Genomic DNA, 72,089 nt, shown 5'->3' on the forward strand with positions numbered 1-72,089 from the left:
AGAGGTATACCCATGTATTTTTATGAATCTTTGAAGGCCAAAAAATTAAAAAGAAAATAAAAACACTTTTGGAGCAGAGATCACAAGGGATATTGAACAGGGTTAAGAGATTATAGCTGTGAAATCTTCATTGAGGAATTTAGAAAAATAGCTTTGCTATGGAACATGTGAATTGAAAATAAGAAAGGATAATAAACCCCAGATTTTGGGATATTTGGGTCAAAATAGGCATCCAAGTTAGAGATGAATCTAGCAGTACTTTGTAGAAACCAGGCCTTGGTATAAACTAACTTTAGTAAGACTGTTTCAAATCATACTTTTACAGAGCTTTTATCTTGAGAGACTTTCTTCCTCAAAATGCTTCAGTACCTTGAGTATCTCAGCGACAGATAAAAATATATAAACAAGATTCACAGTTAGAATCTAAGTTTTGGATTTTTGCTGAGTCAACATAGTCATTTCTTATTTCTAAGTCTCAGTTTTATATTTTGTAAAATAAGAGTGATTGTATCAATTTGTCATGTTTGTTGTGATGATGAAGATAATGCATGGATTGCTATTTGCACCAAATAAATACTTATTATTTTTCCCACTATTTTCTTCTGTCCCTCTGTTCCCTTTTCTGACTTATTTGTCGGAAATGTATACAATATTAGAGGAAAAGCCATAGTTCCCAATTGTGAATTATTTTAGACTATTTCCCTCTTCACCACCCCTGTTACTAATAACTACATCAGAAAAGGCAGTGTTATGGGAACTCATCAATTTCCACTCAATTTTCTGTGATGCTAAAACCTCTATAAAATATAAAATTTATTTATTTATTTATTTATTTTCAAGCAGGAGGAAGTATTAAGGTAGAGACTGGCTTATGAAGGTTTTTCTGGGAACAGCGCACACCAATTCTTTTCTTTTTTTTTTTTAAATCAGCATGGCATTCATCAGTATGACACCATTTGTTTCTGTTTTAGCACTAAACATTTAGTTCCTTAGAGTGTCTGCATCTACCTGCTCTATCTTTTAGAATTTAGGAGCACTCGGAATCCAAAGTTCTAATAATTAATCGCTTCATGCCACCTTAGAAGTTTGTGGAGATGACCAGAAAAGAAATGCTAAAAATATGCAGTTAGCTTCTCTTAACTCAGTGAAATAGTTTTCACACTGAAACTAGTATGCAGACTTTGATCTCTGAAACTAAATGCAAGGGATACAGCAGCAAAATGCACCCTCAATATTCCTTACAGAGTTACAATTCTGAGTCTCTGGTAGTCCCCAATCCCCATTCTTCCACTCCTGGAACCATATTTATCTTTATAACATATCTTAACCTTTCTCTTTTCCCTCAACCATGTCTTTCTTTAGGTTTTTTCCGGTTTCCACTCAGAAATCAATGGCTCAACAAATCCCAAATTTGCCAAATCATGATAACTATTTTCATTTTCGAAAGGGAGCGTATTGTTACATATTTTAAGGTAGCCCCATTGTATTCTAAAAAAAAAGATTGAGAAATTCAAGAGAGATATTTCTAACAAAGATTTAGTCTTCCATTCTTCACAGATTTCTCCCCTGTGACTGAAGAAAGGCTATAAAGGAGTAAAGGAATTAGTTCTTCCTCCCTTTGCTTCCTTTAATAGATGTTCTATTTCACTTTGGGAAGAATATGACTGATGTACATGGCCTTTTTGATGAAGTGATCTGAGGGATTCTGGTGAGGTGTGGAGAGAACAGAGAGCAAAGGAGCCTGACTGGGATGCCCATAGCCCCCAAATCTCCCCCAAACACCCATAGTTTTGCTCTTCAGTGATAACTAAACTTATGAGACTATCAAAGTTGTACAAGTACATTCAGATTGCTGATGCACCCTTCTCCATTGTGCATGCATTGCTGCATGAGATTTCAGGTGTAGTCACACATTTCTATACATTGTTCCTATCTTTGGACTGAAGTTGTTTGATTACCTGTGTCTCTTTCACCTTCTTACAGTCCAGGAGGAAAGGAAATTTACGTTTTTGCTTGTTTTAAACTTTCTTTGTGTTTCCTTTTCTCATTCAACAAACATCCATTCACTTCTGCATGCCAAACACTAGGCTATAAATAAAACATGATCCTTTCTATAGGATTTGGTGCACTTACTACATGCCAGGGGTATTATTGACTTTCACTTATCCATAAAGAGAACATTTTTTATGTTGTTTTACATATATAGAAACCAAAATTAAAAATAATTCCACAAAAGAACATATCTTTGTTGGAAATCCCGGAAAGGTGAGAATGGGATGCTTATAAAAAGATACTTAATATCCACCAAATATGTAGAGAAAGGCCAAGTAGATTCAGAAAGTTTAAAAATAGACAACAGAAATCCCAAACTAATACCAAGGGGGGGGGGAAGGAGCCCAAATCTGAAGTTTTAGCACTACTCAATGTGCTATCAAAATAGCCAAACTGGTAAAGCTTTTATGAGCAACATGTATTCAGTAACTGGGTAAAAGCTTTGGTTCACAGCCTACTTGACCCAGAACTACAACGTCATCAGCAGTTCAAGAGTTGTGAGAAACAGCAGCTATTTCTGAGGAATTTATCCTGATATTTAGGCAATGTTTATATGGCATCTAAAAAGTAACTAAAGGAATATCATCCTTTGTTTCAATGTGAGTAACTGACATGAATTTGGGCATCAGAAGTCCACTTCATTATAGTTACTTAGCTGATGGGGTCATTTGTCTCTCTCATTCTCTCTCTCTCTCTCTCTCTCTCTCTCTCTCTCTCTCTCTCTCTATATATATATATATATATATATATATATATATGTATATATAGATATATATGGTTTCAGAAAGATTTGTCATGGTCTAGAAATTTTAGATTAAAGTTAAATTAAATATTCATTTTTTAAAAAAAAATTAATATTTTGCTGCTTCTTTTATCCAAAACCCTAAGGGAAAATAAGGTCTTAATCTGTTATTTTCAAGCTGCAGAGTCCTATGAATGATTATTATTACAACATTTATGTAATATATATTATTATATAATATAATATATAACTTATTATATATACATATATCTTAGTTTATAGAACTATCAAATCTGTATGCTTCTTACAACTATATCCTCCCCTATTGGTCTTTTCTGTCACTACTCCTTTAATTACTCCCATTTATTAACATCTTCAAAGCAGCAGTCTCACTACTCAACTTCCATTTGTTCATGTTGTACTTGATAGTAATTAGAAAAGTTATCTGCCCATTAGCTGAGACACTTGGAGCAAAAACAATTTAACTCACCTGAGATCAAATTTAATTTAGGCATTTTCTATCTGTAAGATTTTGTGCAAATCACTCTTATCATGCCTCAGATTTTTTAATTTTCAAAGAGGGAATAATATCACTACTTGCTGAGTGATTCTTTTTTTCTCTTCAGTGCTGTGCATGGAACTCAGGACCTCATGCATGTGAGGCAAGCACTCTACCATTGAGCTGCATCCTCACCCCCTCAGGGAGTTTTGTAAAGGATAAATGAGACAGGTGTGGAATGACTTACCTACTACTGGACCCACTTATCTGTCAAATAAAGGCTACTTCCCTCTGCTTTTAAAGTGCCATTGAATAGAGAATTCTTTCTAGGATCTAGAGATGTCAAAAGACCTTCTGGTCCATTCAGGGATTTTGGGCTTATGCTCAACTTTTAGCTACCCTCTATTAATTACCAGATGTACCCTGACCTTGTACATGGGGCCATGCATTTAAAAGTATCAGAAATCTCAGTTCTCAGTATTCTTCAGATGCATCAAAGATAACAACCAGAAGTTTCAGTCCAAAGATGATTAACTGGCTCTCTGGCATAGCATGTAGTTCTACCCAATTTCCTAATGAGTAAAACAATATGTTAGGTAATATCAAGGGGGGCATAATAAAAATTCATGGCTCTGATGTTCTCTCTAGAGCTTCTAGCAGAAATAGCTGAGCTACCACAAATCTCCTTCCTGTTTAAGTGGGAACTCAAAATACTATTCAATGTGCACAGATGTTGGGGATGTAGGTTGTGTGTCTATGCTTGGGTTATATATTTCCTTAATTCCCTTCCAATTTTTAACCACACATTCTAATATTATTATTGTTCTGAGACCCATTTTCCATACTATGTTAAAGTCACATCCTCAAGGGTCATCAAATACAAATGACTCTTTGTCACTGCCTACTGTGCTTTTTGTTCTTGTGTTTGCTATATAAATATAAAGATCATAGTCATAATGTCATCAAAATTTGGGGAACAATGGCCAAAACTCATGATTAGTTTTATAATCAATGATATATAGTCTTTATTCTGGTAGTAATTAGACAAAGCAGTTTGACACTTGTGAAAACAACAAAATCATATCTTATAAAGAGGAAAAAATGCTTACTTTTCCTCTCTAGATTAATAGTACTCAAGTAACTGAAATAGTATTATGAAATAACAGTGATAAATAATTTTAAAAGGATGAAGATGTCACAGAACACATTGTTGTTATACTCCCACCATAGTTGGTTACCTCATCATTTAAGCCATTTTTTAACTGAACGTTCTTAAGGTATAGGCTTTGGGATAAAATCATTAGGAGGGGTCAATATTGGGTTCCCACAGATTAGCCTGGGGCATGTTTCTGTGCAAACAATGTGAGTCCACAGAAGAATTAATAAAAGCTGAAAACAGCCTTACACTATTCTCAACAGATTCTTTAGCAAAGTAACAAAACCTATGAATAAGGAATAATGTTACTCATAATAAAAGAATAGAGTTTCAAATAAAGATATTCTTTAACTCTTTACCTAGGGTTTTTATAATGAATAGGTTGAACATTTTTAAAAAATGTATCTACATTAAGTAATGTAGTTTTTAATATTTAGCCTGTTGATGTGCCAAATTACATTAATTGAATATATCACTTGCTTATATAAATATATAATTCTTTTTATATGTTGTCAGACTCAACTTGCTAATACTATGCTCTGTTGAGGAGTTTGAAATCAATGTTCACAAAATGCATTGGAGTAGAGTTTCTCAAACTGAATTAGCATAAAAAGTTTTGAGAAAGTATCTGTGATAGTTGACTGTCAATTGCCCACTTAATTAGGTCAAGGGATACTCAGACGTTTGGTAAGGCATAAATTATTTCCACTATTTCAGTGGGGCCTGGACTCTCCCTTCTCCTGCTGAAAGAGACAAGTGTTTAGACATTTGATGTGTCTGTGACAGTGTATCCGTGAGGGTGTTTTAGGAGAAGGTTGGCATTACATTAGTAGGTTGTGTGGGAAGATCTACTTTCAATGTGGGCAAGCAACATCCAATCATCTAGAGGACACAGATGGAACAAAAAGGACAACTTTCTTCTGCCTTTAGACTTCAAAACACAAGGTTCTCTTGACTTTTGGATTCTAGGATGTAAATTAGTGGCCCTTGGGGATCTCAGGCCTTCAGTCTTGGACTGAAAGTTATTTCATTGCCTTCCCTTGTTCTGAGGCTTTGGGCTTTGGCTGAACCACACTACTAGCTTTACTGATCTCCAGCTTGTACACTGTCTATCATGGGATTTCTCAGTCTCTGATACATATAATGTCTACATATTACACATAGATGCTTTAATTTGACTTAAATGCAAACAAATACAAAAAATATTTATTTGTAAAAAGCAAAATTACAATGATGAGAAAGAGGGAGTAGTCAGAAGCAGAGGAAGGAATTAGTGAATTCAGTTCATAGAATTTTAAACAATATCCTTATTTGCAAACCTATAATTACATATATATATATATATATACATATATATGTATGTATGTGTATATGTGTGTATGCGTTGTGTGTGTTGTGTGTAATATTCCCCCTATATTCTTTTTTAAAAACCCTCATTTATAAACTTCAGGGCAGCTAACATTGGCTTTTAAAATTTAAAATATTAATATAGCAGTAGTTCATGAAAGATGAGGTTTTTGTACATTTCTTATCAACTTCAAACTCTTATACTTGTGTTCCAGAGTCTGCTTGGCCACACAGATTTTGTTTTGAAACACAATACAAAATCTATTAGCCTGAGTATTTTTAAGAATGGAAGTTAACTTATAAATTTTCATTGTAGATAAATTTGAGATACCCACTTCCCACTAGAATTTTGAATGCTCTCTCCTAAATGATAGTTTGTTTTGTCTTGTTAGCCAAATATCAGTTTTTGATGAACCAGAAAATAGAGATGGAGGCTGCATAATTGCCAGAACACATTGAAGTTAGATCCATTTTAGCTTAATTACACTGTCTTGGTGTATGCTGGCAAGAGGTGTCTCTTCCTCTAGACAAAGATGTAGTCTTAACAAGTTGTCAATAAAATTGTAATTCTCCCTCCAGTCTATTTTATTTTTCTACAACCTTAAGTTTCTCAGTTCAGCTATTAGTTGACTCTGTATCTCTTAGATGGAGGATAAAAACATATTCATATTTTAAATGATTTGCAATGGTCAGTACGAAACTGTTACTAAGTTAGAAAGTTTCCTAAAACTTTGAAAGGTTCAAGTAGAAAAATATTAGTGGTGTCATGTAATTATTTTGGCCTGCCACCTCAGCTTTCCGCAATGTCTGCAGTCTCTATTTACAACTTTAAGTGGAAATGGAGAGTAATTTCCATCTCATGTGTTCTATTATATGTATTATTAGTGGCTAGAGAGTTGAGAAAGATTTGGATACAGCATCATGTTTTTATGACTACTATGGTTTGAATCTGGAATATGTTGGAATGCTCATGTATTGGAAGCATGGTCCTCAATGCAGCAACATGGGAGTACTTGGAGCAATGATTGGGTCACGAGAGGCTTTAACTTCAAGAGCAGATTAATCCACTTGATGGTTCAGTCCACAAATAGCTGAATGGAGTACCAGGAGGATCTAGTTGGAGGAAGTAGGTCACCTGGGGACTTGTCTTGTTGTCTCCAGCCCCTCTCTTCCTCCCTCCAACTCCCATCCTTTTTCTTTTATGATGTTTTGCCTCATCTCACTCAAAGAAATGAAGCTGGCTAACCACACACTGGGCCTTCTGAAACTGTAAACCAAAATAAACTTTTCCTCCTCTAAGTTGTTCTCCTCAGGTGTTTTTGTTGCAGCAATGAAAAGTTGACTAACACAGTAACACATGTTAACAGACATATTGCTCAGGTCCTTCAGTGACATCTTTTATACTTGTGAGAAGGGAATGTGATGGCACAAGAATCAGACATCCGCCAGGTCCAACAGAGTTTGCAATTCCAGAAAGTAAAACGTTGTCAGTATAAATTTTAGCAATTGTTGCCAGAATATATACATAAATATCAATGTGAAGACAGTAAAAGCTAACCACCATTTATCTAGTACTATGTGGCAGGCACTGCACTAAGGTATTAAAAAAAAAAGCATTAGGAAACCTAATCATTACAGTAATGCTATAAGATTAAGCAAACATTTGCACTGAAAATCATTCATTTCAAAAATTACATACCTACAAAAATGATAATTAAGTCTTGTTTAAGACTTCATTGATCTTGAAATATATATATTTACAAAATTAATTTGACTCAATGTTGTATTGAAGTTGTTGCATAAGATCTTCAAAATGTTTGAAATAGTCAACCTAATTTGGAGAATAGAGGATATTTTCATGATTTTAACGTAATCTGAAGCAGTTTGACAATATTTTCTGATTGTTAAAGAGAAATTTAAAATATTGGTTTAAATAATATATGGTTTGATGAAAAAAATGAACATGCTAAATATCTAAGTAGCAACCAAAAAATAGAAAGGAGGAACAAAAAGTTCGATATGCAGAAAGGTATCTCAAAATCTGCTGCATAAGTTGATTGAAGCAATTCCCACCATAGCCTTTATCCCATTAAACAGGGTAAGTGTTATGACACAGAACAGGTGGTGTGTTAGCATCTTTGATCATACTATAAACTAAATTTCCATTGCAGAAGACACTATTGGAAATGTAATGAAAACACAACGTAGCCAACATTCTTGCTTACCAAGTGGGACTTTGCAGCACAGCTCACTGGTTGTCAGTGTGAAGTGTTGACAGAGAACAGAATGGAGGGAGAGACTAGGGGAGAGTGATTTTATCCAAGCATCTATATTTTCAGAAGTAACTTTCACCATCTGGATGTTTTCAATCATTTAGATAAAACATATAGCTGGATAGGCTTTTTGGTTTCCATCTAGATTTCCCTATATCCTCTTCAGTACTTAGGATTGGATGTGTGGTGGGCACCCACACCCTATTTCATCATTCTTTGGCATCCTGCACTAATAAGCACAGGCTTTCTCTGTAATTGAATCTGTGTTGAAGACTGTGATATAAATTATCAGCCAGATTCCTTCTTTTTACTTTTTTTTCATGTTTGAAAAATGTCAGACTTTCATCCGTTTTTAAAGTTTTATTTATATGTAATTCATATAGAACACATTTCACCCATATTAAATTCACAAAATAATATTTTCTTATTGTACTGATGAATCTAATTTTTAAACAGTTTAGACAGTTTGGTTCCTTTTAAAGGACCTCTGCCTGTTCTGGTGGAAGTCTGACCTGACTTCTCCCTGTGCTCTGCCCTTACCAGCCCTAAGCAACCACTATTCTACTTTTTGTCAGTATAAGTTTGCTTATTTTGGACTTGCTATATAAATGGGAACATAATATGTGTGGACTTTGTGTAAGCTTTCTTCAACTTTCAATGTTTTCAAATTTTGTGGATATTATTGCCTGTATCATTTATTTGTATAACCAAATAGTATTATAATATATTGATATATCACATTCTATGTATCCATTTATTAGGTTATATGCATTTCAGTTGTTTCCACACTTTAGCTGTTATGAATAATTCTGCTATAAACACTGAATGATTGTTTTTCTGTATATATAATTTTTAGCAGTGAAATTTATGTTGTGTTATAAAGACTCTTGCGGATTTCTTTACTCTTATTCTAGAAGTTTCTCTTCATTAATATTTTTTTTCCTCACTACTATTTTAAATTACCATCTCCTCATCTCATTGCTATTTTAATTAAAAAGACTGACTTGAGGGGCTTGGGTTGAGGCTCAGCGATAGAGCGCTCACCTCGCACATGTGGGGCCCTGGGTTTGATCCTCAGCACCACATAAAAATAAATAAATAAAATAAAGGTATTGTGCCCAACTATAACTAAAAAATAAATGTTAAAAAAAGACTTACCTGGATACGGTAGCTGACCTGAAATTTGCCACTATCTATGCTGTTTGTACAAGAGGCCACTAGACAGTTGGTATAGAATTACATATCAAGTAAAAATATTCTTCAAAATGAATGTAAATTTTATTTTCAGATTAACAACAAGTAAGAATTGGCTGCCATTATATTTGTATTTTCAAAAGTTTTCAGACTGAAAGGAAATAGCAATAGTTAAAAATTTAGATTATTTATGGTGAATAAAGGCTGGTGGAAGGAGAAAATATGTAGGAAATAAGAAGAATTATATCTTAATTTATTTAAAATATATGTGATTCATCTAAGCAGAACTTAAAACATTATCTTGAGAAGTTTGGATTTATATAAATGTAATACATATGACAACTATTGTATGAAATGTACAGTGGAGGTAAGCAAAGCTGCAAAATTGCAAGGAATTTACATTATATGTATAATCCTACAATATAAACTCTAAATGGATAGTGAAAAATTAACTATGCATCATGCATTTCCTAGAGCAAGCACTAAAAAATTAATGCAAACACGTGTAACTAAAATATTCAAGTATTAAAAAGAAGATAAGAAAGAGAAACAAGAAATGGGATAAATGGAAAATAGAAGTGTGTAGAACTGAATCAAACCATAGTTATATCACATTAAATACTGATGGAATGAACACAACAATACAAAGCAGAGATTATCAGACTGTATAAAATGCAAGATAGAACTATATTTTGTCTATAAAAAATGAATTTCAACATAAAGACACATAGAAATTAAAGTAAATGGATGGAGACTGGATTTATGGCTCAGTGGTAGACCACTTGCCTAGCATATGTGAGGCACTGGGTTTGATTTTCAGCACCACATATAAATAAAAATGAATAAAGTTCCATCAACATCTAAAAAAATATTTTTAAAAAGTAAATAGATGGAAAAAGATATTGCATAGACAGAGTTAGCATAGGAATAGGCATGGTAACTTTAATATCACTAAAATAGACTTCATGACAAATTATATTATTAAAGTGAAAGAAGACGTTGCAGAATGATTAAAAAGCCAATTCGTCAGAAAGTCAGGGCAATATGACTCTGCATAACAGAACAATTTTTAAATGTACAAAGGAAAACTTGATAGAAATAAATAAAGAAATGGGTAAATAATCCAACAGTCATGCTAAACAAAATAAAATATTTCTTCATGCAGTTAATATAATAAGTAGACAAAATAACAGCAGAGATTTAAAGGAATTAAAGAACACTGACAATTACCATGAACAAATTGATATTTATAGAACATTATACCCAACAACTTCACAATATACATTTTTCTGAAGTACATATGACCTGTTCACGAACATAGACAATGTATGCTGAGCCACAAAAGAAATATAAGTTGAAAGAACAAGAAAAAAAATGTATGAGAACATAACCCTAAGAAAGAAGGGAGGTAATGGTTGAACACTCAGTCTAACACAAAAGGCCTGAGAACCTGGGAAAGAGATTGACGAAGGACTAATATAAATCCTAGAGGCTAAAGGCCTGGGAACCTTGTGTCAAATGTCTAAGGAAAAAGAAAAAGCATGTTGCAGCTTCAAAAGAGCAGAGTTGCCTCATCTATACATTTTTGTTCTGCAAGGTCCCTGAATGGATCAGATAATGCCCACTCGTATTGGTGACAGTGAGTCCTCTTTACTAAGTCCAGTGATGGTGATTCAGACACTATTCAATTCTTGAAACAGACTTCACATGCACACCTCAATATGTTTTTCCAGCTACCTGGATATTCCTTAACTCAGTCAAGTTGACACATAAAATTTGCAAACACATCTGGACAGGACACAGCGGCAGAACCCCACACAGAGCCTGGTAGCCTCCCTACCTGTTAGACTTCTCTTAAGGGGAGAGTCTAGAGAGACAAAGATGGCTAGAGTTTTCAGGACAGAGTAATAGAGACAAAAGAGACTCTCGAGAAAGATGTAGAAGGTCCTCTTGGGTATGCAACAGAATACTGATAGGTACATGTTTATGAGGAAACAGACCTGGAGAAGAACACTGAAAAGAATTAGAGGGAATAGTACTTAGAGGTCACACAAAGGGAGACTAATACCCCTTTCCAAAAAGAAAGATTGAAAATTTCCATGATTCATACAGCATTAGATCTAATATATAAAAGGGTCTTGTCTCAGAGGGGAAAATAATTAGTCTGGGACTATACATTGTTCTCTACTCCTATCAAATAAGTCTTAAAAACAAGACACAAAATGATCACACTATTTTCAGTTAAGTTTAACTGTCTCCCAGAACCAAAACCAAGAATATTCATAGGGAATAAAAAATAAATAAATGCCCATCCAAAAGAAAAAAAAGAATGATTAATTTTGTCAGATTTTGTGTTTCTACTTACCATCTTTGATCCTTCTCCTCTTCATTAAATACTTTGAATTCTTTTTCAGTAAAACTATACTACTAGAAATAATAACGGAAGCCTTTCAGGAAGAAGAAAAATGATACCATAAGAAATATGCATCTAGAGCTGGGGTTGTGGCACAGTGGTGGAGTGATTGCCTAGCATCTATGAGGCACTGGGTCCAATCCTCATACCATATAAAAATAAATAAAGTTGAAAAAAAACAACTAAAAAAACCAAATATGTATCTATACAAGGGAATTAAGAAAATCATTAGAACACACTTGGCTATTTAAACAAAAATGTAAAATAATGTAGAGCATACAGGATGCATAAAAACCAGCACATTGTATGCTGATTTTAGGTCCTTTGTGTATAAACCTCAGAGTAGAATAACTGGTCAAATGGTGGTTCCATTCCAAGTTTCCTGAGGACTCTCCATACAGCATATTACAATGATGCAGCCACATCAATTCACAAGAGCTAACCCTTGGAACCAACCTAGGTATCCTTCTTCAGACAAATGGATAAAGAAATCGTGGTATAGAAACAATGAAATATTACTCAGCCTTGAAGAAGAATGAAATTATGACATTTGACCATAAATTGAAGGAACTGGAGATTATTCTGCTAAGTGAAATAAGCCAATCTCAAAGAACCAAAGGCAGAATATTTTCTCTGATATGCAGATGCTAATTCACAATAAGGGGAGGAAGAATAGAGGTACTTTGGATTAGACGGAGGGGGTTGAAGGACAGTGGAGGAGAGAGGAATGAGTCAGACTTTATTACCCTATGTACATATATGAGTACATGACCTGTGTGACTCTCCATCATGTGCAACCAGAGAACGAGAAGTTATATCCCATTTATGTATGATGTGCCAAAATGCATTCTACTGTCATGTATAACTAATTACAACAACTAAAAAATTTTAAAAAAATACAATAGCACAAAGACTGAAAGGGGAAAAATGAATATATACTCCCCAAAGTTTCTTATATTTGAAGTAGCATATTTCTTGAAGATAGAGCATAGTAAGTTTAAAATCTGTTTTTGAAACCCTAAAATAATCATCAAAATAACAATAACAAAACCAAAGTTTGTATAATAAGACAACAAAAAGATTTTAAAAACACTTTTTAAAAAAGGCATATACATAGAATAGAAAAGAAAAAAACAGGACACTCAAACGGAAAACAGCAAAAATGATGGCTTTAAACCTCACTACATACATCTGTGCTGAATTAAAATCAGTGTTATGTTTTCTAACCACAGTACTTTTAAATTTAGATTCAATAACAATAATATATTTATTAAGTATATATTAAAAAGTATCCCAAAGAGTTGGAAATTGAACTACACACTTATAAATAACCCATGGGTCTTAGGATATTTCACACAAATAATTGAAAAAAAAATAATGAAAATGAAAATCTAGCATATCAAAAGTTATAGGATCCAGCTACAAAAGTATTTAGCAAGAAATTTTATCTTTAAGTCTTTATGTGACAAAATAAAAAATATTTATATATGTTCCAAAATAAAAGCTAGGTTAAAAAAAATAGAAATCAAAGAGACACAAAATAGTGAAAGAAAGGTAAAATGAAAGCAGACACCAAAAAAAAAAAAAAAAAGGAAAAAAAAGAATAATGGCTGGTATAATTTCATTACTGGGAACTGACAAAATAAAAAATAAATTACAGAACTAAATTCCTTATGATTATCATGACAAAATTCCTTAACAACATTTTAGCAATGAGAATATGCATGTCATACAATAGATGGAGACCTGAATATTAGGAATACATGTAGTTAAGAAATAATGATTAAAACCTAAACAACTCCACTTTCCTCTTCCTGTAGATCTTAGGTTTTTGAAGAAGATCAATGATAGAAAAGTTAATGGGATCCCACAAATATTAAGATGGAAATTCTGAAAAATACAAAAATGGGTATGTTCTTAAGGAGAGGCATTTTATTACTGGAAATTAGAGATATCCTTCCAGAAAATTTGAGATTCTACAGGAAAACCTAAAATATAATGAGGAAACTGGTAGTAGAATTCATGACACTAATTCTGAATCTTTCTCTGGGATAGGATATATGTAGCAACCTGAGCACAGACACCAGCATAACATAAGCATTCAAATACATGCATAATAGACAAAAATACCTATTTGTTTGAATTTTCTCACACTATGACTTTTGGGAATATGAAGAAATAAAAAATGTAAGATTAAGTGACTTCAAAACTTTTTAAAGTGTTCTTGTGCGATTTATGTAAAAGTCAGATGAAAGTAAATGAATATTAAGAAGGAGTTTGGAATTCTGCACATTTAAATCGACATCTCTATAAAATCTCTAGCTTTGTTCAAATGGAATGTTTCCAACCTACTATCAATTTCTATTTCTATTTTTATTTTTACTTACTAAATTATTTAACTCTTTTCTTATCAAATCTTAGGTAAAATGAGAGTTTGGGGATTCCATATCATCTTTTATCCTTTTTACATTGAGCACTTTCTGATACTCTACCACATGCTTCTAAGAGTGTTCATATGTTGTTTGAGAGACACCTAATTATTTTTTGAACGTATGTAGATTTCCAAAATTCATATCTTGGAAGTTAATGTCCACACTGATAATATTAAGAGGGCAGGTCTTTTGGAAAGTGATTTGGCCATGAGCACTCCAACCTCATCAATGGAACCAGTGCTCTTATGAAAGAAGTTGAAGGGAGTGTCCCAGTCTCTTTTGCCCATCTGCCTTTTCCACCATGTGAAAGTGTCATGAAAAGATGTTACATCAGATACTGAATATGCTGGTTCTGAAATTTTGGACTTCTCCAATTCCAGAACTATGAGAAGTAAATGTCTTTTGTTTATAAAGTTTCCAGTGTGTGGCATTTGGTTATAGTAGAAACAAATTAAGATATGCCTTAAACAATAGATATCTTAGTAGAGCAGAATAAAGAAAGAACATTATAATTAAAGTTATGTGACACTAGACTGGGCTGTTCTGCATCCACTGTGTTAGGTAGGAGTTCTCAAAATGCATATGTTAACAAAAAGTAGAATATTTTTTCCTCTTTAACAGAAATTTCACACTGATATTTATTTTAGTAGCTCATCAATATTTTGTGTAAAGTCCACATTAGGATTAAATTTTACTTTTATACACCTTTTTAATTTCTTGAGCCTAGAAAATATTTGGAAATGAAATTTCTGTTTATATCATGTATAAATGGCTTGTAATATATCTACTGTTAAGCAAAAACAAAACACTGAAGCTATGTTTTACTATATTTTTTATTATTATATTTTAGTGCGACTTATAGTTCTTAGAGTAAATTATCATGAAAATACAGATACTTCCATAAAACTCCACTGTAGTTTATTCATATTTACAATTATAATAAATCTTTCTAAAACTCGGCCATAATATTCTGATTGAGCAAGAAAGGATTGCAGAAGAATGGCATCTGCAGAGTTGCCACAATTTTATTGCAAGATGTATAAGCAAAGTATAATTATACAGTAAAAATAAGCTTAAAAGAATTATGAGCCAGGTCTACAGGTTAGGACATTAATTCCATTGATGTATGAGCAGTCAGCAGTAGTTTTAGTTACCTACAGTCATTCTTCAACTCCATAATAAGAATTGTGTTAAGTTAGTGGCTACCATAGATTTTATAAAGCCTAACATTTGGGTTTTGTTAAAGTTCTTCCAGTTGAAAGGAATCCTGGGCTAATTATCTAATACTCAACCACTGGCCCTTTTTATCTTGTTATTAGGCCCTATTTGTAGCTCAGCAAATACTACAGTGTGAACACTCTGAAAACCTTGTTTTGACTTTCCAATTTCAGTCATTGCACCTCTTCAGAACCACTAAGACTCTGGTTAACTTGGTTACAAAATTTATTCCACCTTATTGTGATTTCCTCAGTTATAATGTTGACTCTTCCATCTGACTGAATTTGACTCTGCTAGGTCTTTTTTGTGTCATTACCACAGTGTGGGCACACACACACAAAAAGATGGATGATAGGAAGGATTAGGCAAACTTATGGAAGTGTAACAAGTTGTTCTGTTCGTTCTTCTGGATAAAGCATCAAGGATCTTTGTTCATACTCTTTTTAAGAAAACGTTGGTTACCTTACCTAGCCAAAGAGCATACCTCTTAAGAGTGCTGCCTTCTTTCATCCAGTAGTGCTTGCGCGCATGTGCCCCCTCTCCCTCTCACCCCTACACCCACACAGCTGAAGGACTAACCCCATGGTGCACGGAGTTAGTAATTTGATTTCACAAAATGAGCCTCCTGACTCCACCAGCTATAGCTGACTAGATGTTCCCATCTGGACATTTGACTCAAACTTAATTCATCATTCTTTTCTGAGTATTTTGAATTGAAAATTAGAGCTAACTAGAGTGTCTATGCAGATACCTAAAAATTAATGTAGATGCTGAAATTGCACAGCAGCAATCTGCTGCCCTTTGGAGAATACTGAGAATATAGAGAGAAGAACAAGCCAGTGTCTAGAATGTAAAATGTGAGATGGCAGGAAGAAGTTAGGAGGAGGGAAAGACAGAGATAACTTCCTCAGATCCTTCAGGCGTCCCAGTTTCTGATTTTAGTCCCACCTTAAGATCCATAGTATATGTCTGTCCTTGGGTTCCATGAAATATTCCTTCTTATGATGATTTGCCTGTTTGGCTTAATCAAGATTGGGTTAGTTACCAACATTGAACTATTTTAACTAACATGGCATAACTTGTCACTTTCAGTTTGTAGTGTCTATGATTAAGGAGCTTTATGTTCAACCAAATGACTTTTGCTCATTAGCTTTTGCCACCACTAGGTCACAGTGGGTGAGTTTACCATGTCACTATTATGGCATAGTTTAAATTCATATCCACTTAATTTATTTCTTAATACTTTATTTAAATATAAACCAAATCATTTGCTTAAATAGTTAAAATTTAACATCAATTGGTGAAAGAAAACTTTCTCACCTAAGATCTTTAAAATCTTAAAGGAATAGTCTAGATGAAATTCCAACTCTGACACTTTATTAATCAGATGAACTTGGGCAATGAATCTTTATAGCTTGACTAGACTCTGCCTAATTCACACAGTTGTGAAAACCAAATGAAATTTTTATAAAAACATAAGATTTATAAAGCACAAAATAAATGTTATAGATCCCAGCAAACCTTCACTAAGATCAAGATGAATAAATGTTTATTTACCCTAATAGCTAAAAGAGATAGCTGTTATTCCTTTAAATTATATTTAATAAGAAAAATTGCAATAAAAAACCTGCTTAGAGAGTCCACTTAGCAGCAAGACATGACTGATCATTTTAATAAATGGGTAGAGGCTGACTATACTGCTGAATGTCAACACAATTTCAGTTGTTCCATCGATGCAATAAAGAGATTGCATCCAAATTTTCTAAGCCAAGATTAGATTCAGATAGGAACATTTCTGGTTGTGTTTTTTTTAAAAATAAATTGTCTTAATTTTTTTAAAAAGTGTCCTCAATTTTAATTATTATAATGGATTTCTATTGCTTCTTAGCTGCAGAATTTTAATTCAATTTTACTATGAAGCCTTTTATATAATACACAAAAAAAATACTGTTGCTTCATTTGATGCTGGAGGGTTCCCTACAAACACCCACAGATGTTACTACCAGCCTACCTTGCTCTAGAAACTCCCGAGGGGTGGCCACACCATGCTCCTCAGAGCACAGCTTGAAAAACATTAGTTTATTGAAAACAAAGCACTTTGAAGTAATTTGAAAGTAAATTGAATCATGTTAAATTTTCATAACATTGTCAAATGTTTTCTTTGGCACAATGAAATCTTGGGTATATCTATTGATTAATTAGCTCTATCGTTTTATATAACTAAGCAATACAGATTGTATTTCATTTTCTTAAAATTTGTGTTTATTTAGTATTATCTTCCAGAAATTCTGACCTCAGTGATGTCAGACATCTTTAGTGATATTGCCATTTGTCACAGTACACTTAGAATTTGACCAGATGTTGTATTTGTTTAATCATAGATTCTATTTACAGTCAGCTTTTATTTATTCTTATAATTCATGTAATGAAAATGCCCTATATTTTATAATGATATATTTTCTCCATTTTATTCAATTGAAAAAAAAGGTTGTTTGAAGTACACGTGTAATAGCATTAATAGGACAAAAATTTCTGTTAGAACATATGATTCAGAATCATTTTGACCATGTAGTTATTTAAAACTGGGAAACATTCCTAGAATTTTGATTTGATCCAACAAAATGGAAAATTTTATATCTATCTATAGACTTCAGATTTCAACCGAGAGAGCGTGTTTGTGCTTTGCTAAGTGAGTTAAAACTCCTTCATTTGAGAGTTTTGAATCTTTCTGTACTGATTTCCAGAAATGGCCTGACCCAGGCATAGTTAGAAAGGAAACTCTTTCCTCAGATACGGGAGTTTCCCTCGGAACCCAGGATTCTTGGTAAACTTTTGTAATACCTATGTCCAGGAATTCAGCAAAACCCAGAAAGAATACAGAAAGTCAGCAAGTGTTATCATGCAATTTCCCTTATTTTTCCGTATCCATCTTAGCTTATTGGAATCTCTTAATTGATGAATGAGGACTTTATCAAGCCTGGCAGGAGTCGTTATGTCTCTGATTTTCCTTGAAATGTATCTGTCATGCAACTTAAAATTGAATAGCCAGTTTGGGGCCTAACCACAGACATGGCACTGACTTAAGACACTCTGAAAGGAATGAATGATTAATGCAGTTTATAGACAGGAGAGCGCTTCTTCTGTCTCATGTGCTTTTTGTATGCAATCTCCAATGGTTCAAGTTCAGATGGATCTAATGAAAAAGGACTAGATGTTTTCCACCTTCCCTTCAGAGCATGCTGTACGATTTATCCACTGACAAAATGTGCTAATGAAATGTCACCTTGGACAGCTTGCTAAAGGATTGATGGGCTCAAAGTTTTGCACTTTATTTAACTTTTGCAGGAAAAATGAATAAGTCCTCCAAACTCTGTGTGATATAGAGATCCATTACAGTTTTCTAACTCAGGAAGTAGCTATGCCATTGATGGAATAGAGAATAGTGAAAGATGCTGATGGGGCAAAGTTTATAAATAAACAAATCGAGGATGTGTGGTGGTTTTATTATGTCCCCATTCTAAATTATTGTCAAGTTAAATAATTTTATGATGCCATTTCCTTCTATATGCTCTCTACCATTATTTTCAATCTATTAGTCTATGGAAGAAAAGTAAAACCTTCAGCCTTTGTAGTCAATTGCTTTCTTTTTTATTTGTTCTTTGTTCTTTCATTACTAGAATCCTCACTATAAAAACCTATCACTAAAATGGTTTTAAGTTCTTTAATTCCTTCCAATCATAAAAACTTCATAATCTCTGAGCAATAGCTACTGGAGATCATTAAGGAGAATTGAAAACGGCAAAGAATTAGAATGTGAGAGAAAATAAAATTGGACATAATCAGACAGTCTATTGATAAAGGTGAAAGGGTAAAATACACAAAGTAAACATGAATTGATAAAATTAAAGATGAAGGTGAGGGCTGGAGATGTGGCTGAAGAGGTAGCGGGCTCGCCTGGCATGCTCGGGGCCCTGGGTTCGATCCTCAGCACCACATACAAATAAAATAAAGATGTTGTGTCCACCGAAAACTAAAAAATTCTCTCTCTCTCCCTCTCTCTCTCTCTCTCTCTCTCAAGAAAGAAAGAAAGAAAGAAGAAAGAAAGAAAGAAAGAAAGAAAGAAAGAAAGAAAGAAAGAAAGAAAGAAAGAAAGAAAGAAAATATGAAGGTGAAAAATACGTAAAACATACTAGGATGTGGTAATGACAGTTGTGATTTGTGTAAATGCACATTAAACAAAAAATAAACCGATAACCACACAATATATGAGCTTTATCTTCCCCTCATACCTGTCTCCCTCTCCCTATTCCTCTCCTTCTCCATCTTCCTCTCCCTCCCCCTCTTCTTCCACCCTCCCCACAGGTTTAAAGTGATCAGCCAATTCAGAGTATCTATAAGATAATAGCTTCCTTTTCCCGGAATAGTGAAAGGAAGAAAAAGTAGGACATTTTCTTATTCCTTAGTCCAAGGTGAAATTCTAGAATAATCTATCAAGACAAAAAAAAATCTGTGATCAATTTTTAAATTTCCATAGCTGCTGTAATAATTAAGCTCCCAAATGTTAGAGACTTAGTAGAATAGAAATTGATGTCTTACCCGGTATTAGGTTTCAAATTGGGGTAGCTAATACTGATAAGCTTGAGGGATGTTGACTTTTCTCATCTTGGGGCTTCTCTATTTTTAATACATGGCATCCAAAGTTTTTTTGATGAACTACATCAAGCAAGTTTAAGAAAAAGAATATGAGAGTCAGTGTATGAGGCTTTTATGAGTCAGGTGGGTAGACATCCACCTACCTTTTGCTCATTAGTAGGCTACATGATGACTCCTATTGGCAACAGAGGATAGAAAGTATACACTAGTTGATTATCTTAAAAAAAGAGGAAACAAGATTAGTAAACAAGATTGGTAGCAGTTCCTTTAGGTTTGTTTGAAAAGTCAAGTAAAATAATGCAGGTTATTAGCATTACTTTCTTCTTTCCTTCACTCAGTCCTCTAATATTAAGTTCCATATAAGGCATTGTTGTTATTATTTGAATCCAATTAAAATTGCTTTGTTATCTCTGCAAAGAAAAACAGAAAGCCCAGCCTAAAGACTGTTTACTTTATTAAACTGAAGACAAATAAATTGTGACCCATAAAATAGTAGAAAGAAGTAGAAAATTAGTAGAAAGAAGTCTGAGTTCCAAACTCATCAACCTTCATGATCATTTTAGAACTGAATCATTTAGAACTACATCTATGCCTCTACTTGTTAATATCTGCCATATTAAATTTTCTTACCACATAGTCTGTTTATAGTTTATCCACAAAATGTCTTAATTTCTTATTCTGCATATTTGTAATTGATTAATTCATTTTAATTAGGTATATATGACAGCAGAATGCATTTTGACTCACTGTGTACAATTACTTTACAACTTTTATTTCTTTGATTGTACATGTATATTTTTAGATGGCACTTTGACAAAAAAAGCTGCTCAAAGATATATTAAATATTTACACTTGTTTCATTTTTAAAACCCAATAATAATCTGCTTTAAATATATCTGTGTCACATTATAATGGCCAAATTTGTGAAGCACATATTAAACTACAATTTGAAAAAGTTAAAAATTGGTGACTAGAAATTGGAAGCCCAGAATGTATAATTTAATATTTATGCTTTTATGTGCTATATATTCTCAACATTTTAAACTGTTTTTATAATTAAAAAAACTGGGGTTGTCTGTAACCTACCAAATGTTATCTCTATGCAACATCTTCTCCTTATAAAAAGAGAATGGAATCAGTTGTTAGTTATTTCCCCAATTACTGATGCTTACTTATTTTTGTCATTTGGGAACTTTTTAGAAATTATGATCAGTGCTCCCCTTAATTAAACATGAGTATAAGTAATAGTTACAAAATTTACAATTAGCAAAACTTAAGTCTGAATCTTTTATTGCCACTTTCTAGTTCTGTGCATAGAGTGTTTCTTAGACTCCCTGAGATTCAATAAATTTATCTGAAAATTATGTAGACTATGCAAAATAAAATATATTTATGTATTTTATGGGAGAAGTAAAAATTACATAGTCAAGAATGTTTTCTGGCACATAGTGGATTCTCAATATTTTTTCAAATTTATGATAATTAGTTTACATAATATCAGAAAGCTATGGCTATAGTGGGTTTAACAATTCTGACAAGAATTTCTGTATGTGATGAGGCTGAGCCAGTATATACATGCATTGATGTTATTAGGAGTCAGGGTTGTTAGGAATTATTAAGAATCATAATTAGAAATTAAATTTCTCAGGAAATGCTAGAAGTAATAATATCTCAGTAACAATGAATACACTTTGTGTTTATATTTTGATGTCTAAATGTTATTCCCAAGATCATCAGAAGCTGTAGCAGAAACATGGGGAACCAATTGCAGATAGGCAACCTGGAAGATACTGGGGGAGATAACCAATTAGGTATCTATATGAAGGAAAATTCAGATTTATTTACTTTAGATTATTATTGTAGAATTTGTTCCCAATTTATTAAAAGTCATATCTCTAACCTTTTATAATTATGGACCAAATTTTTTAAACACACCCTTAAAGTTGTGTCTTTCCCTCCTTGCCTATGCAAATCTCTTGCTTTTGTTAGACTTTATGGGCCACTAATACATGATGTTTATGAAAAAATGCAGTTTACACAAATAGTAAAATATTTCTAACTGAATAATAATGTACTCCAGAAAAACTGTGCTTGGTACTTTAGTTAATTATCTCACTTAAATTTATAAATACTTGGTAAGGAATGTACTAGTCTACTTAAGGTAAATATTGAATTTGAAATTTTATGTATTTGATATCTTAGTCTTACTGATTATATACCTATATCTATAAATCTATATGCAGACAGAAAGATATGTTTATGACTTATAGATACACTCAAGTTTATACACACACACACACACACACACACAAAGTTTGAGAAAAGTATTACTAGATTAATCATTGCTCCTAAACTCTTTTCATTTCACCAAAAAAAAATTTCCATTGGCTAGAAGGGGATTTCAAGAAGTCAAAGAGTTTTTGTTTTTTGTTTTTTTTTGTCTTCCAGCCTCAGAAACGTTGCCAGTTAAACTGGGAAAGAGGAACTTAAATGCTGGAAATGATCACAAAGAGAGAAGATTATCAGTCAGAAAAGAAAGGATTGTGTTTGCCAGAGAAAGGCCATTGAGTTTTATTCAGTGGTATAAGGGAGCTACCCAGAGGGGCTTGGTGAGAGCTAAGTGCTACATTTTCAGAAATTTTGTAAGCTAGTTGTTTTAAACAAGGTCCTCTTTAAAGGTTAAGTAGCTAACTTATTTAAATTTTAATTAAATAAATCAAATGGGAAACAAAATTCACTACTTCCTACATTCTTCTGATAGTTTCCTATTATCATAGTAGATATTTTGTACCTACTGTATGTCCAATATAGAAATGCAATAAGGTAGTATGATTTTATACATCTGCTTCCAACTTCCTGTTCAGTCATAGCATATTGGTGCCTTGAAGTTCTACACAAAGGAGATGAGTAAACTAAGCACGACAGAAGGGGTTCTCAACCCTAGAAATTCATTTGCTGAACTTCCTACTGTAATAAAGATTATTTTAATTGAAATAAGAAGCAAATTAATATTCTAAAAATATTCTAATGGAAATTATAGAGTATTTTTAATAAGATAGTAGCATAATTACTGCCATGTGTGCTTGTTTGTTTTTGTTTTATTTTTAAGAAACTTATGGCTACCTTGTGGGAATGAACTTGGCAGGAGCAAGGGAGAAAGTAAAGAGAATAATTACATTTGATAGTATTCAGGTAAGAGATGATGTTGATCCTTACTGGGCAAAGGAAAATAAATTAGAACTAAGACAAATACTACTGTCATCTTGAAAAAGAAAAAAAAATCAAAGATGACTACAATATTTTGGCTTAAATAGTGTGTTCGATTTAATATGATTTACTATGACTAGTACGGCTGGGAAGAGGAAGGGATAATGTAGAGCGGGTGACAAGAGTTGGGGAACAAATGGCACGGTTTTGAACATGGTGAACTTGAGAAGCATTCTAAACATCTAACTTGCATGTGCAGCTTGCTGCTCACAGTGGAGGATCATGCCGGACAGGTAAAGGAGCATGGAAAATCCTGAGAGCCAGGAGACTGAAGGTTACCTAGGGAGTGAGGGCAACAGGGAGCAAAAGTTCTAGACAAGTATTCTCAGAAACCCCAATATTTTACGCTGACTTTCACATGATATTGGCAAAATATCCTAAAACATCCTTACTTTTATATTCTCCATGGACAAGATAGACCACCCTGTCATATTATGGTTTATATATCACCATGGTGAATTTGAGTCAGATCGTCTCTTAATTCCTTTCAATCCTGATTTATTGTGGTTTGGATATTAGGTATCCCGCCAAAGCTCATGTGTGAGACAATGCAAGAAAGTTTAGAGGTGAAATGATTGGGTTGGGAGAGTTTTAACCTAAACAGTATATTAATTTCATGATTGGGATTAACTGGATGGTAACTAGCGGCAGGCAGGGTGTGGCTCGAGGAGGTGGGTCATTGGTGTGTGCCTTTGGTGTATATATTTTGTCCTTGGTGAGAAGTCTCTTTCTGCCTCCTGATGCCATGTTCTGAGATACTTTTCTTTGCCACACCCATCCACCAAGATGTTCTGCCCCAACTCCGTCTACTAAGAGCAATGAAGTTGGCCATCTAAATAAACTTTTGAGTCCCAAATAAACTTTTCCTTCTCTAAAATTGTTCTTATCAGTTTTTTTGGTCACAGCACAAAATGATGGATAAACCATAGCTTATTTCAAAATCATTCAGTATTACAGTAATTAAGTATTAAATTTAATTATTCTTGATTTACTGGGAAAGACAGAAAATTGGAGGAACTCCACACACTCAAACTTCACTGAAGGCCTTGAGTTTGAAGAAGGGGATTCACAAATTAATTGCAGTGTAAGAATAGGAAAAAAATGCTAAATTCTTCCTCACAACAGAATAAAAAGATTTTTTTTTTTTTTGGTAAGTTTCTAAATTTTCCATCGGCAAAGGCCCCTTGGAGGACATTTTTTTCCTGTGTTAGAAAGAGGATGCTTTTTCATCTCTTTTGATAAGTGAATAGTTAAGAAAAAAATTGACCAATTCACTTTTGAATTTCCTACTATGTTTTCTTTAGAATATAAAGAAGGGCAAGAAACCTCTTTCACTGGGATCTGGTATACTTATGAATGGATGTGAACCACAAATTTTGCTCCAAGCTTTCTAGCAGCAAATATTAAAAAGAATTATAAACCACACTCTAATATGATTTATAGGTTCCTTAAGACCATGGAATGACCCACTAGATAAAAGTACATAAATAAAATTGTAAAACATAGATGTGTATCTGATTCAAGAAACAGAAAATTTCCCCAAATGTCTTTATACCAAGATCAAAAGCATAAGTTGAAAAATAATGCAGTTAAAATACCTTGGTAGTAAATATCAAAACAATTCCAAGGGTTGTTATTCTTACAGCAACATTGTAATCTATATAGGGAAAACATTATGATGTTTTCAACATTTATTAAAGAAAGATTTGGGTATCAGTCTTGCAAATTCTCAGATTTTATGAAATGTTTTAGGCAAAAGTGAGCCACAAATGTATAACTAAACTAAACCTGACTTTCATTCTGTGTATTTTAGTATAAGTATAGACTTCACTGCGGATATAATGAAAACTTTGTTCAAATCCCTTGAATTTGCTCAGGCCTTGCTTTACATCCAGTTTGTAAGGTCAAATAGAACACTTTTCATTATATTTGGCTTTCTTTACCTGTGTTTTGAGTCCTTGACTCTGCAGAAATCAATTCACTCTTTAAAATATTAAAGTTTTAAAGCACAAACAAGAAGAGTAGATATCAACAGCGTCACATTACCACATTGCTCAGAATGAAGGGGACCTGTGAGTTCTGCCCAGCACCAGTCACAACAGAGAACGAAGCAGTGAACCTGGGAGCTAGCACTAGCGTCAGAAGTCTACTTAATATTCACTAAGGGTATCTCAAAAATGTCAGGTCCTGCTCTTTAAACTTTTACTGTGCATCTGTGCATTTTCTGCCCTTTGAAAGCCCTGATTCACTAACTTTTAAGCCAATGATGAAACTATTTCTGGATTTCATTGAGACAAATTGAAAAAAAAAATTGTCATTTAATGTGGTAATAATTGGCTGAAGAGTATTTCAGAATTCAAATCAAAAGGGAATTCTGGGAAATTTCCTAGAGGGAGAGAGACACAATGTGTCCTAAGAGTTAACAATCTGCATTTAGTAAAGTGTGAGAGGAAAAAAAAATGCACTAAATAACTTCATCATTCAAAAATTCCTGTTTAAAGTCTGATAGTTCATTGTTAAATAGATGCAAAAATACTCAATGTGTTTAAAAAGCAAGACAAGGGCCTGGGGTGGTGACTCAGCGGTAGAGTGCTCACCTAGCATGCACAAGGTGCTGGGTTCAATCCTCAGCACCACATAAAAATAAATAAATAAGATAAAGGTATTGTGTCCAACTGCAACTAAAAAAATAAAAATAAAAAAAGAAAGCAATGACAAAATGCAAAATCATTCTGTGATATTATATCACCTATCTCCTTTATATGAGTTTATGTGAGGCAAGAATTTTCAAATTATTTGATGAAATGGGATGAATTCACTCACTGAGCATTTATCAAGCTTACCAATCCAACTAAACATAAAAATCAAAGGGTTGAGTCAGGTATGGTGGAGCACACCTACAGTTGCAAAGCTCGGGAGGATGAGGCAAGAAGATCACAAGTTCGAAGTTAGCCTCAGCAAGATAATGAGACCCTAGCAACTTCACAAGATTCTGTCTCAAAATAAAGTATAAAAAGGGCTGGGAATGTGGCTCAGTGGTTAAGTGCCCTTGAGTTTATTCCTGCTCCCAAATTAAATAACCCACTTGAATCAAAATGTGAAATATGATATATCAAGAACTATGTAATGTTTTGAACAACCAACAATAAAAAAATAAATAAAAATAAATAAATAAATAAATAAATAATAAAGGTGCGGTCCCCTACTGAAGGAAATAAATGACTTCATTAAAAAACCAGACATACATACAAGTAATTATGAAAGAAGTATAAACAGTGCTCTTTGAGACATAAGAAAGGAAAATGTAGACAAATAATTAATCAGAGAATATAAACATTGATTCTCTTATTAAATTTCTAACTAGAAGAAAGAATATTCAGCAAGGATTATCAAAATTATCCAAACAAAAAACAGTTCATTCATTTTCAAATTGATATTTCGCCTAAAATCTGACTATCATGAGGCCATCTTTTTGGACCATAATTAACAGTCATTTAAAGTCATTGAACTAAAGTACAGCTTAATATTGTCTTGTTTAATTAGTTGAAGTAGAAGAATTCAATTTTTGTTCATCTAATATCAAAAACTGTCATTTCTGTCTTTTAATATATTCTTCATCATTGATTACCAGCTATAGAAGAAGATATCATGGTATCAGATTTACCTACAGAAGTTTTTTTATTCACACTATACCCTAATCCTAAACATTTAGATTTGCATTTGATCATTTTCCCCCTAAACCCAAGAATATCTTGGTTTCTACAATTATAGTTCTAATATTGTCAATGCTTTCAGTTGGTTTTTTTAAATTTAATATCAAGATTGTTACTTCTTTCAAAATAAATGAATAAAAGATGATTATTGTTGGCTAATGATAAAAATATTAAATATATTATGCTATTTTTCTTTTTCCCATCCTACCAGGAAGATTTGTGTTAAGTACATTAACTTTGTTGCTAGCATATTGTTTTTTAATCTCCTACTTTTCTTATTTGCCCTTATATATTCTATATGTCATTCGGGTCATTTTATGGGATATCCATTTCCTACTGCTACTGGAGCAAATTATCACAAATTTAGGTTTCTAAACTCTACAAATGTATTATTATATAACTCTGGAATTCAGAATTTCAAAGTGAGTATCTCTGGGCTAAAAAACATCCAAGTGTTGGCAGGTCTGTCTTCTCTTCTGGAGAATGTACAGGAAAACCCATTTTTTGCCTTTCCCAGCTTTTAGGACATGTTCAATTCACTTGCCTCCTGACCCCTGCGATCTTCAAAGTCAGTTATAGCCAGTAGTCTTTCCCATTATTCTCTCTCTGGCTTTGACTTCTGCCTATCTCATCCATCCCTATTTAAGGGCACTTTGTGATTACATTGAGTCTAATGGGATAATCCACTATAATCTCTTTAACAACAAATGATTAGAAGCATTAATTCCACCTACAAATGCATGCCCCTTTTACTATATAAGATATTCACACATTTTTGGCATTAGGATGTACATGTTTTGTTGGTGTGGGTGGGGAGGAGTGCTTATTAGACCCACCACATCTGATGATGAAAGTAAACTGTTGCTAGAAATAACATGATGATCTGGACTTCTAGAGAGAGCTCATAAGGAGATGCCAGTCTTTGTTTAATTGCCTTCAGCATAGATCCCTTAATTCAAAATATGTATAATGTTTCCCTGCTGCCTGGCTCTGTTAGGAAGTTAAGATTCTGATCTGCTTGGGGGAAACACCTAGGGAGAAGGTAGGCTATTTGTAAAGCAGAAGATACTGGGCATTCTTGGGAATCCTGTTACTTAACAAACATTTAGCAGCTAGATTTTATTAGACTTGATGCTGGATGTTGAGGGAAAACTTGCAAAAACAATGAAATTGTCTATAGTCTTATAAATATTGCAATTTAATACAGCAAATAACAAACAATTTGACTGATACATAATAGTAAAATTACAAAATAACTACTAAATTGCTAGCTTCATAAACATCAAGGGTTCCTACATATATAAGGATCAGAAAAAAACTCAGAATGATATGTCTAAGCCAAGGTAAGCAGACTGATGTTAACACCATCTAAAATGTCTCTTCAGAAGCTCCCAGGAATAACTGTCATAAACTCTGGATGTTTCTGCAAATATATGGATTCCTTGACCCCTTTATAAATATGCTAAAGACAGACTCTCTGGTAGTAGATACAGGGAATCTGTATTTTAAGAATCTTCTCAAATGGTCCTTTCTATCATTAAATTGTACCAGCATTATTATTCTTAATGTTAGAAGGATCAAGCTATGGCCTTTTGCTGCAATGCCAATGACAGTATTTTTGTGTTGTTGAACACCCCTATTTCAGGATGAGAATATTTCTACAGAGTTGAAAACCAAAGAATTAAAAGAATCTTAGAGAACAGAAAGTGATGCCACCGAAGCAAAACTGAAGGTGGTTAAATGATGCCTTTGTTATTCCTTGAACCATGGCAAACCTGGGGAGTTGTACTATTTTAGGCCAAAAGTATGCTACCGAGGAGATTGCTGACTTATTTTTTCAGCTGGGTGCGGTAGCATGTACTGTAATTCCAGCAGCTGGGGAGGCTGAGGCAGGAGGATCATAAGTTCAAAGCCAGCCTCAGCAATTTAGTGAGGTCCTAAGCAACTTAGCAAAACCCTTTCTCAAAATAAAAAATAAATTTTAAAAAAGAGCTGGGAGATAGCTCAGTGGTTAAGTGCCCCTGGATTTGATTCCTGATACCAAAAACAAAGAAACTTATCTTTTTAACTAAAGAATAATCACTACCAAATTTTACAGACATGGGTTAACCCTTTAAATAATAGATAACAGAATGACAAGTAATGTAATTACACATTTTAGAACACTTTTCATAGATATTTCTTTGGTTTCTGAGGCCTTTCAATCTGTGCACCACCTGTGTCTAAATCTCTACAGGTCTCCTTTCATGATGATACAGCATTCTTATTCATTCACAAAAATAAAATAATACAGTAGGAACAACAGTAAAATATTGAAAACCAGAACTCTATTTTGAATAATAGGAAGGTATGTAAAATATACCATATGACTATTTAAAATTAACTTTTGGAAAAGAGTACACATAGGTAATATCCATCTAGAAATAGAAACAACATTCTCCTCTGTTATGGTTTAGATGTGGTATCCCCCAAAAGCCCACATGTTGAGACAATGCCAGAAAATTTGTAGGAGAAATGATTGGGTCATAGCTTTAACCTAATTAGTGAATTAATCCCTGATGGGATTAACTGATGGTGACTGGAGGCAGGTGGGGTGTGGCTGGAGGAAGTGGTACATTGAGGGTGTAGCTAAGGGATTATATATTTGTTTCTGCTGAGTAGAGTCTCTCTCTGCTTGCTGATCAACATGCAATCTGCTTCCCTCTGCCACATTCTTCTACCATGATTCAGCCTCCCCTCAAGCCCCAGGGAATGAAGCCAGCCTTCTATGGACTAAGACCTCTGACACCATGAGCCCACGAAAAAATTTCCTCATCTAAAATCATTCTGGTCAAGTCTGTTAGTTATAGCAGTGAAAAAACTGACTAAAACATCTTCCTCTGAGAAACTTCTTAATAATATGACCAAATAACACCAAACCAAATAAAATTCAAATAAGAGAAAAATAGAGGTAGAAGTTCTTCACATTAGTATAATATTTTAATTCAGAAGTGGAAAAACTAGATCTCTGGAACCAAATCTGGCCCAATACCAAATTTGATATCGTTACTGAGTTAGGAATGCTTTTTACATATTAAAAGAATTGAGAAATTATAAGGAACAGTAATATTGTGTGATACATAAAATTCAAATAAAGTTTAAATTTCAGTGTTCATAAATACAATTTTCTTTAATTCCAACCACAACCCATTTGTTTACACATGGTCTGTGTTCCCTTGGCTGCCACAACAGCAAAGTTGATAATTGATTTTTTTTTTTTTAGGTAAAAAATTTGGTAGTTAGATTAAACTGGTTTGAGTTTAATCATGTTCATTTTTCCTTGAGATTTTGAATCCCACAAAATATAAAATATTTATTATCTCAGATTTACCAATTACATTTTAATCCATAATTTTCAAATTTTATGTTTACCATGTGTTAATGTTATTAATATCTTATTAGTATTAATTTTAAGGGATAGGTTTTTGTATCACATGATTAAAATTACAGCAAACTATTTAATACGAAGTATTTCATACCTATCATACATATCTGATATGCATGATATGTAGTGGAAAAGCCAGAATATGTCACCCTAAAATATATGTCACACAGTTGAGAGGCACAGGACAAGCTCTATGCTTTCCCTCTATTTGCCTAAAAGAAGGGCATAAATTTTCAAAGATGTCCCTTCTCTTTTCTCTCCTAGGAATTATAAAAGTTAATCACTGGAGACAACTTTAGACCTCTGGGGCTAGAGTCTGCTCCTGGGGAATCCATGTAATGTACCTCGTAAGTAGCTTGTGTGTACCTTTACTTTCCCATATATTTACCTTCCTACAGTTTCCTGCCCTTGGAAGCCTACAACAAAATTACTTTCACTCCTCTAGAAATGTATTTTTTGTTTGTTTGTTTTGGTTTTTGTAAAAGACACTGTATAAGCCTGAGTTCTAAGCCATCTATTCAAGTTAGTCATCTGTGGCTGCTCACAGTGTTACACATATGATACGCATGTTAATAGTCTTTTGTTTGTTTTCCTTCTTTTGTCTATCTTTTGTTCTAAGTCCTGAGCTGAGAACTTATCAGTGTAAAGGGAAAATGAATTTTTCTCCCTACAGTCACATAAATATGAATAGATTTGTTTCAAGCCTCTGTAATTATAATGCACAATACATGTGTTACTTGGATTATTTTATTTAGTTCCTCCAGACACTGTGTATGATATTCATTATTTCACTTAATCCCTAAATTAATCACACCTGGAATGTGCTAGAAAGAAACCCATTTAACATATACATATCCTAGAATTTATACAGAATTTACAATTTCCAGAGTCACACATCTACAACTCAAAATAGTTTAATCTAACTCCATAGCCCATACTCTTACACATTGTTAGTACTTTGTGCTTTTAGTTATATATGTAAAAAAAAAAGATGAATACATAAATAATGAATAAAACAGTAGTACATAAAATTATTGTGTAACATTTATTTTAATTTCAAATACATCCTTTGCTGTTTCAAAAATTTATCCTTGAATGACAACAAGGAACAGTATGCCATGTGTTGCCACATACAGCTTGCCTATGCCAGGGAAAGGCAGAACAAAAGGAACAATACGCCTTCATCTTTCTATCTAAACAGTCTGAATAGCCACGTGGACTGGCACACATTCTAAAGACCTCAGGGGAATCCACCTAAAATCACCTGTGAGACAGCAGGTGTAAATTGCATGAGGAAGAAAAGGAGGAAAATTGTCTGCTTACCTGCTGGAAATTACTCCTGGTTTTCTATTAGTAAATTCATAACAAATAAGGCCAAATGATTAAATTGTCCCAACTGAAGACTTATAACCTTTCTATTATAAATCAGAGTTTAATTATTAAGGGAAGTATCTATTAAGATTGTCTTGATGCTGGGACCCACAGAAGCCCCTGCACCAGCCACTCTTTGACACATGTTCCCAAGAAAAAATTCACAATCTTTATCTTAGGGTGCAACTCACTTAGAATAGAATTAGAATGTCTGAAGATGTTCTAATCGAATTTTGTTAACACACAAGATGTATAGATCATTTGACACTAGAAAATACTTGTGACAAATTTACTAATATGAAGTATATTATTAAAGGAAAAAGAGAGACATGAGTCAAAAATTTATATGTATAAATTTAAGATGTCAAATATCTATTTTTTCCCTTGATGAATGACTTTTGGTGCAAAAAGTCTAATATTTAAGGATTTTCCACACATCAGTGTCTTTATTAGATGTTTCATATACCCTATTTAACATAATTCCCATAACAGCTTTCTGATACATGCTTTTTTTCTCATTCAAAAATTGATTTAAAAAAAAGGACAAAACAAAATAGCTGGTGTAGATTAAGTCATTGTTCATGTTTATCACTGACTTCCTTTCCCCTTATTTATAGTGGGTAGCATGTACTTCCCTTCTCTTTGACTTTAGACTTATCAGAATAAATGGACTTGGCCAAATAGAAAAGCTGTAGGTGACAGCAGAGGCTAAAATTGTACTTCACCATTGGGCTCCCTCTTTTGCTTCTGAATTGTATGAAAAAGTTCCTCTGGCATCTTAGTACTTTCCAACTGAACTCACAAAGCTGACTACAGTGAACAAAGACCATGGGCAAGAAAAATGTATTCACCACTGAGATTTTATGTTACATTTAAGGTACCAAAACCTGATTAATATGGAAATCGGTGATGAGGAGATATCATAAAACAAAGTAAAAACAATCAACTGGGAAGAAAAACTAAAACATGTGTCATCACTCTGGGATTAACTTGCAGGCAGCAAAGAAACAACACTTATATACTCCATACTATATAGTGGCCAGATATTCAGTAATTTTAGTAATAGTTACTTTAAAAAGAGAAAATAACATTTTGATGCAGATGGATGAATATATGTATGATTTTCTCAGAAAAGTATTACAAAAAGTAAGGAGTCCTTTTAATAATACAATAGAAACAAAATAAACACTAGCATATTTTCAAACAAAGTTTAGAGCAGTCAGAAATTGAATGGCTGGAGAAAGGGGGAAAAAAGAAAGATTTAATGTCTCCTTCAGCACCATTAAAAGTTAGACAGGTTTTTTCTTCTGCTTTTTAAAAAATTTATCATCTGGAACTATATATTTTATTATTAAAACTTATTTTTATTTATTATTGGTACATTATAATAATTTATAATAGTGGGATTCATTTTGCCATATTTTTTTCATATATATAGCTTGCTCAATCTCTTTTTCCACTGTCTTTCTGTTCCATCACTCCCCCATCTATTTTTGTAAAATCCCCCCTATTTATATTATTTGTTCTAATTAGTTATACGTGACAGTAGAATGAGTTTTGATGCATCATATATAAATGGATTATAACTTCTCATTCTTCTGGTGGTACATGATGTCAAATAACACTGATCATGTAATCATATATGTATATAGGGTAATAATGTCTTATTCATTCTACTATCCTTCCTATCTCCATACACTCCCCTCCTTACACTCCCCTCTGCCTAATGCAAAGTATCTCTATTTCTCCCTAGCACTCTACCTCTTATTGTAAATTAGCATCCACATATCAGAGAAAATGTTTGGCCTTTGGTTTGGGGGAAATGGCTTATTTCACTTAGCATGATAGTCTACAGCTCCATCCATCTACCAGAAAATGCCATAATTTCATTCTTCTTTAATGCTGAGTAATATTTCATTTTGCATATATGCCACATTTTCTTTAACCATTAATCTGTTTAAGGGCATCTAGGTTAGTTCCATAATTTGGCTTTTGTGAATTATGCTGCTATAAACATTGATGTGGCTACATCACTGTAGTATGCTGATTTTAAGTCTTTTGGGGAGTAGAGTAGCTGAGTCAAATGATGGTTTCATTCCAAGCTTTCTGAGGAATCTTCATACTACTTTCCATAATAGTTGCACCAATTTGCTTTCCCACATGCAATCTGTGAGTATACCTTTCCCCCCATATCCTCATCAACATTTATTGTTGCTTGTATTCTTGATAATTTCCATTCTCACTGGAGTGATGAAATCTTTGTATTTCTCTAATAGCTAGAGATGCTGAACATTTTTTCCATATATTTGTTGATTGATTGTATTTCTTCTTCTTGTAAAGTGTCTGTTCAATTCCTTACCCCATTTATTGATCAGGTTATTTGTTTTTTGGTGTTGAGTTAATGAATTCTTTATATATCCTGGAGATTTATGCTCTCTCTGAGGTGCATGTGATAAAGATTTTCTCCCATTCTGTAGGCTCTCTCTTGATGTTATTATTTCCTTTTCTAAGAAGAAGCATTTTAGTTTGAATCCATCCCATGTATCAGTTCTTACTTTTACTTCTTATGCTTTAGGAGTCTTGTTGAGGAAGTCAGTTCCTAAGCCGACATAGTGATTATTTTGGCCTGCATTTTCTTCTATTAGGCATAGGGTCACTATTCTAGTGGCTGTCTGTGATCCACTTTTAGTTGAGTTTTGTGCAGCATGAGTGAAAAGGGTTTAAATTCACTTTGCTACATTTGGATCTCAAGTTTTCTCTGCACCATTTGTTGACAAGGTTATCTTTTCTCCAATGAATGTTTTTGGTGCCTCTGTCTAGTATAAGATAACTGTATTTATGTGGGTTAGTCTCTATGTCCTCTATTCTGTACCATTGGTCTCCATGTCTGTTTTGGTGCCAACACCATGTCATTTTTGTTACTATGGCTCTGTAGTGTAGTTTAATGTCTGGTATTGTGATGCCTCCTGCTGAACTTTTCTTGCTAAGGTTTGCTTTGTCTATTCTGGGTCTCTTATTTTTCCAAATAAATTTCATGATTACTTTTTCTATTTCTATAAAGAATTTCATGAAATCCCCTCTTTTTAAAATTATTTTCCTTTCTTTTTCTCCCTAGCTTCTACATACCAGAGACAACATTTGTTCCTTGCTTTTTGAGTCTAGCTTATTATTATACTTAACATGATGTTCTTCAATTCCATCTATTTACCAGAAAATTACATGATTTCATTCTTATTTATGGTTGAATAATACTTCATTGTGTGTGTGTGTGTGTGTGTGTGTATATATATATATATATATATATATATATATATATATTTAATTTTCTTTATTGATTCATCTGTTGATGGGAACCTAAGATGATTCCATAACTTGGCTATTGTGAATTGTGCTGCTCTAAATATTGGTATGTGTTACATTTTATGTGTGAGGTATCCCCAAAAAGATCATGTGTGAAGAAAGGAAAAAAAAGTTAGAGTAAAATGATTGGGTTTTGAGAGCCTTAATATAACAAGTGGGTTAATCCATTGATGGGTATTAATTGGGTGGTAACTGTAGGCAGGTAGGGTGTGACTGGAAGAGGTGGGTGGGTCACTGGGGTCACAACTTTGGGGTATATATTCTTCCCTTGATGAAATGGTGAGGAATGCCCTCTTTATTCTTTCTGATTGTCATGTCTTTATCTATTTTCCTCCTTTACATTCTTATCCCATGATGTTCTGCCTCACCTTGGACCCAGAGTTATTTATAGACTGACACCTCTGAAGCCATGAGTGCCAAATAAACTTCTCCTTCTCAAAAATTATTTTTTGTCTGTTCTTTTGGTCATAGCAGCAAAAAAAAGCAGGCTAAAAAAGTATGCATGTATAATTTTAGTATCCTTATTTTCATTCTTTTGAATAAATACCAAGAAATATGACAGCTTGCTCCTATAGTGATTCCTTTCCTAGTATTTTCAGGAATATCCATACTGTTTTTCAGAGAGGTTGTACTAATATGCAGTCCCACTAACAATGTTTAAGTATACCTTTTCCCCTGTATCCTCCCCAACATTTATTCTTAATGATTTACATTATAACTGAAGTGAGGTGACATCTCAGAGTAGTTTTGACTTCTACTTCCATAATTGCCAAGGAAATTGAACATTTTTTTCATATATTTGTTGGCCATTTTTATATATTCTTTTGAGAAATATTCATTTAATTCATTTGTCCATTTATTGACTGGTTTGTTTGCTTTTTTGGTGGTAAATTATTATGAGTTCTTCACATACCCTGGATATTAATCTCCTATTGGAAGAATAGCTGCAAAGATTTTCTTTCATTCTATTCTCTCTCTTAGGCTGCTTCTTGACTCTAGGACCCTGATTTCCCTTTACGTAGGACCTTTACTTTTGGAAAATTTCAATAGTAAATTCTTTCTCTGAACCTTTGAGATATAAATATCCTTTCAGCCTTTGCAGGTCTATAATACAAAAATGTCTTTCTTGAGCACCTGGGAGCCATTTCTTTGAAATGTAGTCATCAGAGAAGACAGTGCTTCCACTTCCTATTCTCTGTTGAAGGGTGGGCATCTAAATTCTTAAATGATCACTATTTTGCAAACGTCATAGCTTGTTTATAGAAAGAGAAAAAAACATGTATAACCTCAAGAACCATTCAATGGCATATTTCTAAATGACGTATTTCTATTCTTCCTCTAATGTCCTCTGGTAGGTACTTTTCCAATAGTTTACCTTAGTACTTGAAAATTTTCTGACCTTTTGTTTAACAGAGTTGAGTTTAGTTTCTATCCTCTATTGCAACAGTCTTGGACCAAGTATTACTTGTCAGTTTACCTTTGGTGTAACTTTTCTTTTAACATTGGACAAAGCTTTACATAAAGGACAAGCCTTAAATAAAGGAGTCTAGGTCTCCCAGTAACTTTTGACTTTGTAGCACAGACCGAAAGCAAGTCTGTAGCTGTAACATTCTTTGTTAAAAACTCTTGAAGTATTAAGAACATTTAGTAGATCTTCTAAGTTGAACAGCAAAACTAGTAGGAAATATAGGAGCATGAGCCCATGTGATACTAAGGTACACAAACTACAAGTAATTTAGGAGTAATATGATACCAGGGTACACAAACTATAAGTAATTTAGGAGAATGAGAGATGGTTTGAAAAAATTTTGGAAGTAACTTTTGGCATATGGACTTGAGTTCATCAAATATGTGGAAAACATAGTATTTCAAGAATGTTGTACTGACTAAGATTCTATCTGCCTCAATTAAAAAAATAAGATTTTTGAGATATAAAAAGGAATTCATCAGCAAGCTTACCAAAAAATATGCTCAATGATCTTTTCAAAAATGGCCAAGAAGAGTAATAAAAAGGGGAAATTTCCAAAGAAAAGGATCTACAGCTATAGAGGCCAATGGATTGAGCTAAAATTAGGCCTAATCAAGAAGCATTTCCTATCCCCAGAGTTGGAGAATTACTCAGTAAGATATCAGAATTGTTATAGACTAGCAATTGCTACAGGTCTCCCTATTTTTCCATTTGCAATGAAAGTGTTTATTGTGGTTATCTGTCTCTGTTCCACCACTATATGTGTGATTGATGAGAAGGGAAGAAAGCAGATAGATAACCTTACCTCAGGTCTTCAGATCTGGTGGCACTACATTCATATTTGACCAAGTCTGATACTATGATAACATAATACTTTGAGAATACTTTGGGGCATTGGGCATTTTCATATGTGGACATACATAGAGGGAATATTTGTGACAAAAAGGAAGAATCTCTGGTAACCATAAAAAGATCCTACACAAATCTCTTGATAGTGGTAAGGTGTTATGCTGAATATATGACCAGAGATATGAATGTATGAAATGGTTTGATAATCTTGGGATGACATCTATTCTCTTTGGAGGATCTTAGAGAGTTCCAGTTTTATATATGTATCTCTTAAAGGCGTCTAAATTTAAAAATTGTTAATTTACACTCACTAAGCAACAGAATCCCCAGGAGAAAGAAAGTAAATATTTAAATATTAATTATTAATAAATGATTAAAATGTTATTCTATTTGCATCGCAACACATTTTAATTAGGTTAAAATAGCATACTGATTTGTATATCTAAATTGAGAAGAGTCTCCTTGGAAATACACATTTAATGCTACAGTGTTTTAGAGTTGTCCTTCAGCACATTTCAAGAAACTTGGGTTAAAATCTGAGAATCCTGAAAATATTTATGAGAATATTGCAAATATGATCACCTCAACTGATTAATATCTGTAAGGAAAGGGGTACAGATTTTGGAATAAGATAGCCCACTTACCATCTCTTTGACCATGAACACATATTTTTAACTTCCTCCCTAAATATCAGAATCATTTTCTATAAAACAGAGTTTAAATCAAATGCTTCATAGAGTTAGTGTGAAATTAATCACTATAGTCTATGTAAAGTTGCTATTGAACAGTAAGTTCTCAAAAAATTAATTTCACACCTTTCCCTCTCTGAAAAGCCACTGCATAAGGAATTGTTTATCTGACATGAAATATGAAGTTGAAATCTATGACTTAGAACACAAAATACTCAACTCCATTCATTATTATTTTCTAGCCTTTTATTTAGTGTTAGTTGTTATCAGAACGGGTTGTTCTATGTGATGAAGTCTTTTCCCGTACACCATAGTGGCTTTGTAGTGTTTATTTGCTGTTAGAATAAGGTATAAGAAAATAAAATTAGCTTAAATTGATGTTATTTTAAAATAATATAAATATAATATAAATTAAATTCAGGAGAATTTAAGTCATAGAGGATAGGGATGGGAGCTGATCTATACTTATTAAAACTGGTTAGGTATGTCTCCAGATTGCTTCTCTTGAATTTTGTGGGGCCAGTTGCTATATGTTGTGGAAGGGTAAAGTGGATATGTAAGATGTTTAGCTCATACATTGATCCTTATAAAATACAATGCTATGTCTAAATAGTTTCAGAATTTTGAGGTGACATCTCTTCAGTTGGAGGTGTTTGAGGGTCTTTCTAATTCCACTTTCACATTCTCCTTCTTTAACAGGGCCTGCTCCACTATCCTGCTCTTTCAATGTACTCACAATATCTGTCCACATCTCAGGTGTACCCTACCTCCAATATATACCAATGGCACAACATTCCTGAGGACTGCTAAGTAAAGTTTTGCCTATCTGTCATTTACACTGACAAAGAACTTCTAACTACTTAGTCCTTTGGGCCATATGCATTCTCTTCTCTATCAAGTTATAGACCAATGCAAAAATCATTGGCAAAAGCAATATTCTTTTTCCAAATGATTTATGTTTCCCTTCTCTAGTTTCCTATAATTCTCTCACTTTCCATAATAACAACACCCCAAGCCTGCACCTCAATCAAGCTAAACCCAGTGTAGTTCATCTACTTTTTCTGAATGCCTGAGAACAGATTCTGAGTATTACAGTCATGTGAACAGCCTGATTTTGGATTTGTCCTAGTCAAAATAGTGATAGGAGATGATTTTGTCTCTTTGAAAATAAAACATTGGGCTGGGGATGTGGCTCAAGCGGTAGCGCGCTCGCCTGGCATGCGAGCGGCCGGGGTTCGATCCTCAGCACCACATACCAACAAAGATGTTGTGTCTGCCGAAAACTAAAAAATAAATAAATTCTCTCTCTCTCTCTCTCTCTCTCTCTCTCTCTCTCTCTCTCTCTCTCTCTCTTTAAAAAAACTTTAAAAAAAAGAAAAGAAAACATTGAATTTGAATTTTAGTTTTGTCAATATTTTCTCTGGTATTGGGTAAATAACTTAACCTCACTAACCTTCAGTTGCTTTTATTTGTAAAATAGTAAAAGTTATTTTGGAAAGGATATATATGAATATCCCAATTCTGTTCTTTGAACTAATTATGTGAAATCCCTAATATTTTCTAGGTATTTTTGACAAAATGTGCTATATGGACCACAAGTCTTTATTCTTTACTTCCTGGCCCCCAAGTGCACTCTGATCTCTGTGTAGATGTCTATATATGGATTTGATCATTGCATCTACTGAAGTTATCTATGTTGCTGGCAGACTTTTTCAAAATTTAGAAAATTAGAGGTACAATTAATAAAGTGAAGTGAGGTTGTTTTGTAACTGGGAATAAATTTTAGTCAAAGAAAATCCATCATAATTTTGGTAGCAAGTTGGTAGATACCTATTGTTATCTATTGTTTTGTTTTGTTTTGTTGACATGTGTTAAAATAATGACATATTTAGTTTTGTGGGCTGTCATTGGCTTTATTTACAATTCAAAAATTGAGCAGAAGCCCGGACTAAAAGTGATTCAGAATGCTGTGCTCTACCATATGCACAAGTTACATTATAGCCAGGGTAAAAGAAGTGACATTGAGAACAAGGAAGTGAGGCCACCCTGAGACAGCCTAATTGGCTACACCTCATCTCACATCTCTCTTATTTGAACAGAGGTTGAACAGTTTTCTACTTAGGGTTAGCAGAGACTTGGCTACTTGTTACAAGAATAGGTTAAGTCTGTTAGGATATGAAGTGAGCATATAGTTCACAAAGTACTGAAAACTCAAATATAGACCAAACTTAATATATTCAGTAAACTAGTAGAATAACATTAGACTCCATAAAGTATGTCACGGAAATTGAACAGCTGCAACCTCTAAAGTTGTATTATACTTTAAAAACCTTTACATATATTAATACAACACAAAAATTAAATGGTTAAGAACATATTTTAATTTATTGGATTTAAAATTGTTTAAAAAAAGAAAATCGAGTTTAAAATTAGAAATTAAATCATTGAATAAATCAGTATTCTGCCATGTCTTCCAAATGTTAAAAAATGATTTACCACTTTTGCTTTTTAATTCAATTTAATAATTAATTTGCATAAATGTATAATCATTACAGCTGTTCAGATGGGAGAATGACTCTAAATTTTACTCCATATTTTTGAAGAGTGGAATTTCACTGTAATTCTTAGGGTTTTCACAATATAGAAAAAAATCATTTTGAGCCAGCATTATGATTCCTCATGACAAAGGCTCAGTTTATGGGATTGGACATATTTGGATTCAAATCTCAGCTCCACTATCTAAATAGTCACATGAGTTTATGCAATTTGCCTAAAATCTCAGCCTCTTCCCTTCCTTCCTTACTAAAGAAATATGAAAGTATTTCTTGTGAAATCCATACACTCCTTCAGATGAAATGAAACAACAAATGGCTGCTGTGTATAGCATAAGCGACCTTTAATCGTCACTGGATACAAAATAGCTAATATTAGCTTATACAGACTTACCTATTTTTTAAAATGTCATATTAAAACCTGGAGCAAACATTATGCTGAAGCTCCATGTAGAAAATTTAGCAGATATATGCTTTGGAAGAAAGAAACAGAGAAGAATCAGAAATTGACAAAATTGCCTTCTGATTATTGTGCATGGGAAAAGAATGAGACTAATTTCTGAGTGAAGATACATACAAGAGGATCACTGCTCCTGAAAGTGTGGTCTTCAGCATTTCTTGTGTGTACAATAAAGTATTTCCTTCCATAATTCTGCTTTAAAATCCTATTACATGTCGTTTGAAAGTATTAAAAAAAGAAATTGTTTCTGGTGACCTTCTAACTAGAAAGAGATATGAACCTTTACAAAAAGGTATTCTGTATTAGAAAGCAAATATGTCAGAATCATTTTTTTTTTTTGGTTAGAGCTGTAAGAAGATACACAGAAAATTACCTTAACCATTTCATTTAAAATGGTCCAGAAATATCTGGCAAGTTGAAGCTTGTAGTGAATATGTAAATGAAGAGAAATGTACAGAATGAAATTTTACCCGGAAAACTGATTGAGAATACTTAGTGAACAAAGGAAGACCTTTCCTGGGATTATCAAAGATTGTCATAAATACGCTTTTTTTTGAGCAGCAATATAGGTTTTGTTTGTTTCATAACCTGTGAAGAAAAAATTAAATAAGAAGAATCAAAACTGACTTGTAAAAAAAATTTAGGTGATTGCAGCAATAGATGAAATGTCAAAGAATTAGGATGAATATCTAACCCATGATAGGCTTTCTTGTAACTTTGGTGGAAGGGCTTTTCTCCCATGTTAAAGTGTCTGTTAGGAGGAGTGGTCTGGCAGAATTTAAAATAAAAGAAAACAAAACCTGCTATATCTTTGGAGCTAATCTGTCCCAAGGTACTGAAGTACCTGAAATAATTTATAAGAAGAAATATTCTAAATTAAGATCCTTAAAAATCACTAATTATATCAAAGAATATATTTGAGCCCAGCCTGTTTATTAATTTAATGTCATTTGAGAGATTAAGCATGTCATCTGATTGTGAAACACAAAGTCATGAACAAAGAACACTTATTGTCTAACAAGTAGTATCTGGGCTTAATATACACTGGCAGTAAAACTAGCTGGAGCTTTGTGGGTCATTTGAAGGTCCCAAACTTGTGAAGGGACATTTTATAAAGTTTTACATTGAAATTAAGAACAAAGAAATGGACATGCTTAAATTCCCAGAGTCAGACAATTGCAGTCGTCTTTCAATCAAACCAAGAGGTGTTATTCATAGGTGTTATTCATACTCTGTGCTTGCCTAGAAAATATAAATGAGTTGAAAACATGGGTAGAGGATTGTGATAAACAGACCAACAGCCCCCAACTCTTGCATTTGTGAGCATGTACACTCCTCTCTCCAAGTCATGTGTGATGCATTTCATGGTAGAATGTGATAAAGGTGGTAGATATTACTCTCCTATTTAAGCCATAACATCTAAGACGTTGTCTTACTTGCCAATTTGTTCTTCTTGTTGATATTGAAGAAGAAAGCTTTATGATCACAAGGAAATGAATTCTGCCAGCTGCAGATCCAAGCACTTTCTCCTCCCTGGATCCATCATACAGGTGAGAACAGAATCCTGGCTGACACTTTGCAGAGAATGTACATTAGCTGTGCCCAGATTTCTGACCCAGAGAATCTGAAAAAAATTGTTACACAGCATACAAAATTGATGAAAGGAAATCCATCAGTCTTCATGGATTAAGACTATCCAAAGATAGTGGTATCTTTGGAATATTTTAAAGTTTAACAATTACTAATTTCTCTACAGATTATTTTATGAGCATCTTGGTACACATTCCAAGAAGGCTTATTTATGCCCAGCACCTATGTAAATTTAGTGTTAAGCTTCAAGTTCAACAATGAATTTTTCCTTTTAAAGTTTTTAATTTTAATTGTGGAAAAATAAAATTTGTTGTTTGAACTATTATGTTATGTAGTGTTGAGTAGTTATGTTATGTTATGTAGTGTTTATGTAGTTATGTTATGTAGTGTTGAGTAGTAATGTAGTGTTGAGGACATTCAGAATTTTCTTTTACCTTGCAAAACTAAAACCACACCCACAAAACAAGAACTCCTCATTCCTTCTTTTTTGCTTTCCCTGGATCCAACATTCTGGTTTCTGCCTCTGGCTTTGACTTCTTTAGGTACCTCTGAGAAAAAGAATCACAGTCTTTCCCCTTCTCAATTGGCTTATTTCGTTTAGCATAACGCCCTCCAGCTTCATCCAGGTTGCACCATGTAATAGGAGTTCCTTCCTTTCCAAGGCTAACATCCTACTGCTTATCTCTTCATCTGCTAATGGACAAGTGTTGCTGCCATGTTTTCCCTACTGTGAATAATTTTGCTATGATTGGGGGTATCCCTTTGAGACCCAGTTTTCAATCCTTTTGAGTAAAGCCCTGAAGTTAAGTTCTGGATTCTTAATTCAATTTTTAATTTTTGGGGGGAAGTACTATTCTATTTTGCATAGCACTTCTACATTTCCATTAACAATTCCCAAGAGTTCCAATTTCTTCACAATTTTGACAACATTATTTCTGATTTATAATAGTAGATATTCTAATGGCCATGAGGTGATAAACCTCATTGTAATTTTGACTTCTGCTTCCCTATTGATTAATGTAGTTGAGCAGCATGTGTTTTGTTTCTGTGCTTATGGGCCATTTGTATATTTTCTTTGGAAAAATGCCCATTCAAGTCCTTTCCAATTTGTTAATCAGGTTGTTTTGTTGTTCTTGAGCATTATGTATTCTTTAAATTTTCTGGATATTAACTCTTACCAAATGAATGGTATTTTATATGTTCTTTCATCTTCTAGGTTGTCTTTTAACATTTTGTTGTATCCTTTGATGTACAGAAATTTTGATATAATTCAATTTACATCTATATTTTTACATTTTGTTCTCTGTATCCTTCTGTCTCTTTCTCCCTGACTCCTCCAAATTAGAATTCCAGAGTTTTCCTGTCCTGGGTTCAAAGTAAAACTTGGAAATAATGATTCTACATATGTATGCTTTCAAATATGTAAAGGGAAAGAATGCTATAGCTTTGCTTGGAAATATGATAGATACTATGCCAGATGGGTGACATATTTAGAAACATAGAATCCTAAAGCCTAAGATATCAAGACCATCATGTTCATGTTCCTGAAAAGCACAACTAAAAAATTTCCCTCCTAGGTTTTATTTATGTAATTGAATTCAAAATGTTTTATACAGATAAAGGAGGCCTCTCATCTATTTTGTTTTTCCCACCTCTTCTGTCTAAAATCCTAATGTTGCAGGATTATGTGCTACAGTTTTATTTAATGAAACATGAATCATTAATGAAGCATGAATAGCATCTTGACTCTCACCTTACTTTGTTCAATATCATTAGATATTTGAGGCTTTCTATGGTGTAATTTTAATGGATGAGCAAATCCCAGTGCAGGATCTAATTTTTTTTCCCAGTTCCTCTTTTTACTCACAGAATAGGCAAGCCTTTCACTTGTCAAGAGTATGTATCCTCATAACTTTCTTGTTTAGTTTAAAAGTCACTGCAAGAGGAGAATAATAAGGAGCTATAAAGGTTGTCTGATTCCCTTGCATGGGACACTCATTGGAGGCTTCATATGACCTTCACAGATATCACTTCCACCACCTGCATCACACAAAGGGATGGAATGGAATGACTCCATCAGATACAGTTGAAAACTTCAGTCTTTGTGCCATTTGGGGGTGCTTATCTCCCTCTTCATTATATGCATTGCTTAAACCCGATGAAAGGAGATGGGCCAGAAGGTGTATTTCTCTAAAAGGAGACAATATCTCATCTCCATATTACTGGATTTATTTTTAGTTGGATCTGGGTTCTGAGAGAATCTGAACTTTGTCATTAGAATCATTAGGAAAAAAAGTTTCTGAAAACCAAAACCTACTTCCTAGGTAGTTTGGGCAGTTTCAGGACATATACTGAGTGTAGCATAGAGCAGCAGAAACAGTGCACAACCTTTTAGATTCTGCACGCACAGGTGAGGGCTTTGTTCAGAGTAGCTGTCTGACAATGCAATGCACAATGTTCATTGCAGAATTTGTATGAAATTTGACATACATACCATGTCAAGTAAGTCAACTCATAAGGAATATGAAGAAAGTTGGTATTTCTCAAAAATATCTTTATTAAAATCAACTCACCTTGATGATAAAACAACAAAACCCAACTTTGTAAATATAAGTAATTGTCTCTCTGGATGTCTCTTTCTTTACCTTTAAAATAACTGACTTAATTTCTCAGTTCTCATCTGTCTTGAAATATATATTATTGAAAATCGTGGTATATATGGGAAAAGTGGGTCAGTAGATATGTACATGATGACATGACTTCCTGTACCTCATAACAGTTTCTTTCTTTATAATTCAAAGCAAATTATTAGCAGAGAGGCTAATTATAACACCTCATACAGTTAATGTGGTGTGATTAAATGTGGAAATATGAGTACTGCAAAGGGTGAGCTCCTCACAGTAAATTCATCAAATGTACATTTCACATATCACAAATTTCTTATGTGTATTTAAGGGTGTAAAGAAGGAAGCATGCATGCATGCATATCTGTGAATATTGATGGAGTCTACTTTTATATAATCTATTTTAGCTACCATCAAATCCCCAACACATATTTGTATGTAATAAGGTATAGGCTCCATTTCTTTCAGGATCTTTAATAACCATCTCTATGACTATTACAAAATATTTGAATGAAAATATGTAAATTTTGTTGCTCAATATGTAGATATAGTAAGGGACAGGGTGATATAGTGAACCATGCTATATATTAGATGCATTTTGGGGGGCTTACTTGATAATCATTTATCACCAAGAATTAAATTAAACTTTTGTATGAGTCATAAATTTTGAAGCCCAGAAACACTATAGAGAAATGAGTTCATGTGATCTAATTCTTCTACAGTCATCTCAGTCCCCACAAAACTTTTAAGTAGTGTATGTACTGAGCACAATAATAAATGGTTCTGAAGTCCTCCCTTTACTGTTGTTATACATTTTCTTTTCTCCTGCTTTTTCTTTTTTATTACAAGGTGTGCATAGCTATTCAGCAAACAATTATAGATGACAAACTATTGTACTAGTTATGTCATGAATAGCTAAAGAATATGCTGGCAGAGACATGAATAATGCTCAGAATTTTGCACTCAGTCTTTCAGTGCAGTATTACTATTAATTCATTCTAGAATTATACAGACATTAGCAAGGTACATAATTATGGTAATAATTTTCTGTAATATTAGAATGTCATATAAATGTTAGGATTGCTATTTCAGAAGAAGAATGATAGAAGTTTCTCTTATTCTGAGCTTAATCATCAATGAATTAGTTACCTCAATTGCTCACCAAAAAGACTACCTACAGAATGCTATGTCCTTCATAGCAGCAAAAGTTGCTGTGTAACATTATTTATTATTTTCTTTTTCATAAAAGAAGACTCACCCAAGAGATTTGCAGTATATTCTTGATGAATCCAGGACAGCAGGCAAATTTGGGTATAATTATGCTTCATTATATGCCATAAACATGTAAATGAAAGGTCAAAGATTTATTATTTAAAATGAATTCAAAGGGAGGGATGTTTTACAGTATTAATAAGCATGTCCTTATTTAATTTTTAAGTTCAGACTTTCATATGCCAGGGTTTATTTAAAAGGAGCACATCTGTATGAGATCTATTTTACCTATAACAGTTGAGAAAAGTACATATTTAATGGGTTACCTAATATTCATTCATTTGTTCATTCATTCATCTATTGTATATTTATCAGACATACACACAGCACCAGTTCTGTTCATAATAGGCTACGTTCTCTGCAGGAACAAATACCCTTATCTTATTGACTTGAAATTTTAAAAAAAGATATATTTCTTACACAACTTGTGTGTTGGTGACAGGATGACTAGGAGCTCGGCTCAGTGTCATGCCCCCTTTCCTCTAGGGAAGCTACTGCAGCTGTGGCTGAGATAACAAATTGCCAAAAACTAGTGGCTAACCACCACCCAGCTGCATGGTCTTACAGTTCTGGAGGTCACAATTCCAAAATGAGTCTTACAAGACCACAGTCACAGTGTCAGCAAGGCTGCTTTCTTCTGGAGTCTCCCGAAGGGGAAGACACAACAATAACAACAAAAACGTTCTTTACCTCTTCCAGCTTCTACAGGCTGCTGGTAAATATTGGCTTGTAACTGCCACACTTTAAACTCTGCTTCTTTTGTCATACTACCTTCTCTTCTGTTCCTTTTCCTTCTCTCTTATAAGAACCCATGGGCTGGGGATATGGTAATGCACTCGCTTGGCATGTGCGGGGCGCTGGGTTCAATCCTTAGCACCACGTAAAAGTAAAATAAAGATGTTGTGTCCACCGAAAACTAAACAATAAATATTCAAAAACTCTCTCTCTCTCTCTCTCTCTCTCTCTCTCTCTAAAAAAAAAAAAAAAACCCAGAGAATACAGAATAACCTTCCCACTATTGTAAGGGTACCTCTATGATGTAAATCATCTTTCTGGGTCTCTTTTACCATGTAAGGTGACACATTCACAGGTTCTGGGATTTGTGGATAACTTTGGTGATCATTTTCCAGTCCACCACACCAAGCGCAGCACAAAGGACAATTTCTTAATCTAGTTGTCACTGACTGAGCTTCAGGCTGCATTTTATGTCCCTCATTGGATGGAGCTTGATGACATATGTTTAAATATTTGGGCTAGCATACCTGTAAAAATGAAAACACAGGTACTGATTTGACCAAGATATCATCCCTTCTTCCCTGTAAATGCCCAGAAAGAATGTTACACCCAATTTTTCTCATTTGCCATGTGTATTGTTTTTGTTTTGTTTTTTGTTTTTTGCATGGTAACTGCCATGTTATCCCAAAGTAAAAATTCTTCAAGAATTGGATATTCAGAGTTATTCTGGGAGTCTAAACAAAACAGATCTCCATATTTCAGAAGAGTTCATTGAGACTATAGATTCAAATTAATAACAAATCTTTACAAATTTGAAGTCATGATAAATATGTTAACTAGGTTTAGCAGACACATATCATGTTCAGCTGAAAGACTGTTCCTTTCTGTGACAGAGGTGCTTATCCACAACTCAGAGAAAGCTCTTTAAAGAGAAGCCCTATTTTTTTTTAATGATAAGTGTTCCTCTCATTTTTAAAAATATCTTCAGCAGCAAGTTTTAGGAAGAAATTGAGTCATTGAAAAAGAGAGATTTCCTGGAGTTCACAAAGGACTGGAATCTACAATAACATGCCTGTCAGATAATAAAATAAACAAGCTGCTGACTGAGCAGTTACAATTTTAAATAATCTCAGTGCTATTGATCAAACTAAGAGCATTCCAAATAAAAATGTGTTTACTTATGAATCCCTAAATTGCTTTTCTCTTCTTGAAAATTTAAGTTAATGCATTGACAAGAAGACAAAGGTTATTTCGTAGTTGAAACAAATGTGAATTGGCTAACCAGAATTGAGCTGCTAAATAGTAGTAATCTTTGGATCAACTTTTCTTACAGTTTATATTTGTTAATTAGTTTATATTTTATAGAACCATGAAGAAAGTGTCAAGCTGTTTTATCCCAAAGATCTGTTAAGTGTATTTCTAGATTCAGCAACACTTTAGGTTTTAGAGTTTGCAGTGCCTGATGAGACAGCAGTGAGCATCCTGTGAATGAATTGTGAGTAGTGAAATTAAGTTGTTTGCAAAGCTGTCTTTTGGGCCAAGGCAAATGAAGTGATCTGAAACTAATGGGCACTTGGCATAAGCCTTGCAACATTACCCTGAATGGCTTGGACAGGTGTCATTTCAATCAAATCACTTAAGTATTCTGTACTGAGATCTCTATTTTGTGCAAGACAGATATTATATATTTGTTTTTCTTTGCCTCTCAAAATTAGACAGATAAAATTTCTTTAGATTTTCAAAGTATTTTGAAAAAAAATCAAACTTGTAGAACATTAATATAATCTCTTCATGTTATACTAATATGGCTTAAAAATATTCTTGTACTTGGATTGATGAAAATTATTTTAAGAAGTTAATTTTAAAGGGATTATCTAGAAAACAGAATATACTATGGTCAATAAAAAATGATCTTTTAAGATCATTTATCATAAATAATAAGTTTATAGTAAGTATTAAATCACTAAAATTGGGAATATGTTTCATTGATAAACACTTTTGAGCCATTAAAAGTAATACTAATGAAACTGATGCTGCACTATTGAATATTACATAGTGTTACATGAAGTAAAAATGAGTCCTGTTTACTAATATCCAAGCTATATTTCCCACAAGGATGGAAACTAGCAGAGATGTAAAATTCGAATGAATGATGTGTTTGGGTTGAACGGTGAGTAATGTTTATTTAACACATTTCTTTAATATCCTATAATGCTATATAGTTTTAAAATTTCAAAATTTTAAATTAGAATTTTATGATAAAAAAATAAAAACTCTTAGAAAGATCTGATGGAATGTTGCCTGATTATTTTGCTCTTCCTGTCCTGTGTTTTCTTTATTTCCATTCCCTAAACGCAACCCAAAACACTCTCCTCACAGGAAGCTCTCTCTGTAACTCAGGGTGCTGTTTGGAGGTTTGTCACTCACTGTGTTCTGATCCTGAGAATATTCTACAGAGGCCTCAGGCTCTGTCTAGCTGTTTCCCTTCCTGACGGTCCTTGGGTCATCCACACCACTGGCTGTAAAATGCCAACAAGAAAATTAATGGACCATCTGCCTATAGCCTGATTCCTCCCTCAGGGAACCTGACTCTGGGGAGCCACTAAAAGGGCAGGGAAAAATGTGCAGAAACCTCATGGGAATCGGAAGACATGAAAACAGCTGGTGGATATGGCAAAGCATGTCCCTGTAGAAACTTGTCATGCAGAAATAGTGTGACCTGATTCTCTATGAATATACATTTTATTGGACTGAAAGTAGACTGAGCATCTAACTCTGTAAATACATCTATTAAAAAAAAAAAAGATAAACTAGGTGTACTTAAAACGTTATATGCATGATCTCCTTTAACAATCATAACAATTCCAGAGGAAAATTATAATGCCCAGTTTAGCACTGAGCAGAGTAGGGTCCTGAAAGACCTATTAATGACTTTCCCAATGACACATAATCTTAGACACAAGAGAGTTCCTGAGTCTTACTCAGTTCTATACTTTTCCAATGACACATAATCTTAGACACAAGGAGTTCCTGAGCCTTACTCAGTTCTTTTTCTATTGGAAAAGAAGGTAATCAGGGTTGCGCCAAAATTATAGCAAAACAACAAAACATCTTTTTTCCTAATAATGGAAATGAATCAACAGCCTAGGGCCTTTATGTTAGCTACTTTTGAAAGCTTAATTTGTTAATTAGATGCACTTTGATAATACAAGCTTTCCTAATGAGTCCATCAAATGTTGATAATCCATTTTGTTTATTTAAACAACCAAAATAATACCTTCAGTTATTTTACTGCGCAATCCCATGTTTTAGAGCAAATAGAAGCAGTAAAAGTCTATAGCAATAAATTTAGCCTGTAACCCAAAGTCCCACATGTATACACTATGTTTCGACTTGCCTTCTTGAAAGTAAACAGGGTTACTTTTCATTTCTACTTCTGGGTTCTCATTTGATCTTGACATCTCTTGCAGACCAGGCCCATTCTTCTGGAGGTAAGAGTGCAAGCTGATTCCATACATGATGAAATGGTGAGGACAGAAGGGAATCTTTAGTGGCTCCTGTGTGAAGGCATAGTGCTGGGTCACGACTTCATACATTCTTAGTCTTTCTTAGTCTTTATAGTTAGCCTTCAAGATAGTGTTATTTCCATTTGTACTTATGAGAACACTAAGATATAATAATTTTCCCAATAAGATAATCCTACTGACAAATTAGTAAAGCCAAAATTCTAAAAGAGATTCAAATTTTTTTTCTCTAATACACTAATATTTCTTATTTCCCCAAGAGTATCTCAAATACAATAATACTGCCCAAATCTCACCTCTCTGATGGCTTTATATGGTATATGTATTCTTAGGTGTAAGTCATTGAAACTGACTTTGGTCAATTCAATTTATTTCCAAGATTATTAGAAAATTCTAAGAATCTCTAGAAAGACTGCAGAGACATAGAAAAACAGCAGGACCAAGAATAGATACCCCCAAAACACAGCTCATTATGACACAGAACTATTTCTAATCAGATATCATAGCCACCACCAACTATCAAGCACTTCTTGCCACAGCATGCACCATCACCACTTGCATGTTGCCTTTGGAAACTCAGGTGGCTGTCTCTTCCACTGAAGCCTTCCACCTACATGGGTTCTTCAGTGACGCTGTTTCTCTGTCTGGTATTTCCTAATTCAAAGTTGCAGTGAGGCATGAAGTCTGACAGGGAGAGACCATGCTATATACCCACACTTTGGCCATCAGAAGTACTGGAATATCCAGTCTGTGATAACTGGGAGCTTCTTTCATTATAGATCAATTGCCACTGCCTTTTACCCAACTCAAAACTGCTGATCACTATCAGCTCTACCATGGTGGCTAACAAAGTTCAAATAAATATTTTCGCTTCTGTTTCTCATTCTTTTGGCTTAGGAATTTATATGCTTCCTTTAAATGCAGATAGAAACAGCTAAAGAGGAAAACATATTTCTATCATTAGACTAACTCCTTAGATTCTTCTGCTTTATAAGACTATCCCAAGTAAAAGTCAAACTTCTAAAGATGGAGTATAGGGGAAAAAAAATCATTCTGATCCAAGTTCAAGTTTAAGAAAAAAAAAGTGCTGGGCAAGAAGATTTCAAAGAGGAAGAAACAACTCTTTTCATCATTGTTCAATTGTCTATTCTGCAAACATGAGAAGTATTATTAGGAAAAGTGACTGAAATAGAAAAAAAAAAGCAATGTAAGAGGAAGGTTCCTTAAATGAGAAATGTATTCATTTAGCTTTGATTCAACACTTTTGAGCGCCTATACCATCAGGTACAGGGCTAGGTACTTGGGATTCAAGAAATTATAAAATCATTCCTTTTTTTCATAATGTTTTCTCTCTTCATATATGGGGTACTCAGAAGTTCACAGACAGTTCTTTGTCAGGAGCTAATTCCCAGGAAACCAAACTTGCTCATTTCCTTCTAAAATATCTACATGGCATGAAATGAAAGTAGATTGCGTTGGTTCAGTCAGTGTTTAATTTTCTGAAATCATAATTTGAGCCATACATTCTATTCCATTCAAATGATTGCTGTCTGGGGATCCTCACAGCAGCCTTGAGTTAGAAATACTGAGATCCTTCCCTGGCTGTCACTGCCTTGTTTAAGTGACCCCAAGCACAAGAGTTAAACATCTCTGGGACTCCATTTTTTCATCTCTAAAAGAAGGATAAAAATACCAGCCACCTGTTGTGAAGATCAGGGAGCTAATGTGTCTCCGAAGCTTTAAAATCTCTGGCTCTAAGCCTTTTGCTATCAACGTATTAAGAACAAAGACAAGTCTTTATTGCTTTCGCCCAAATGCTGCATTCAAAGGAAGAAAGAAAAAAAAAAGAAAAGAAAAAAAAAAAAAACACAATATTTGAGTTCCACAAGGCTTGAAGGTTATTTTGTATTAGTTTGAATTTCAAACTGTTTTTCTCTGTTGTACTCTTGGCACTGCCATTTTTTAAGTACAGCACTTCATTTGCATAGTAATTACAAAGTTTAACAAATAGCATTAATGTCTGAAAGAAAGAGGTACACTCCATTTAAATTACTGACAGTATTACATTACACATTTTTAACTGCAATTTAAAAAAAAAAAAAAGGAAAGCTATTCCATCCTAATGTGCTGTACAGATTCCCAGAGCTCAGCAATATTTGTGCTTTAAGAAGGTAAAGTCTCTTCCTGTGCTCTTTAGTGATTTCTAAAACCCTATTCATAAATACTGATTAGGCACTATTTCACCATAGGACAGAGCCCTGTTGGCACAACTCCCTACTCAGAGCCAAATTGGAAATGTTAGTACAGTAAATTAGGCCAAATGTCCTAGCTGTACTGTACATGAAAGATCATCTTTAATAAATAGATGCTAATGTAGCACTTGGATCACTTATAGCTGTAAATGTCAACCTTTGGTCCTGATTCCAGGAAGTTAAAAAAATTCAGGAAATGTGTGTTAGTTCAATGCAAAAAAGAAGAATAAAGAGCAAATATGAAAAAAAATGGCATTTGTTTCTTGAAAAAGTGTTGATTACCTGGATTAGTAGCAGGTGAGGGAAGGAAAGAAAGAAAAGAGAGAAGGTCTTTGATTTTTATCACTTACACCCATGTAGTATTTGTATGATTTTGGATTTTGTCTAGCTCTATTCCTTTGTGCATCTTATCCTATGTAGTTTTTACCTAATTTTTCATTCTCCTCAATTATTTGTTCATAACACCCTTTGAACAAAACTAAATCTACTAGAAATAAATCATCCTTGGTTAATTATTCCTTATATGCCATCCTATCACTCCTCACTCACATACTTTTTTACCAAAACAAAATAACATGCGCACACACACACAGAATTCACGGGCAAAATGAAAATTAAAATAATACAGTTTAGATATGAAACTCCATTCATATGTACATTTTTTATGTTTTTGCTTTTCAGTTCAATTTTTTAAAAATAAAAAAAAAATTAGGTTCAAAAGTCAGGTCAGGTAGGCAATTATATTAACCTTCACTTTGGTCTAAGGGCAACACAGCCCAATTTCAACTATAAAACTTATCTTTGGAGAATCTGGAAATTTAAAAAGACACTATACACAAATTATATGACATAAGTATTATATAAGAACTTTGGTCTATCTTGATAGCTTGTCCAAACTTCTTAAAGCATCTCTTCATCACCCAGGAAGTTTGACTGCTTTGGTTTTCTAACATGGCACAGTGGAACCCAGTCACTGAGAAATTTCATATTCCTGACTCCCAGCAAAATGGACATCTACGTACACTTCAATTTTCCGAAGCTCAGCCTTTTCTGTAAAAGGGTAATGAGAATTGACTCAGGGATTCCTTGTGAAGGAATTGTATGTAAAAGACTCAGTACAATGCTTGGTGGACAGAGGAAGCCCGATAAATAGATACTAATATAAATTAGGTACAAATACAATGATACCAGTATATCCTGCAGATATCGAACAGGTTCTTGTTCCCCAGTGTTGAAGATTAAATACCTGAGAGACACTGAGGTAAGGGTAGAGAGCAAGTTTCATTTAAGAAAGTGATAGAGACAGACTTCTCTGAAGAGGAGGGGATTTCAGAGCCAAAAGTGCATGGCAGGATTTACGACTTGCTTTTTTAGAGACCCCCAGAACCTCCCTTTTTAATTATTGTCTTGTCTTTCTTCCCCATATATAGGACTGAGAAGGAAGGAATAGAACATGGAGGTTAATTGTTAACAACCAGAGTGACAAGGAACAGGACAAGCCACCCATTGTTCTCTCTCTATGATAACCAGTCTGATAACCAGTTATCATCTTCTCTTTACCCCCATCATTCATTACCTACACTGTCTGTCAGAACTTTGCCCTGGCCTTTTTGCTGAGTAATGTGAAATATCCTGTCCACTTAGGCAGAACTGCAGGCAAATTGTCTTTTGGAAAAAAAAAAAAAAACACCTTATGGGGGTCAGTACAGTGGGCCAATTCTATAAAATCATTCTCTTAACCTCTTATTAAGAGGTTCCCACCATTCTCAATCTATCACTAACATCGCCATCTCCAAACTCATGGAATTGTTGGGATACTAAATATTTTATTCACAGGTTTAGGCTGAAATGCTAAGCTCCTTTTTGATGATTGATCACTGTTTTAATGAAAACTTATGACCTGTTTCTTGTTGTATCTTTAGTATAGAATTTTCTCCAAGCATGACAGAAGTTTTGTGAGATTTTTGTTTGTTTTTTTTTTTTTTTGTGCTGTCATTGTCCTACACTGTGCAAACTTCAGGACTCTATTGCCTATATTATAAACTATATTTTCTAAAATTTCAAAAATACTGTAGTAGTATTTTCCATTGTGAAAGTTATGATATTGTCATTCTAAACAAAATAATTTATATTATAATTTCATCCTTAGTGTAAAAAAAAATTACATAGTGACCAATGACTTCTCTAGGTGGATTGAGACAAGAACTCTAAAGAAGTGCACAGACAGGGGGATTTGGTATTATCTTGAGCTGTGGGCTCAGGTAAGTCAAGGTGGCAACAACCATGTAACCATGTAGACTTGGAGACTGTGAAACATGTTTGGATAGTGTGCATCTGAATTTTTATATAATAGTTTAAAAACAAATAATTTAACTATACAGGGGAATTGGATCTTGAAGTTTGTGAGGCAATGTTCAGGATAGAATAGATTTTTTGTGAGAGATTCAAAGATTTGGTGCTATAAAAGAATTCACAATGATGTTGCAGTAAGTAGAGGTACTGCTCAGAGTTCATGCAAGCATGGAGGGGAAGATAGAACTTCCAAATAATCTCATTATTTAATTTTCTACAATGGGACTGGAGGAAAATATAAAATTTAATAGGTAAACATTAATTTGGAGATGGGATGTAATGGGTTCTAATAAAAAATAATCAGAAAAAGCTGACAGCATTTAAATAGTCTATGCTAGTATCAAAAGAGTAATATCTAGAAGTATTTATAAGGAAATTGGAGATTATTTTGAAAGGTGATGCTATACAATATCAATATTCTTTGTTTTATAAATTGTTCCAGGCCCTTACATTGACTATTTACAAATTTTTGAGAGCAAACAGCATTCCATTGGCATTTATCCAGGAAATGGGACTGAATATCTCCATATGCTTAGTGAGTACTGTTGATGGCTTAATTAATGTTGATTGTTTCAACATTCATCATTGTTACTTTCTCTTATGAATACCAATTCTTTCAGGTTTTTATGTCATCTTTACCAATAGGAAAATATTTCTCAGATTATGTGATTCCCTTTGGACCAGGGATAGAATTATGATTCAAGTTTGTCAATCAAAGTAAGTGTGTATGTATTTTCTATTGTAGGTGTGGGATGTATATTTTTCTGTTTCTAAGTTTATTTTTCCATCTATAAGCATATCCTAGAGAACAAGGACAAAGAGTCATATTAATCAAATGTCATTGGCAAGTGTGTTGCAACTGTCAGGTGAAATCAACTTCACTATAAAACTATTCCTTGTATAAGCAAGAGGTATACAGATGGAAAATACCTGAGTCTTGAATGACATCACTTAGCTGAGGAATATTATACATCTGGAAACTACCAGCCAAAAGCCATGGCAAGGTTAACAACTTGCTTACTTTTTATTGTTTAAGTCTTTTTGTTGTTTAAATCAATCTGTATCTATGTTTTCTGTCATTTATATGAAAATATTTTAACTCATACACATACTTTCTACTATGTCTTGCAGATATTCAGAAAAATACAAATTCTACTCCTAAGGAGCTTATAATAAATAACAGATACATGCCTAATTATATATAAAGTGTATATTATAGGACATTATATATGCACATACATACATATACATATATAACATCTAATGACATAAAGATATATACATAATTAGAAAATAATGGGAAAATATTAATAAAGATGTTTACCACCTGCAAACGGCCAACATTCCCCTATCATTGTTCCCACACAAGGGAAAACATAGAAGAAAGTACTAGGTAACATGAATTTAGACTACTTTTTGTCCAATTTCAGACATGAACTTCACGTTCAGTGGCTTGGACAAATAATAGCACAGTGAATACAAAAACATGATCTCCCCCATTAATATTACTTCCCTCATACTCAGAGCCTGAATAGGAGCTGTACTGTGGAATACAGTAAGAACCCCATTAAAATTGTATGGGATTTTAAACTTCATTTAAATTTCATTAAAATTGTATATGATTTTAAATTTCATTTAAATTTCATGCCCTTGCAAAGAAATACATAACAATTTTTATAGAAACACTGTGTTTATGTATTTTTGGTAAGAAAATATACAGCCATGGAAGTCTGCATAGGGTAATCACTTGGTATTCACAGCAAGAACTCATAAATATAGAAAAAAAATAGTTAATATTAATGCATATTTGTTGAATACTTATTGGGCAGGTACTTTTCTAGACTCTGAAGAAGCAGTACTGAACAAAAGAGACAAAAAATCCTTTGCATGATGAGACAGGAAATAGAGCTGAGGGTCAGGGCATAAAACAAGTAAATGATATGGTGTTATGACGTGACAGATGCTGGGAAATATAAAGAAGAGAAGTGAAATAAGGAGAGCCTGAGTTGATTCAGGGAAAGGAGATCTAATTTTCAATAAGTCCCCTCCCCACCCCGACAATTTGTACTTTGAAGGTGACACAGGAGAAAAAATATCTAAGAAAGAACTTTCTAGGCCAATGAACTGGCAGTGTTATGTCCCTGAAGTTGGAGCACACCCGACACATTCAAAAGATGAAAAAGAGCATGTGGAACAGGATAACCAAGAGATCTGAAGAGGCTGTAAAGGAGTCCTCAGTCAGATTAAGCTTCAGGTAAGGGCCTTTGTGAGACCTGCAACTTTTACTCTAAGATGTGAGGCCACTGGAGGCTTTGAGCTGAACAGTGACCATATCTCAGTTAAGTTTCAAAAGGATGATCTTGCCAAGGGTTAAGAATAGAAATAAATAAAGAACCTAGTATGTTTAGGAAGCAAATAATTCTAGTGGCTAAAGAGTAAGGTAGAGGGCACTGCAGTGTGTGCTATTCAGGCAGAGGAGATGAGTGCTAAATTTTATGGACCTTGTATCTTTTTGGACAGTTCTGCCAATGAAAGGTTTTTAGCACAATAACATCGGATAACATTTAGAGTTCAGAGAACATGCTCAATAGCATCATTTCCCTCTCTTAGAAACAAAAGTATGGTAAAGAAAATAGTTAACAGACTCTCGTTTTTTATCTTTTGGTTTAGCTGCAAGTAAAACAACATAACAATAATTTAAATAATAGAAAATCTAAGCATTTTCTAGTTAGGAGTTATCAATATGGTTCTTTAATCATCAAGGACTTGGTCTTTTTCTGTATTGTTTTACTATACTCAACTGTGGGCATTTCTGTTAGAATTCAAGATGGTTGTTCCATTCCTATCTTTTACATCTCTATTCTATACCACAGAAAGGAAGAAAGAAAATGATAAAAAAAAAAAACATGTTATGTCCTTTTTAAAAATACATACAAAATTCAATAAAACCATTTCATACCATTACATCCTTTTGGCTAAGAATTTGGTTTCAAAATTTGGTTTCATTTAGCTGTCAAAGAGGTCAGGGAATACAACTTTTATTCTGTGAAGCCATACACCCAGATATAATCCACAATGTCTATTGCTGAAAGAGAAAGGAAAAATACATATGAGGGGAAAATGTATGATCCTGAAGCAGTCCACTGCAATAGCTCAGTTTCTGAGTGCCTAACTTCAGGAGATGACTCTGCAGGTGGAGAATGGCAGTAGAAATACAGGCATATTTAAATAGGAAATTAACCGGAATTGGTGAACTACTGAATCTGTGAGATGATAAAGAGCCATCTCATTTCTAAGATATTTCTGACTTAGAAGATGGCTTTATATCACTGAAACAATGTCTTATTCCATTTAAGGCTGCTGTAACAAAATATCATAAACGAGGTGGTTTATAAACAATAAAAATTTATTTCTCACAGGTTTGGAGGCTTGGAAGTCTAATATCATGACACTGGCACAGTTGGTATCTATTGGGGGTACAATATCTTGTTGATTGTCAACCTCTTGCTCTAACCACATATGGTAGAATGGGAACACGGGAGCCGGGCTGCCTTTTAATGCCACTAAACTCACTCATGGGGTACTACTCTAGTGACCTAATCATCTCCCAGGATTCTTGGGGGTACAGATTTCACATATGAATTTTGGAGGGACAAAAATATTCCATCCACAAGTAGAGATTCCTGGAGAAGGAACTGATATGTAAAAATTATGTTTGGATTCAAACATAATAAAATATAACTTATAATTTATTTAAAATGCTTCATGAACATTGATACGCAGCAGGAATTGTTATTTTTACATTATATTTATCTTTCAAAAACAGATGTAAATCAAAAACAGATGTAAACCATACATTCTTTAAACTATAAAAATACTGTTTGAGTATTCAATAATTCATTTTTCTCTTGACCTTGGAAATTGGCATAGGAAATACATTTAATTTACTAACTGATATCTGTTATTTTATTCCTGACTCTTCTATAATTTACTAGCATCCAAGCAAAAGTTACTCATTATTCAAACCAGCTTTATTTTATTTTGGAGAATAATTTTGAAAAATGCAAATAAAATTCCTTAAAGTCTGACCATTTCTCTATCATATCTCCTATGGTAATTGTCTATTCAGGAAGACTATATCTAGAAATAAGAGTGTTCCTGATATCAGTACAAAAGCAACAGCAATCAGTTGTGTAATAGCATTTCTGCCATCCTGTTAACAGAGACACTTGAAATATAAATGCCTATTATAAGTTAGGGTATCACCCCTGTAAGTACAAATAAGAAATGTACAAACAGGTGCCCATACCGCTCTGCACCTGCTCTGTACCTGCCTTTTATCTTTTCCTGTTGCCACATTTTCAGAGGCTTCATCCTGTAAACCCAGCAAATTCCAGAAGAGAAACTTTGAGAAATACAAAAATGGCAACTTAACATTATGTTAAGTGCAATAAGCCAGGCACTGAAAGAAAAATACCATATAATCTCACTTATATATTGAATATGAAAAACTCCAAATTATGGAAAGAGTAGAATATTGTTTACTAGGAGCTACAGGTCAAGGAGAAAGATTGGGGACATATTATACAAAGGGTAAAAAAATTCAGTTAGACAAGAGAAATAAGTTCAAGATATCTACTGTTCAACATAGTCACTGTTGTTGTAATACAGATCTTAAATGCTACCCAAAGTCTTCTATGTCGAAGGCTTGATCCCCAGGTAATGGTGCTATTAGAAGATGGTGAATTTTCAGGAAGTAAGGTCTTTGGTAGAACAAGCTTGAAGGAGATATTGGGACCCTTGTCCTTCCTTTCTTTTTTTTTTAACCTCCTGACCATAATTAGGTGAGCAGTTTCCTTCCCTACATGTTTCTGTCATGTTGTACTGTTAGGGTCTGTAAACAAGTCAAGATGGCACCTAGCACTTTGCCAGAGGGAGTGGTTTGTGAAGTAAAGTCAGCGAGCCATTAGGTTGATGGAGATTCCTTAATGACTGACTGCTGTATCTAGTTTATGTTAATTGAGTTAAACTGTGTGTGATTAAGATGATGAGGATTTCTTGATGGCTGATTGATATATCTGGATGATGTTAATAGAAACAAGCTGTGTATAATGAGTTAGGTATAAATACCTCTACTGTTCTACAATAAAGTGGCTCCCGCTGTATCAACCTTCACAAGTTCCTTGTCACTGGCCCCGGGGTTATTTCACCCAGCCAGACTGTGGCATTGTACTGACTCAAGAAAGGCCCAAAGACAATAAAGATAAGTGACCATGATCTGAAACTGTGAGTCAAAATAAATCTTTCCTCCGTTAAGCTGATTTTCTCAGGTATTTTGTAATAGCAATGGAAAGCTAGCATAATCATATCCTTCAAAATTACTAAGAGAGTAGATTTTAGGTGTTCTCATCATTAAAAGAAAAAAAGTATGTTTTAGCCTTGATTCCACCATTCCACCATGCATCAAATATCAAAATACCATATTGCATGCCATAAATATATACAATTTTAGTTATTTAAAAATGAATTTTGTTTCCAGTAGAAAAATTTTAAAATAAAGTTTGTTTCCAATATATAATTTTTTAAATAAAAAATATAAAAATAAGGATCCAAATCAAAATAGTTAGAAATGAAATGGCCAGGCTTCAAAAATAAAAATTCCTTTTGACCTTAAAATTAAGGTTGGAAGATAGTAGGGATCTAGATGAAAAGTTGTTTTGCATAAACCATTTCATACACAATGTACTTATTTAATTCTAATATTTAAAATCAGATAGAACCATTTTAATTTTCTAGATGAAGAACCTGAAGTTTCTAGATTTTTAAATGGTTGTGCCAAGTTCAAGAGTTTAAAATAAGAAAAAGAAATAAGTATTCGAATCCAATCAATATGTGCTTTGAAAGCTTACCAATATTTTCTGCTACAGTGAGATCCTTCTCATATGGATCTCAGAATGTACTTTATATTCTACATTATCTTAATTCTCAATACTGCATTTAATGAAGATTTTCATTATACATTTTCACTAATTATACTGTCATGTATGGATTTACTTATCATAAGTCCCCTTCCTATAACACAGGCTCATTGTGTACTTCCTTAAGTTTTGATTGATGTGTCTGTTAACGTGTCCATTTATTTACTCAGTTCTATCTGGTCTTTGAGTACCTACCACAATATATGAAGTAATGGGGGTGTAGAGTCCATGAGTTATAATGTCTCACCTTGAGAAAGCTAGAAATAAAAAAATAGCAGAAACAAACAAACAAACAAAAAATGAAAATATCTAAACTAGGAAATAGTGTGGATAGTTTTTGGAGAACAGAGGATAAAAAAAAAAAAAACAACAGGTGTGATTTTAAGTAAGATTTCATAAGAAGGACACAGCATTTATGGTAAGCTTTAAAATGAGTTTTTAAAGGAGCTTATTTAAGAATGAGCTTTTGAAGTGGGGAAAAGGAGATTGGCCTTTGTTGGCAGAGGAAACAGGTGTGCATAAGCATAATGATTTGAAACAGCAGCTCTGAAGCTGGATTATCTGGATTCAAAGTGTGTGTCTGCCTTTTTCTAGATTAGATAAAATACTTTAAGAAGTCTTCCTACTTCTGTAAGCTTTAGTTTCCTATTCCTTAAAATGAGAAATGCTACCACAGAGGATTACTGTACAAAGCAAATTGAATAGTATGTTTGAAATGTATCAGACTACCTACATAGAGAACACTCATTAAATATTCACATTCATTTGTAATTCAGTATGATTATACTTTCATTATTTAATAAACTAATTATTGAGAATGATAAATGTGATATTCTGGTTAATTACATATTCTAGTTGTCAGGTATATTTTATTTGTGAATTTACAATTTTCTAAAAATTAGAATAGAGAAGTTGATTTCAGGTATCAATCTTCTTGTGCTGCCATAAATATAAATAGGATGGCCCCAACAGTAGAAATTATTTTCTCATAATTATGGAAGTTAGGAAGTTCAAAATAAAGGTACTGACAGATTTGTCTTCCTGAGAGAGATCTTTCTATCATGCATATGGCCACCTTCTTGGTGCATCCTTGGGTGACCTTGGTGAATGCACACAAAAAGAAAGAAGATCTCCTCTCTTCTTCTTTTAAGTTCAATAATCTCTTCATGATGGCACCACCCTCATGACTCACTCTAATGATCATTACCTTCCCTAGCCTCTTTTCCAAATAACAATCAGATGAGGGATAACAGATAAATTTGAGGAAGACCTAAACATTCAGTTCATAGCAAAGGGCTCTTTCTTGTCAAACATCCACACAGAAAAAAATGCCTCCCCCACCAACCTCAAGAACCAAAAAAGGATCCTAGATTTCCATTTTCAGCAAGATCTAGAGTAAAGCCTGAATCACTACCACCATCAAGTTCATCCCATAACACCATTGGACTGATATTGGAGAAGGGCTATAGAAATTTGGAACTTTCAAACCCCTGTGAAGTACTGACCCACTAAGAAGTGTCAGTGAGCCCACATAGTGAGACTTCACTTCCACTGCTACCCAGCAGTAAGCAGGTGCCTTTCTTCCTCCACATTGGAGGAGGAAGAAAGGAGAATCAGAGATTTGACCATTGCCTAGTGATAATGAAGCCACTTGACTCCACTCCCCAGGCCCTTATTGTTGGTGCACCTAAAATATAGATAGTAATGAGGCACTTCTACCCCTTCCAGATAAAGGAGACCTGTGGTGATAGTGGAGACCTACCCCATGCCTAACATAACAAGGAGCCTCCATCTCAAATGTCAATCAAGGCCAACGGGGGAACCTGCGCTACTACTTTGTCTTTCTCTTGCTGGAGCAGTGTCAGAGGAAGGAAAATTAAACAAAGATCTAAATAGATCCAGAATCTAATAGAATAATACTTATGATAGCTAATTTCACTTTAAAATATTACTCCTGGGGAAGATCTCAAATTAAATGAAGAAAATAAAAATGGAACAACTAATGATACCAAGATGACAGAGATATTAGAATTACTTAGCAGATTTTAAGTTGACATTAAAATATTGCATGAAGTAATTATTAATGCACTCAAAGCAGGTGAATAAATAGAAAGTATCAGCAAAGAAACAGAAAATTTAGAAAATAAATTTGGAGTCAAAATAACCGAAATGTTTTAGAATCCACAGATGGGCTCAAAATCAGAGTTTATGGGTCAGAGGGGAGAAGCAATTAACTTAAATTCAGAGCAGTAAAATTGTCCACTGGAAATAAGAGGGAGATACTAGACTAAAATAAGAAACAATCTAAGGAAGCTGTGGGACCAAAAAAAAAAAAAAATCAAGCTTCATATAACTAGAGTTGCAGAAAAGAATGAGTAAAAATCAAGAACTGAAAATGTACTTGAAGAAACAATGGATTGATCAATCTGGTAGACATGGTCTATCAGCTAAACAAACACCAGATATGAATAAATATAAATATAAATATAAAGAATAACACACTAAGACACATTAGAGCTAGAAGTACAGAGGAAAAAAATATTGAAAGATTCAAGAAAGAAATAAAATATTATGTATAGGGGAAAAATAATGTTAATTGCAGCAATTTCTGATCTGTAGTTTCCTGAAGAAGATGACATAGTATTTTTCAAGTGCTAGAAGAAAATAATTATTCAAGACTCCTATATCCACTGAAAATATGGTTTGGTAGTGAAGGGTAATTGTGATATTTTCAGACAAAGGAAAGTTAAGAGAACTTGTCTCCAATATACCTATAAAATGGCTATAATAATTTCTCAAATCAGAAAGAATGTGACTGGGCATGATGGTTCTCACCTGTAATCTAGCGACTCAGGAGGCTAAATTAAGTTCAAAGTCAGCCTCAGCAATTTAGGGATTCCCTACGTAATTTACGGAGACTCTGTCTTAAAATAAAAATATAAAATGAGATGGCAATGTGGGTCAGAGGTTAAGTGCCCCTGGTTTCAATCCTTGGCACCAAAACGAACAACTGAACAGAAAAAAAATGTAACAAGACTCATGAATTAGAAATTACCAAAGGTAATAAAAGAATTATAATATGGTAAATATAATACATTTTTATATTTGCTCTTAAGTTTTGCTAATGTTTTATTTCATGCTTAAAGCAAAAATAATTACTATTTAATGTAGCTCATGATGTATGCAAAGGAAATGTTTAAGATGAATGTATACGAATAGAGGAAGTTAAAGGAAATAAAATGGAGAAAAGTCCTCTACATTGTACTTAAACTGGCAAAAGAATGACACAAGCAGACTGTGAGAAATTATGTAGATACAATGTTATAGCCACAGCAACCATGGAGGAAAGAAGATCTACAAAGAGTTATACTCATATGTGAAGTGGAATACTCTTTAGCCTTTTAAATTTAGGGAATTCCTATCATTTGTAGCAACATGAATGAGCCTGAAGAAAATTATATTTATTGATAAAAACCAGGCAGAGAAAAGCAATATCACACAATTTCATTTACATACAGAATCCCAATCGTTAAACTCACAGAAACTGAGGACAGAATGCTGGTTATTAGGGGTTGAGTGGGGAGAGAGATGGAGAAGATATAGTTCAAATAATACAAAACTTTAAGTACAACATAGTAACTATAGTTAATAATAATGTATTGTATTCTCAAAAATTGCAAATACAGTGGACTTTAAGTATCCTTGCCACAAAAAGTAATGAGTATGTGAGATAAGATAGACAAAGAAAAAAATTATTATGAGCAATGAAATGTGGATATTGCTATAAATATATGAGATGTCTAAAGTTATAAAAATGGAACATTATGAATAGTTCTACATATATAAGTTTGAAAAGTCAGATATAATGAACCAACTGCTTGAAGAATATACTACCACAATTATTTGATATGAAATAGATTATTTTAATATCTCTAAAACTATTAATTTAATTTGACTCATAATGCAAAATTACCAAAATTGGAAATCTGGAAGTTCAGGTGGTTTCACTGGAGTTTCTAAAAAGTGTTTAAAAAATATTAGTACTAATTACTCTTACTGAAAGTAGAAATGGAAGTATTTTCAATTTCTTTTTATAATACTAGTATTATCTTGATACTCAATGTAGAAAAAGATATTATAATAAAATTCTATAAGCCAATATCCCTAATAAACAAAACTATAAATATTCTTGACAATATACTATCAACAGAATTTGCCAACATATGAACAGGATTATATATACCATAAACAAATAAGGTTTAATCTAAGGATGAAAATTGGTGATAATAGAAAATCAATCAATATAATCCAACATACTCAAAAGATAAAGAAGAAAAATCATTTGATCATAGAAGTCAATGCAGAAAAGATATTTTAGAAATTAACACATTTATTTGGGGGGGGATTTCACTGTGATAGATTCATACATTTGAACATTTCTACTTTGAACATTTCTACTCCTTCATTACCCTCTTTATCCCTTCCTCTTGTCTTCCTCTGATCCCCTATTCTTCTGTTAGTCATCTTTGTATTTTCCTGCTGTCTCTTTTTATATGTACTACATGATAGAAAACATATAATACTTGTTTTTCTTAATCCAACTTATTATGCTTAATATAATGTCCTCTAGTTTCATCCATTTTCCTGCTCATTGACATGATTTCATTCTTTTTTATGGCTATGTAATACTCCATGATGTATAGAGACAACATTTTCTTTATCCATTTATCAGTTGATGGGCATCTTTGCTGATTGGATAACTTGACTACTGTGAATTGTGTCACAGTGAATATGGGTAAACAAGTATCTCTATAACATAGCAACTTTAATTCCTTTGGATATATACCCAGGAGTAATATAACTGTATCAGGTGGTAGTACTTTAGCTTTGATTTTTAGGAGAGTCCATATGATTTCTGTATTTGCTGAACTAATTAAATTCCTACTAAGAGCACATAGGGTTCTTCCCTGCCCCCCACATCCTCAATAGCACTTATTCTTATTTGTGTTCTTTATGATAGCTAGTCTGACTGGGGTGATATGGAATCTCAGTGTAGTCTTAATTTGCATTTTCCTTATGGCTAGATATGTAAAACCCTTGTAGATTTTTATTTTTTTATTTTTTGGTGCTGGGAATTGAGCCAAGGGTTGTTTACCACTGAGCTACAACCCCAGGCGGGAGGGAGGGAGGGAGGGAGGAAGAGAGAGAGAGAGAGAGAGAGAGAGAGAGAGAGAGAGAGAGAGAGAGAGAGAGAGAGAGAGAGAGAGAGATTATAATTTTTTTTTCATTTGTGTGTGTGTGTATGTGTTAAGATTTTCGGTTCTTTAAATAGTCTGGTGATTATTACTTTTTCAGAAGAGTAGCTGGTAAAGATTTACTTCCACTTTGTATGTAGTCTCAACACACTATTAATCATTTCTTCTGTCATGCAGAACCTTTTATATTTGATGCAATTCATTTTGAAATTGTTACTATTATTTTCTGAGCTATTGGAAACTTACTCAGGAAGTTATTGCCTGGTCTAATATCTTGAAGTGTTCTCCCTATGTTTTCTTCTAACAGTTTCAAACTGTCTTATACTTAGGTCTTTGAATCATTTTCAACTAATGTTTTTTTCAGGGTTAAGAGCCATAGATCAAATTTCCACCTTCTACATACAGATATCTAATTTTTCTACTACCATTTATTAAAAAGATGGTCTACTCCAAAAAAAATGTGTTTAGCAACTTTTTCAAGAATCAGATGACTGTAGCTGTGTGGGTTTAATTCTGTAACTTCTCTGTTGGTCTATCAGACTGATTTTATGGCTACTGGAATAAAATGAGCTCAATTGATCATTATGTCTTTTTTGCTATGATTTTGTAGTATATTTTGAAATTGGAATTATGATACATCCAGCTTTTCTCTTTTCACTCAAGATTGCTTTAGATTCTGTATCTTCTCTGCTTCCATAAAATTTTAGGATTATTTTTATTCTAGTTCTGAAAGAAAGTCTTTGGTATTTTAATGGGGATTATATTGAATCTGTAGATCTCTTTTGGTAATGTGTACCAATCCTTAATTGGTAGAATTAACAATATTAATTCTATTAATATATGAACATGGGATATCTTTTCATCTTTTAATATTTTCTTCTATTTCTTCTTCAAGTGTTCTATAATTTCCATTCTGGAGATATTTCACATCCTTGGTTATTTTTTTAATTTAAAATTTTGTAAAATTGTTGATGAACACAAGACCTTCATTTTATATGTTTATTTTTATGTGGTGCTGAGAAACAAATCCAGTGCTTAGTTATTCCTGGGTTGTTATTTTTTTTTAAGTCATGGTGAATGAAATTTCCTGATTTTCTTCTCAGCAGGTTCATGTTGGTGTCTAGAAAAGTTATTGATTTTTGCATGCTTGTTTTGTATCCTGCTTCTTTCTGAACACTTTTTTTTATGGTAGAAACTCAGACTAGTGAAGTGAGATTAGAGGAGAACTTCCTCAACTTGATAAGAACATCTACAAGATATCTCAACTAACAGTTCTGTTAATAGTGAAAGACTAAATGCCTCCCCTTTCAAAGCAAGATCAATGAAAGTCTGTTTGTTTTCACCATCAATTTAATGTAATGCTGCAATTTATTTCCCCCCCCCAAAATGGCAAAAATATGAATTAAAGTCATATCTAAGTGGAAAAAATAAAACTGTCCTTATTTGCAGGGGATATAATTTTCTATGTAGAATATTACAAATAATCTACAAAATAAACCTCCTAGGATGAATACATAGAGAAAAGTCACATGAACATTCATAAGTCAATTGTAAATCTATATACTAGCAAGAAACTCATGAGCACTAAATGAAAATATAGTATCATCTGTAATTGCTCAAAAACTCTGAAATCTAGGTATAAATTTAAGAAAACAGTTTCTTCCCACTGAAAACTACAAAGTACAGATAAAATAAATTGAAGAAGATCTAAATAGATAGAAAAAATCTCATATTTGTGCATTTGATGACCCAGTCACCTATGATGTCAATAGTTCCTAAATTAAAATGAAGTTTAACACAATTCATACCAAAATACCAAAATACCAAAATAATATTTTTATAGATTTATACAACATTTTTTTCTAAAGTGTATATACAAAAGCAATCGATGTAGAATAACTAAAACAAAGAAAAAGGAAAAGAAACTATTCTACCTGATTTCAGAATTTATATATAATCATGTTAATTAAGACCATGTGGTACTGGAGAAGGGTTAGTCACATACCAATGAAACAGAAAAGAGAACCCAGACATTGTCTCACACAAAGGTGTCTATTTGATGTTTCACAAAGGTGCAAAAACAATTAAGTGAAGGGCAGATAGACTTTTAAACAAATAGTCACCCAGAAATTGCATATTCATGAATCAAAAACCTAAACTTGTACCAAATCTCATACCTTTTGTAGAAGTTAACTCAAAATGGATCATGAACTCAAATGTAAAATAAAAAATAATAATAACTAGAAAAATGAGAAAGACATCTTCAGAATCCTGGGCCAAAGGGGTCATAGACTTTATGCTAAAAATATAATTTTTCAAAGGATATATTGATAAATAGAATTTCATTAAAATTAATATATATTATTGAAATGATAAAATGGAGAAAAAAATAGTGGTTACCAGATATTTCTAAGAAAAGAGATATGGAGGATGGAAAGTGAAAATTACTATGAAAAATAACATTCTCTTGATTGTTTCCTCTTACATTAAATTCTTCCTTCTTGTCTCTTACATCTTCCTATTTGATATTCTTAGACACATCGCCTGATAAACCCATGTCCTGCATTCCACAGGATTTCCCAGTCTCAATTGATATTCAGACCTTCAACAACATACTCCAACAACACAACTACTGCATGCTCTGAGCTTGTCTGGTCACTGCTCAGTGTTTGTAGTTCTTTTCCTGCTACTTCTGGACTCCAGGAAATGCTACATTGAATGATGCAACTCTGAAATGCAGAGCAATTTCTTCTCTGTGGAGCTGTGAAAAGGGGCAGGAGAATGAATGGGATCCAGGAGATAAGTTCACACTGACTCCTCCATAGACTGAGGGATGGTTATTCTAACAGTCCTTGTGTCTTACTGTGAAATCTGGCCCTTTTGATGGCAGAGCTTCTCTGCTTTCTATCCTAACCTGCCTCATTTTTTGCCTTTCCTTCATTTTTGTTGTCCTGTAATGGAACTTCTCCAAAACAGCATCAGCATTTCATTACTGTCTCCATGATTTTGAAAATAAGACTCATTAATGCTTATAATTCCTACTGTCATACATAGTATTTTCTTTAAATTTCTAAACTAAGGCACTTAGGAAACTCTTTACATATATATTAGTCTTTGCCATTCTTTATGATAACATTCAGTTAACAAACCAAAAGTGGCTTATAAAACAGTTTATAAACAGTCCATGATTTTGAAAATAAGACTCATTAATGCTTATAATTCCTACTGTCATACACAGTATTTTCTTTAAATTTCTAAACTAAGGCACTTAGGAAACTCTTTACATATATATTAGTCTTTGCCATTCTTTATGATAACATTCAATTAGCAAACCAAAAGTGGCTTATAAAACAAATTTGGATTCGGACATTTTTTGCTCTGATGCTTACTGCTCATTTGCATTTGAACAAACTATTCTGACTTTAGGAACACCAGATTAATGACAGTAAACTAGTAATAATGCCAAGGACAAAGGACTTTAGGAAAATTAAACAAATGATGTTTAAAAGTAATTAAAAGTCAGCTAATCTATAATCAATATTATTAAATGGTCTAGCTTTTCACATTTTATTCTCCACAATTATTCTGACCAGTTACAAAGTAATGGCTTTATTACTAGGGTTTCTCTTGTGTCTCCAAATCATTTTCCCCATGTATACTTGCTTTATTGGGGTGTCACTTCCCAAACTGCCACCTTGGTATCTGAGCACTGAGGAGCAATATTTGAAGCCTGGTAGTCAAGTGTTTATACTGTTGACCATAGAAATATAGTCCATTTACTTTAGCTATTTGCTTTATCTTTCCTGTGTGTCAAATAAGAATAATTGGATATTGTGAGTTTAAACAAGATGCCATTGAGCCCAGTAAATACATATGGCAACCAAAGCACGCCAATGACTTTCCTGAATTTCTTCTTTCTTTTCTTCCTTTCTTTTAATATTCCATCTTGTGTTGAGGTGTCAGATTGCTGTAGATAAAAATTGCCAGATTTTATTTCATTCTAATACCTCAGTGACTCTATTTTATAGCTTAGAAACACCCGTTTATGCTTGATTTCTATTTTGCAGTACTACAGTAAGGCACTAGTGGGGTGTGTGTGTGTGTGTGTGTGTGTGTGTGTGTGTGTGCGCTCGCGCGTGCACATACACAAAAGACATCACAGGATGAGGTTCTTGACTATTGTTTTCATGCATTTTCTTCACAGATTTTTAAAAATTCAGTATCATAATCCTTTTTTCATTAGTGAATGTTTGATGTCCACATGAAAGGATATCACTGCCCTCTGTGACATGTTGTATAAAAAGGGGAAAAAACTAAATTCATAGGTGCATAAGTATCGAATGTAACTATTTAGGAATATACTTAGTGTAAAAAATAAAGATGTAAAGAGAAAAAAATTTCTTAATCAAATTAATAAAACAAAAAATAAAGGGGGACCATTTGAAGAATTCTATAGCTTCTGTTCCTTCCATGAATGAAATGTGATATTAACTGTAACTACCAATCACTGTAGTGTCATTCAAGTACATTAGCTGTGGAGGGAGTAATAAATTTAGTACCAGCTTGTTTCTTGTATTGAGTTACTTAGTAATGTTAGTGGCAGTAGAATTACTGTGATCAAATGAACACATTTATGTGCACCTGTGTAATTTAAGTGAGATGTTAAATCACAAAAATGTAAACAACAGTGTGTACTATTTGTCAGAAACTTCCAGGGAAAATTGTCAACCTGGACTTTATTGCTGCTCTGAGGAATGAGTGCATGCTGCTAGAATCAGCGGCTCCCTTGAGCATTTCTCTGATAGGCTTCGGCTTCACTTGCTGCTGAGATCCCAAGACCCAGCACCTGGCTTCTAGTGTGCTGCAGCAGGTTGTGTATATAGGCAAAGAGACCCACCCTATTAATTAGCTTGTCCAGCTGAAATACACTTTGCTTTTTTATTTTTTACCTCAAAGCAATTTGTTCTTCTAGAGTTATGCTGTCCAATTGAAACATAATATGAATCAATTGACTTTTTCTAGTAGCCATGTTCCAAAAAATAAATAAATAAAATAAAAGAAACAGGTGTGTACTTTAGACTTACAGCACTTCTCAATATGGATCAGTATACTTTCAAGTGCTTAATAGCCACATGCATTGAGTGGCTGTCAAATTAAAGAGCACAGACCTAGAAACTAGACATGACATAAATTTAAATGGTTTAGAATTCTGAAAAAGATTTTTCTGAATTGCAGGAAACAGTAATACTAAGCAATAATTAGAAAACTTTTGGAGTAATAATTATTCAAAATTTCAGTATTCCAGAGGCAGAGTTTGGATATGCAGCACATGTGGGTGGAAAGAAAGTGGCAATATTTAGTAGATTACTCGCTTT

The sequence above is a fragment of the Ictidomys tridecemlineatus genome, chromosome 4 (assembly GCF_052094955.1).
Source record: "Ictidomys tridecemlineatus isolate mIctTri1 chromosome 4, mIctTri1.hap1, whole genome shotgun sequence".
Lineage (NCBI taxonomy): Eukaryota > Metazoa > Chordata > Mammalia > Rodentia > Sciuridae > Ictidomys > Ictidomys tridecemlineatus.